A 72,089-nucleotide genomic window follows, 5' to 3' on the forward strand; every position below is an offset into this window, starting at 1 on the left:
CCATTCATCCTCACCCGTATCCGACAACTTTTAGGTCTGCACTTGTTTCCCCCTCCCATACACCCTTCCACTGTACGTGTTGATAAGACATACGTAATTTCTGACAATGAAGGGAAGAGAAGACTTCAGTTCCATTACTTATAACCATCTGATTGTTAATAAATGTAATTAATTTTATAGGTTTTCTCCAATTAGTAATTCTTTCCGTAGTCACTCAATCCTATAAGTGCCATGTCTAGGACATTAGGAATTCACCCTTTTGTCTCTGCGAGACACCAATGGAAATCAAACTTTAACTATTACGGATGCGTCTGCCCGTCATGTTTCTAATCAGTCGGACAGTACTGTACCGTACCCAGAACTTATAATTAAAGATCAGAATACTCACCAATCCTTCGTCTCTCCTCTGCAGGGGGTTCTGGAGATATTAGGTGATGAATGGAGATAATTTGTTGGGTCGCTGGTAGACGTGTCCTCAAGCCAAAAAATTGGTGGCTAGGGCCAGCTGGCCGCTCGCCGACCTAGGCCAGATGGGGCTGACCTCCTCGTGTGTTTCTAACCCACTAGAAATAATTTCATAGCAGTTAATAGTGAAGCATTATTTCTCTAGTACGGTACCCACTCCTCGTCACGTGCCCCTGCCACTCCCCCATCAGTGAATCCCCACACCTTGGACGAGCGGGTTGCTCATTTTCTTCGCCCAGTTCATCCGGCTGTTTCAGGCTGCGTCCACACTTGCTCCAAACATGTGATCGACAAGAGGAAACGATGCTCCGGGGTCCGTCCGACGTTCAACCACGGGCACTGATGCAGCTCTAACTCAGTGCTTCGTTTCTTTTCGTCAGTCACAGGTTTCGGGCAAGTGTAGCCTCACCCTCAGAGTGACATTGTGCCATGCTGTGTGTGGAAGAGGAGAATACCAAGGCTTATACATTACGATACACAGTACTTGCAACGCAAGATTACTTTCACTTAAACACATTTTCTATACACGATCCACTAAAGGTCACTTTCATTTTCACTCAAGCTCGTTTTTTTATATCAAGGTTTTTGCAAGACGATACAAAACCATTATACAGTACTTGCCAAGAAAGATCACTCTCACATTCCAGTCAAAATCTGTTTCAATACCATGTGATAAAAAAAACAATGTACAGTACTTGTCCCGAAAGACCACGTTCACGTTTCACTCCAACACTTCATTCCCGTTTCCCGAGAAAGACTAACACATCGCTCAGTGTCTGCTTTATGCCTACGTCACACACTGGACACCATAGAAAATGGGTAGGACTTCAAATGCTGGCGGGAAACGCAAAGCATCTATGTCCGTCATCCGTGCTGCCCCAAACACCTTCTTCATGACGGGTATGTCTGTCAGCCTGCTGTCAGCCCAGCTTTATGGGTTAAATTAATGTCTGAACCAAGTAACTAAGCTTCAGACCCCTACGTTCCTGACATGGCACAAAAGAACTAAATAATAAAATGATGAATTAATCCTACATACTCTCGTTTTTATACTAGACACATTAAAAAATTACACAAAGTCTCCTTTTCACCAGTGTGTGTGTGTGTGTGTGTGTGTGTGTGTGTGTGTGTGTGTGTGTGTGTGTGTGTGTGTGTGTGTGTGTGCAGATTTATGTTGTGCTGGGTTAACCTGTTCTGTCGTACATTAGTAAAATGTGACTATGTTATAGCATTTTTGATTTATTATATTTACCTAAAGTATATTAAACATTCTGGTGTAGCTAAGACCTTCCTTTTCCTTATCCAATAATTTTATTTACTCTCCTCAAGAGCCATACCCTGCCATCCTCCCTGCCTCCCTCCACCATTCCACACGGCATAGTTGTAAATTGCCCCGACTGCCCTTTCACCCTCTCTGGTGGCTCGAAAACTGAGTCGACCAACTCAGGGTTCGCAGTCACGGGGAGATGGGACTGATAACGCTGACTATAACAGATGGAAACACTGGCTGTCGTGCCTACAAGTGGCTGTACATAGTGTGACAAGTCCAGTGGTTTTATGTAGCGCAAGAAAATATTAAATACAATGGATGGCAATTTTTATAACGAACAGATTGTCGAGTGAATTAAGGCTTTCCAGTTGAATGTGGCTCGAAGTTTTACGACCAAGGGATGGAAGCGATCTGTTGTTCATATAATGCTGCTCAAGTGCGAGTCTCTAGACACCTCGGCCATCAATTATTGTACTGAAAGGCGCAACCCCGAGTCCTCACGATCCTAATAAAACAAATAAAGAATCGGATAACTTATTTATTAAAAAGATAATTATTTGTAAAATTATATATTTTGTATGCAGTGTCAAATCCCATCCATATACTATATTCCCCGCTGAGGAGGGTCACCTTGACGTGGTGGCGGGGCTTGAAGCGTGGTTGGCGGTGCCACCTACTTTGGATGCATGCCTACCTTTGTAGGGTTCGGCATTTGTCGGTCTCGTGGACCAAGCACCCCCTACATCACTGGTGGAGGCCTGCTGGTGATGTTAGTCCATGCCCGTCTAGGGCGGGAGTGTTGCCTCCTCACGTGTTTGCCGTGCGTGGCGTCCCGTAATGCTGGGAGACGGGAATCCTGGGGGTTGAGCGATGCTGCACGTTGCGCCCTGCAGCTAGCAATACACCTCTTTGGTCCCTTATTCCGGCTAGACGGGCGGCCTGGTTGGGCCCGACTAGGTCAATCGGCTGGTCGTGCGTTGGCTAGGGTCAAATGGGCACTGGGGGGCATGGTGGATCCTATCATCCTGGGGTCGCCCTCGTCCGGGCCTCCCCATTGGTTACCTGCGTATACTCTCCCACTACCTCTGGGGTCGCCAGTGGTCTTTTCTCTGGCATTTGACCTCCCCTTGTTGGGCTCCATGGTCAGTGGAGGGGTGGGGGAATGAAGGTTTTTATTTTTGCTATGGCGACTACTTCCCCCAAATCTGATGCTCGTGTGGAGGACGGCCAGTCCTTTGAGTCCCCTGCCGGTGAAAACCCGCACTTAAGGGTGCTTCTCTGTGCCGGAATCCTAGAAGCAATCGCTTACGACATTCTTTATGCTACCATGAGGCCTTATGGTGTCATAAGCAGATTAAAGCTGATACTGTGCCAGGATGGAGCTTCATTTGATGCCTACATTACCTTCTGCGAGAACACTTCTGCATTGGCTGCTCTTCGAGCTTTAGACGAAGGTACCACACTCCTTAGATGCAAGGCTAAACTCTTCAGTGTTGCAAATCTGTCCAACGATCCCTTTGACTTCATACCTAAGCCTTTCAAAGTTGACGACGGCATTCCCAACATTCCTAGGGACGTTCCTAAGCCATACTGGCATGTCACCACATTCAAGGATGGACTTACCAATTTTATCAAAGGATCTGAATGCCTCGAGAGAAAAATAGGGAATATCCCTGAGGGGAATTTGAAGAGGTATGGGAGAAATTTGTTAGTCAAAGCGGGGAATGACACACAGGCCGCCCTTTTGTCTAAATTTACTCCATCTCCTGACTCGGTTCTTCAGGCTGTCTCCCCATATAAAACCTTCAACACTGCTAAAGGAGTCATTTACAGCAGTGATCTTTGTGATTTTAAGGATGAGGAGATACTGCGTCGTTGTACTGCAAATGTTATTGAGGTAAAGAAACTGAAAGGCGCAACGTGCCTGTGGTACCAGTTTGAGCAGGAAATCATTGCGCTCGAAGATAATGAGCATATTAGCTTTGGAAATGCTCGGCATCGGTTGTTGATGGCCCACAAACACCCTAGCTCCAAATTTTCAAGTATCGTTCAAGGGTTTCAATCCCATCATTCTGATGGACAGTCCTCTCAACTTCCTCGCACTACTATTAGCAGCACTAAGCAGAATGTCCCTCAGTCACCCGCTAAGCCCCTTCCAGCTTCTGGTGACAGGTCTTCTGTTGGTCTTTCAGCTTCTTCAGATTTGCATTTATCCCAAGCCCTTCGTGGTACTGGCGTTGTCTCTGGTAAGGGCCCCTCCTTTTCCCAGTCGTCCTCTGCCCAGTCATTGTTACCTTGCATTTCAAAGGCCGTCAGTAAGCAGAGTGCAGTTGCTCCCTCTGTGCAGGACCACTCTCAAGCAATCTGGTTGTCCCCCTGTACTTCAAAGGTCGTCAGTAAGCGGAGTGCGACTGCTCCCTCTGTGGGGAAGCACACTCGAGCAATGTCATTCTCACCTCGTCCTTCAAAGGCAATCAGAAAGCAGAGTGCGGTTGCTCCCTCTGTGAAGGAGCATTCTCGTTCAACGAATGTAAAGGCTGACAATGACTTCACTTGTCCTCCCCGTTCTAAGAGATCCCGGAACTCTTCTCCCCCTATGGATACTGGTGGTATCCCACTATCCAATAAGTTCTCAAAACTTGATAAGGACTGTTCACCTGACGACCGTTCGATGGATGTTTCTCCTTTACCTTCTGTCTCAGACCCCCCTGTAGCTTCTGATACAGCTGTCCATCCCCTCTCGAGGCAACAAAAACCCGTGTCTGTTTCGTCTGAAACTTCTAAGTTTCCAGTCACCAAATCCGATGTTGACAAGTCCATGAGGAGCCGTCATCTGTCATTGCACCCTGATACCAAACGTGTGCCTTCATCTTCCCAACCGCATAATGGAAAGGTTGGGGCTTCTGACGTTAGCAGGTAATTTTCCATTCTGACATCTTGCAGTGGAATTGTAAGGGTCTTTGCTCTAGGTCTGAGCAACTAAAAGTTCTGATGCATGACTTTGATCCAGGTATCGTTTGTCTCCAGGAGACCATGTTGGGCTCTGAGGTATACAATCCTGGATTGAATTATGCCTTTCACGGGTCTCCCCCTCCGCCAGGAAATCGGGCGCATGGGGGTGCAGCAATAATTGTTCACAGGTCCTTGCAGCACTCTTCTGTTCAATTGCAGACGACCCTCCAAGCTGTTGCTGTTACGGTTGTATTGGAATATTCGCTCATGGTATGCTCCTTGTATCTTCCACCTGGTGGTGGTTTCAGTGAGCATGACATTGAAGACTTAATCCGTCAGCTTCCTGTCCCCTTTCTCCTTCTTGGGGACTTTAATGCCCATAATCCACTATGGGGTGGTACAATTTTGGATGCTGGTGGGAGGATGATAGATGACATACTCCAATCATATAATATCTCATTTTACAATGATGGCTCTATGACTTACCACAATGTCTGTAGTGGAGCCTCCTCTGCTATTGACTTGATCTTGTGTTCTCCCTCCATCCATATGGATTTTCACTGGTCAGTAAATCCTTTTCTGAATGGAAGCGATCATTACCCAATCCATTTAAAGTGTGTGAAAAATGTTCCTGCTCATTCCTCTCCTAGGTGGAGGGAGCGGGAGGCTGATTGGTTGAATTATAAAAACGGTATACTTCTGGCTAGGCCTTTCGAGTCCTTCTCTAGTCACTTGGAAGCCTATGATTATTTTGTTGCTGCGATTATGGGCAGTGTCCATGTGCCCATCCCTATGTCGAAAGGTAAACCGCATCGACCTGCGGTCCCCTGGTGGAATAAAACCTGTGCCATACTAAGGAAAATTACGAGAAAATGTTATCAGCGTTACAAGACTAGTGGCTCAGCTGCCATGCACCAAATTTACCAACGTGCCATGGCAAAGCAGCGTCGCTACTTTCCAAAGGCCAAGCGGGACTCCTGGATATCTTACATCAACGGCATTAATTCCAAGACTCCCTCTAGGGTTATATGGAGGAAAATTAGAAAGCTTTCAGGCAAATTTATCCCATCTCCCAACCCGACATTGAAAATAGGTGGCAACCTCCTCACTGATCCTGCTGAGGTTGCAGAGACCTTAGGGAGGCATTTTGCTGATGTCTCCAAGTCCTCTCGAATATCAGGGAATGGTATTCCTGACATGCCTCTACCTTCTCCATCTTCTTGCAATGCTGCCTTTAATGCTCCGTTCACAATCCGGGAACTGGAAGACATTTTGTCATCGATTACCTCTACATCTCCAGGTGAAGACAACATCCTCTATTCAATGCTCACAAATTTGCATGTTATGGCCACGAAGTTCCTCCTAAAGATCATTAACAAAATTTGGGAAACGGGCATTTTTCCTGCCAGTTGGAGAGTTTCCCTCATCATTCCCATCAGCAAGCCAAACAAAAATCCCCTTTTGGCTACCACCTATAGGCCTATCGCACTGACCAGCTGTGTTTGTAAGATGATGGAAAAGCTAGTTAATGCAAGGTTAGTGTGGTACTTAGAATCCGAAAAGCTGCTTTCTCCTTACCGGTTTGGGTTTCGGAAGAACTGTTCGACATTAGACCCCCTCCTGATCCTCTCAAATAAAATCCAGCAAAGCTTTACCAACCAATGTCAGACTATTGGAGTGTTCTTTGACCTCGAGAAGGCGTATGACACAACCAGGCACACTAGTATTCTTCTTCAGCTGTCTCGATATGGCATAGAGGGAAATATGTTTCGCTTTATCCGCTCCTTCTTGTCAGAACGTTACATTAAGGTTCGTGTCGGAAATGTTGTATCCAGCCCTTATAGGCAAGAGGAGGGTGTTCCCCAAGGCAGCATTCTTAGTGTCACCTGTTTTGCTGTGGCTATCAATGGTGTTCTCGATCAGATTTCCCGCCCTGTGTTGGGCTCCCTGTATGCTGATGATTTGGCAATTTGTGTGTCTGGCTACGACGCAGTCGAGATTAGTCATCACCTGCAAAAGTCCATATATACTATTTGTCATTGGGCTGATGATAATGGTTTTTGCTTTTCACCTTCCAAGACTGTTGCAGTCCACTTCACTAGAAGCACACGCCAGGAGGTTGTCCCACACTTAAAGTTAAACAATGATATCATCCCTTTTGAGAAGGAGGTTAAGTTTCTGGGCGTGATCTTTGACTCACGTCTCTCTTGGTCACAGCACATTGATTATCTGAAGCTTAAAGTCAAGAAATCATTGAATATCCTTAAGGTGGTCTCTGGTTTTGATTGGGGTGCTGATAGGAACTCCCTTCTCAGGCTCTATAACTCTTTGTGCCGGTCACAGATTGACCACACTTGCCAAATTTATTCCTCTGCATGTAAGACCAAACTTCATGAGCTTGATGTGCTCCACAATACGGGACTACGACTGTGCTCGGGTGCCTACTGCACTTCCCCTGTGGAGAGTTTATATGTAGATACAGACCAGCTTCCTCTGGACTTACACAGGCATGAGTTAGGGCTTCGCTACATTGTGCGAATTAAGAGCAATCGTTACACCAATCCTTGTGTTGATGTTCTGTTGCAGTGTGACTCGTCTAAGTTCTATGGTCCAAGAGCCTCTATACCATTCCAGATTTGCATGCTTCCTGTGGGTGACGCATCGCTGAGGGAGCAAAAAATTGGACCAGTAAGCTACAGCAGTCTCCCTCCTTGGCTCATTCCAGAACCTAATGTGTGTCCCAAAACCATATGTAGAAAAATCTTTTCGGATGAAGAAACTAAATCGAAGTTTTTGCGCCATGACCTCCACAGAGACTCAGTTAAGTTGTATACTGATGGCTCAAAGTCACCCTTTTGTGTAGGCTGTGCTGTCGTCCATAAAGGGGGTGTACGTCTTGGATGGCTTTCAAATAATGCGTCTATTCTCACTACTGAACTAACTGCTATTGAGAAGGCTCTTGAAGAGGCTTACTCAATGCCGGGAAAGACGTTTGCAATATATTCAGACTCCTATGAAAGCTTGACCGCCATTAAGCAGTTTAACACATTCCACCCTACGATAAGGAAGATTCAGTTTTGGCTTTGGCGCCTGGCTACAAAGTATAAATTTGTTTCGTTCTGCTGGATACCGTCACATGTTAATCTCTACTGGAACGAATTTGCTGATAAAGAAGCAAAATCGGCATGTTCTCTTCCTTCTGTTGAGTATAATAAGGTTCCCTACTCTGATTTGAAGACCGTTATCCGTAACTTTGGTCTGAGTTGCAGGCGAGATGGGCTTCCCCCTCCCTGGCAAATAACTCGAAGTATAAAGAGATCCGGCCATCGGTCTATGCCTGGTCATCCTCTTCTCAGGCTTGTCGGGGTTTTGAGACAAGGTTGACTAGGCTGCGAATTGGCCATACGCGTTTGCTCATGGGTTCCTTTTGGACCGAGGGGTCCCACCCTAGTGTGACATCTGTCATGTCACAATAACTTGCAGACATTTCTTACCGGACTGTCCGACCTATGCCCGCTCTCGGGCGAAATTTTTAACAAATAGGGGATTCATATCAGATGTTTTAGGTAATAGTGCAAATGTTTCTAACCTTATGGCGTTTTTAAAGGAGACAGGGCTATACTTCAAGCTGTGATTAGTGTTGTCATAGTTGTGTTTTAGGGCTTGCTGTCTACATCTGTTTTCACTTTACCTACGATTTTTAGTTGCATGATTATTGTATAGTAGTTTTCTCTATTTTTATACTCATTCTTTTAAACTATCGTCTTTCATATCTCACTCATCAAAGCACTGAATGACCTATCAGGTCATATTCCATTCCATTCCATATACTATATTTTTAGGACACACACACATGGGAAATGAATTAATGGAGAATATTATTGAACATCTCATTCAATGCCAAAAAGTGGAAAGAAATGAAAGGTAAGTATAAATATTTCGGGGACTGTGCTGTACTCGCAGGTGTGGCTGTTACTGTGGCCTCTGATATGCACGATCATGGAGAGGAGGAAATGGTGGCATCATAAAGCACAAGCCAGGATGTGAAGTGTTTTGTTCTGCCGAGAGGGCAAGTCAGTGATGCCGCTGTAACATGATGGTTGACATTAGCACTTCCCATCACCTGCCTAAGACTATCACACGGAAGATACTGTACATCATGCTACACATTACAAGGGAGTTCGGTGGAAGTGTTTTTCTTTAATTGTCAGGCTTCTGTGACTCCCTCTCAGTTAATGAAATCGTCTGGTGTTAGTTGGAATATAAGGGCTAATGGTGTCATTTTTTAAGCTTAGACTCCTGTGACTTCTTCTTAGCTGAATAAAATAATCTATCGTTATTTGGAATATCAGAGTTATTCCAGCCATTAGAGGGCTACTGTGTGCCACTTCATCTCACAAGTAAATAACCAGATAAACCTGCAATCCAAGTCAATTCTCAGTCTACTATGGAGTTAGGGAAGTGAAGAAAGCAGATCAGTGAGGGATTAAGAGGTCGGAATATTTGTTACAGTAATTTTGATGCGTGCGACTCGTAGGAAAATATTAATTCTTTCTTAATGAGCTCTTTCTCCCTCTTTAGTTCACTCTTTGCCTGTCTGTAATGTCGCTTTAAATAATAATCTGCCTACTTCTGTCGTTTCTATATCCAGACACCTTTATCCTGAATGGGTGACCAAAAACGAACCCCCTCTACGTCATTTTATTATCTGCCTTCAGGCTCCCTTTTCTTCAACTCACACACCCTTCACTCATTTCCTCTCCCCCTCATCCATCCGTCACATCCTCGATCTCGCCTCCACCTCATACACTGTCCTTGTTAATCTCTCGTTCTGATGTCACTGTTTCTCATTTCCTAATTTGCTGTTTCTTCCATGCACTTATTACAGTAGTTTGTAATAAGTCATTATTTCTAGAAAAAAAGAATAAGCGCTTGTTGCAAGGTATTAACTTTGTTTTTTTAGTGCTCGCTCAGTCTTTCAGTACTGCTTTCGTTCGTCCAGTCAGTCTTACACTGAAATTTATATTTTAGAACCCGATCGTATCATGTGATATCCTTCTCATTCCTAATTAATTATTTATTTATTCAATTATTTACTTATATTTCGGCCTACTATCCATTTCAGAGGCGGAGTTGCGCTGTTTTTCGCAAATATCTCCTAAGCGAATCGTTGGATCAGTATGATATTTCAACACAGTACTTTTGACATCCGGGCCTAATTTATGACCCTTAAACCATACTGCTACATATGTTGCATTAGGAGTTTACTGAAGGATATTAAGCCTAATCCAGTCATCAAATCTAAGGTGTTATACAAAATCGGACGAGTGCGACTGTGTGGGGTAGCTCCTCCACTAACACCCTGAACAACCCTCTGACCATTCCTTCCCCCCAACTACATAACATTCTTACATTATAATACAGTGCTGGGATAATGAGGGAGGGACACAAGAGTGATGAAGGAGGCGAGGAGCTCGGGGAGAATAGGAGGGATAACGAGGACGAGAAGGGGGAGAAGTAGGGGTAATTAAGGAATAGTTTGGGAGGGTGTTGGGGGGGCAACACTTTCCTTCGAATGCGTCATCATGACTAGTCGACTTTCTGTTATTTTTCACAAGTAAACTCCTCACATAACATAAATAGCAATATGGTTTAAGGGTCATAAATTAGGCCCGGATGTCAAAAGTAGTGTGTTGAAATACCATACTGATCCAACGATTCGTTTAGGAGATATTTGCGATAAACAGCGCAACTCCGCCTCTGAAATGGATAGTAGGTCGTTGCCATTTGCTCCGATTATTTCAACAGACAAGGTCCACATTCATTACATCCTTTGTTTCCAGTGGTTTTGACTTTTGTATGATTCTGACTGTGCGCACTTTTTTTTTTTTCCTCCGAGTATACAGTAATTGATCATCCAGTCATATTGGCGTAGTTGGATCGAGTGCTTCGAGAAGTCTCGGCATCGTCGCACCTTCATGATCCACTCAAACAAAATAAGGTATTACGGTAGATTAACGTTAGGTTAGACCAATGTTGGTTAGCTATAGGTTGGTTTAATATCAAAACACGGTTTTTCCTCATGATTTTTGTTTTTTTTTGTTTTGTTTTTTTGACACCGGATTATTTCATCTACTCCCGAGAGAAGGTGAGACGCTGCCGAATCATTTCTCGCTGAACTGGCTCCGACGTTGCCATTATGACTGGATGACTAAGTGTACCCGAGAGAGAGAGAGAGAGAGAGAGAGAGAGAGAGAAAACATTCCACACATCCTTTTCGCTACTTCCTGCGTTATGTTCCTCTCAGTTCCCTGTCCCCCAGCTAGCACCATTCTCAACTTTCTTTATTATTTTTTCTTCATTCGATCTTTTCCTTCCTTTCGTCCAATATTACAGTACGCTTGATTCCCCTTTCCCTTCCCCCCGTGATGTCGTATTCCATTTCCAATGTATTAGCACGCGTCTCATCCTCCACGATACGATTTCCCGCGAACATCTTGCCTACACCTCGCCCAGTAACCCTAACCTAACCTAACCTAAACAAATCTTTTCTAATCCAACCTAAGCCTGTCTTAACCTAACGACCTCGCCCTTGAAAGCTAACCTAATGTAACACTGTCAGAGTAACCTAATGTAACCTAACCTATTTTTTTTTTTTTCAATCTTTAACAGATTTGGCTAATCCAAGGTAATTAGACCTTAACAGACCATTCTAACCCACTCTAAAGAAACTTAATCTAAAGTTTCTGAAAGAGATGTAACCTTTTAGACTATCGTTTGAAAATTGTTCCTCCATCGCCAGCTCTACCAGGTTCACTTCCATAGCCCATTGCAGTCAAATCGGTAGCCCCCCCTCTGCATCCTTACACCCATTTCCTCTCAGACATTCCCACCTCTTTCCTTCCTCTCCACCTATTCCAGCCCATTACCCACCCCTTTCTCCATTCTTTTAACATTATTTCAACGTATTACCCATTCCTCTACGCAAATGACATCACCGTAACAGCCACACACACCACACTGCAGACACAGCCTGCACACTGCTGCAGGACTACCTCAACACACTGCCGACTTGATCTGAGGATAGCAGGCTAATGATCTCCCCAGTCAAATCCACGACCACACCCATCACCAGTGGTAAGCATGAATACAGGTACTTACCCAACACTACACTAATCCACACACACACACACACACACACACACACACACACACACAAACCGCTAAGATCCTTGGGGTGACATGACACCGAACTCACGTGAAAGGACCACATACAAGACATCAAGGGACAAACATCCCCAGACCCAATGCACTCAGTGCAACTACGAGGACAGACTTTGGGCAACAACAACAAAAACCCACACTTAACAAACAATAACTAGATCAGTGATGTCCACTGCCTCCCGGCATAGGCTCCCATCCTATCCAATATTCACTACAACACTTTGCAGACCATACAGAACAACGTCCTACACATCATCGCTGACTTTTTTTTTTTTTTTTTTTAATGCGAGGAAGAAGGAACCAAAGGCCATGAGCCCGCAGTAACAGTTCCCTCCAAGAGAAAAACAAAATACAATATAGAGCCAAATTCAAGATCCGATCATTTTGAGATGCCTGGACACACTGCGTTTGAAAGACTGGAGATCATAGGCAGCAGGAAATACAGACAGAGGGAGACAGTTCCAGAGCTGACCTGTTGCATAAATGAAAGACTGGGAGTAACGGTTAACTCTTGCATTAGAGAGTTGGACAGAAAAAGGATGAGAGTTTGCTGCCAGATGGGTGCTACACGCCCGTCGTAGAGGTGGAGGAATGCAAGCAGACAGTTCAGAGGAGCAGTGACCATTAAAGTAGCGATAGAAAAGAGATAACGATGCAACAGTGCGGCGAAGAGACAGAGGTTGAAGGGAGTCAGTAAGAGGAGGAGAGTTAATGAGACGAAAAGCCTTTGACTCCACCCTATTGAGAAGAGCTGTATGTGGGGAGCCTCCCCACACATGAGAGTTGTACTCCACACAGGGGCGGATAAAACCCCTGTATAGAGTCAACAATTGTGCAGGGGTAAAGAAAGAGCGGAGTCGGCTTAGCACACCCAATCTCTTGGAAGCAGATTTTACAAGAGATGTAATATGATCTTTCCAAGATAAGTCCCGAGTAAATGAAACCCCAAGCATGTTCAAGGATGATGCAGGATTAAGCTGAATATTATTAAACATTAGTGGGTATACCTGTGGAAGATTTTGTCGGGTTGATAGGTGTAAGAACTGAGTCTTAGATGCATTAAAGACAACCATATTATTTTTACCCCAGTCAGAGATACGAGCCAAGTCAGACATTAGGTGTGCCATAGCCTTATCCCTTGTTTGTTGAAGTAACTGTTGAGATGGGCGTTGCGGGAACCGAATGGAAAGGTGAAGGGTGGAGTCATCAGCGTATGAGTGGATAGGGTTAGATGTACAGCTTAGATCATTGATGAATAAAAGGAAGAGAGTTGGTGATAGGACAGAGCCCTGAGGAACACCACTGTTGATAGATCTAGGAGAAGAACGATGGCCGTCTACAACAGCGGCTATAGAACGACCAGAAAGGAAGCTAGCGATGAAGGCACAGATAGAAGGATAGAAACCGTAGGAGAGCAGTTTGGAAATTAAAGATTTATGCCAGACTCGATCGAAAGCCTTTGAGATGTCAAGTGCAATGGCAAAGCTTTCGCCAAAGTCCCGAAAAGGAGGATGACCAGGAGTCTGAAAGGTAGGTGAGAAGATCGCCAGTGGAGCGTCCCTGACGGAACCCATACTGACGATCGGAAAGAAGGTTGTGATAGGAAAGATGCCTTAAAATTTTTCTATTAAGAATTGACTCGAAAACTTTTGAAATACAGGACGTTAAAGCAATTGGACGATAGTTGGAGGGTTGGGAGTGGTCACCCTTCTTTGGGACTGGCTGAATGAGAGCAAACTTCCAGTAAGAAGGAAAGGTACAAGTTGACAGACAAAGACGAAAGAGTTTGCCTAGGCAGGGTGTAAGCACAGAATCACAGTTCTTGAGAACAACAGAGGGACCCCATCAGGCCCATATGCCTTGTTAGTACTGAGGCCAGTGATGGCACCAAAATCACTTTTAAATTCACTTACACTCTGAAATTTAAATCCTCCTCGACAGAAATGACATTGATATGATAGGCACACAATTCAATGGAGCAGCCTGTGCCAGCACAAAACACCTTTGTCATTACGTGACAGACACACATCATACCTTGGCACATAAAACAATCGCCAAACAAACATTATCAAAACCCCTAACAACAATATCCCACCTCATATTTCACCATTAATGTAGAAACGACAAAACGACTACCGGTACATACTCATTTCACCCGCAGTACAATACGACAACTCGATCAAAACATCATACTACAAGACCCCGCCTTTCTTATATCCACCCAGTGGTGTTGTGCCCGGAAGTGATAATGAGTTGTATCTAGTTTATTTTATATGACCTAAAGTTCGAGTGAGAGAGAGTGGCAGAGGCATGGCTGTTTCCATGCGGACGTTGCCAGAACGTAGATTAAGTTACCGTACCTAGTTGCTAAGTCACTTTTTTTTCCCTACTGTAATTCACTAGTATTAAGTTTCTTTTATAATATAAAACTCGAGTGAGATTTGAACATATGCCTTTGGTCACGTGATCCAGCATAATGTACGCGTGGGCAAAATGATGTAAAGCACGATGATTTTCATTGTTTTTCGATGTAAGGGTATAAAAAGAGAGAGGTTGCTGAGCAATTATTGTAACTAGAGAATGTTATTTTTTTTTGAGTAATCGATTGTAAGGGGAAAGACGTCACACTGAGTCTATCTCGAGTCTATAATAATTAAAATCTTAAATTGCGTACGCCGTCATCTCCCCCTCCCCTTTGCATCACTCACGCAGTTTTGGCGTCTCACTCGCTTACCGGCCGTGATAGATGCCAGTAGGTCGGTATGGTCGTCATCCTCCCTCCCCCCCTCCAAGGAATTATGTAAGTAATTTGATATTAATGATATGTCTGGTATGTTGAAACGCGAATAGTGATATCTCACGAGTGACAATAGTGACGAAATAAAGAAACAGACTCGGGTAGAATCAAGTGTTGTCAATCCTCAGGAAATGTAACGGTGACGCCATTATCCTTTGGACAAGCGAGTCCTTTGTTCCCGCTCACCTCCCCTACATTTTTGAGCTGGATAGTGAGGTATTTCCTATATATTTGTGTACTGTACTTTGTATTATTATTTAGTAACTGGAATACGAGAATGCTAGCTAGTTCTGTCAGAGCCTCAGATAACTGTGTGAGTTTTGTAGGCCAAGTATCAGGTGCCTTGGAACTGTGAATTATTTATTATTGTGTTGAAATGACTTTGCAATTCGGTATTTGTTAGGGCTATGTTGTGAGTAAATGTTCACATAGTTACTTTGTGAGGCACAATGATATTGATACAGTGATGATTTTCATGGTTAGAGTTACAGTTATTCATGCTTACTGTATTTGTTACAGTACTTTTTCTTCCATGTTATCCCTACAATAAGTATTATTTTGAGCAGACCTGTGTGTCAGTAGTGCCATGTGTAATTCCATTATTATTTGAGTTGCCGAGTGGTGTAACTCATGTTTCTTTATTATGAGACCTTCCTGATCACGTGAAGGGATTATTTGCATTGGGGAGAGCGGTTATTCATTATTCATATTAACTTCTAGCGGGTCCCAGTGTGGAGGTCGAAGTACCTGAGTGAGTCAAAATCCAAGTGTGGTCTAAGTACCAGTGAGTCCAAGTCCAGGCGTGGAGGTTGAAGTCCCAGTGAATCATGGTCCCAGTGTGGAAGTTAAGGTCGGGAGTGGCAGAGGACTGGACCAGTGAACTAGGTGTTCAGAGGGACGATTATGAAGAAACCCATTGGACCGGGACAGAGGAGCTAAGTTTTGTGGATTTGATATTAGGACTATATAGAGAGATATTTTTCGAACAATGTGCCAACTGATTCATGTTTAATCTGTAAAGCAAGTAGCTGGGGAAGATTACTTTTTGGTCTTGTTAATACACATTCCCTCCCACTCGAACTTTATTGTTTGTATAACCCTTGAGAACTGGTGGTATAGAGCTTACCTAGTAGTTTGTTAATGTGAAACTTAGAGCATTCAGGGAAACTGCGAAGGTTGGGCTTGGGTTGGCCTAGTTGGAGACTGGCTACGTTATTTTGGCATGCTACCACTCGACCACTTGAAATGTTATAAACGCAACCGAAGAGGTCGCTAATGGGAGAGAGTCTCCATCAATCTGAGGTCCCGACCGTTCCATCATACATTGGTCATCATTAATGACTTGATTTCTGCCTCTTTTAACCATGTAAAAGTCTGGATCGCAGAGGTGACAGTACAGTGGATGTGATCTTAAGTAGATGGTAATCGAGTTCAACTAGCCAGGCTTAGATCAGAACATAACCCAGCTCTCTTCAGCTACCAGCTTTGATATGGGTTAGATGGACTCACAGACGACACGTGCCCTGCCTGTAGAACAGGCCCGCACAATATAACACATAATGGAGCACTGCACAGAATATGTTGCACAAAGACGAGACACAACATTAGAGGTGTAGGAAACGTGTGGGAAAACCCCATAAGGGCAGTTGCTTACCTGCGGTCGAATGGTCTGCTTGGTTAGACGGACTGGGAGTTGCTCCCCTTTTCTTTCCTTGTTTTTCCATTCGTTACCTGCTTCTATCCTTTTTCGTTCCACCCCGATCATTATTTCACTACTCTCCCTTTCAACGTATTCCATCTCATTGCCACCTCCTGTGACAATTCCCTCACGCCAGTTCCCGCACATTACCTACTCCCGTTTCCCTTTCTTGCTCTGGGTTATATATTACAAACTCTCTTGAGTTTACGAGGTGCATAGGACTGCTTGTTCAGCTTCTCGACTTCATACATTTAGCTACCTTTCATCTCATAAACAACCATGAGTAAATATTTGAAAATGGTGACATCAAATTTCTGTGGAGACTCGTTATGTTTTGGAAGTTAGCTAAAATTCTGAGTAAACACAGACCTGGAGTCTCTTGTCTAACCCATTATATAACAACTCCTCACCCCGCCTCTCTCTTGCTCCTACAGTCCGCAATCTCTTCCTCCTTAGCCTGCCTCCTAAATCCATTTCTCTTTTCCACCTCCTTTTCTGCAGTCATTCTCGCTGTCCCTATCCTACTCCTTCCCTTTCTCTTTCCATTGCTTCTCTCTTCCTCGAATTTTCTGCATCCACTGTATTCGCCATCAGTTTCTCCATCTTCCATTTTCCTCTTCGATATCACACTCACGCCTCGCAAATTTTATTTCTGGCATCACCGCCTTAGGATCGCTTAGCCTCTCTCTTCCCTTTTTTATGCTTCTGTTAAGATTCTCTCTCTCTCTCTCTCTCTCTCTCTCTCTCTCTCTCTCTCTCTCTCTCCCCAGCTTCAAATGCAGCAGCTTCTGTTAATCATCAAATCCTTCTGTATGGCGGCATTCGCAACAGACATACAAGGTAATCACATACAGACGTCCACCTCAATTTTCCTTCAGAATCATAAATTTCAAGAAGTGCCTGAGCGTTGGCAAATAGGCAACCTGAAACATGGAACCAAACAGTAACAGCGAGAGGACATAGTAGATGGAAGATATAAGAGAGGAAATGCCTTTAAACAGTGTGAGAAACGCAGTCGGCAAATGTATGTGGAGTGTGAAAGCATACAGAAGAGATCCAACGAACTGGAGCGAGGGGAGGAAGAGGCAAAATGAATGAACAGATACCTGCAGTAAAATCTGGTGGTGGTCAGTTGGTGTGTGAAACTGACGAGTAAAATAACTTTGGTCTTGTACACCTTAACCACTTTATTACGATGACATATTAGCATAATTAATTTTTGCAACCCTTGGGCGATATTAAATAGTCAATGGTCTTTCGTTTTAGAGGGTTAATTGAAGGTCATATATATCTCCTCCATTGCAAAAAATATTTCTTGAAATTAACGAAGTCGTATATGGATAGCAACAATAAACGAAAAGTATGGCTTTAGAGTGAAGTGATTAAAATGAAAGTAACGGGAAGGAGTAAGGAAGAGGGGTGGGGGGGATGCGGTGAGAAAAATAATGTAGCTTCATGAAGAAAATAAACTGAAAATGTGGGAACAATGTTATTTCTCGGCCAGACAGTAAAGCCAGGGACAAGGCCATGAATGTAAATTTTCTTCGACACCTTAATTTAAGAGCGGCAGTAACCTTGTGATAACTGGCTTACAATTTACTGCCGCCTTGACGCACACCTCGACACGCGAAAGTGATAGTTAATTCACGTCTAATCCTATGCCGTGTTTTTCGTTTTATTTTTTGCCATTTCCGGCTAACTTTCTTCATCTTACGGGATAATTCTCTAACCGGAATAATTTAAAGCAGTCTTCATTGTCCCCTTTTAAGTGGCTGTCTCGATTTAAATCGCAGGGAAACAGCAAGGGATACTAAACTTAATGTCACCGGACTGATCGGGTTAACGTACATTCCATGGGGGCCGCATAACCCATGCATGTTAAGGGTTAATGCGTCACTCCTGTTTTAAAGAATTACTCCCATAGTAACTCTCACGGTCTTATTTTTTAGTATTCTCTTCCAGCTAAATTGTGGTAGGTGGGGGCGCTTACCATCCACTCGCTTGATGTAGTGCTGTTCTCGGGTGTCTGCCTTTTCCTCTCCTCCATCCTTCTATCCTTCCGTCCTCTTCTGTCTTTCTTTCTTTCATTCTTTTCTCGTCCTTCTGCCTACGGGTGACTTTACACTCGCTCTTCTGTCTTTCCTTCATTCTTTCCTCTTCCTTCTGCCTGTGGGTGACTTTACATGAGTGACAAGCCAAATGGTTTCCTGTACACCAGGAAACCATTTACTACGCTGGGTGGTAACCATATAACCATATTTTGGCGCCTGGTGGTTTAGTGGGTAATTACTGTGTTCCAATCGGATTGAGCCGGTGAAGGTTTATATCCAAGGGATGGTTGGGGTTCATTGCTAGCGTAATGCCATTCAGGGATGAGTTAGGCTGGTCACTCATCTTAAATATCAGGATCAACGTGCCTAGCCCCGGGCTCCTACGCTCCTCGTGGGTAACGTAGGATTGGATGATGGATGGATGGACTCTTCCAGCTAATGCCAGTCGATTTTATTTTGCCGAGAGTGAGTTATAGAAGTACAAACTTTACCAGCGGCAAAGACGACAGGTGTATAAGTGGTACACCTGGGGATATATTTTTTTTTTTCTCCTTCAAGGAAGTTCGAAAATCTGCTCTTGGAGAGCTCTGGGCGATTATCTTATGAAATATAAAGTTGCTCAGCTTGAAGTTTTTAATTGATTTAACATGTCATCTGCTGCGTCAGCTGATGCATCAACTGACTATTAGGCGATTTACAATTTTGGCTATAAGGAAGCATTTTTTTGTGAGTTTCTTATGAATATCAGAGTTACTCAGCTTAAAATTCTGAGTTGATCTGACATGTGGTCTAATTATCTAGCAGTTTTCAATTTTGGAGATAAGAGGCATTTTAATATAATAGTTTCACACTTTCTATGAGTTTCAAAGTGAAACACTAAAAAAACTGGCTGCAGTAGTTTTGCCGCAGGTGTATGAAGATAGTCTTTTCTTGTTAATAACGTTACCATGAAAATTCTCATGGTCGTGGCAACAGTGTTTTTCAGTTTCAGCTAAAACAGATGAAAAAGAACGATCCAATCTCACATATGGAAATTAATTAATTCTGTCCTGTAGAAAAATGCACTTTTGGCTTCGTGTGTACTGCCCCCTGATCAATGTTATGAATAATGAAAAATTTTCAGTGGAATAAATTACTGATGTAACGCTGAAAAAAAATATAGCTTCATAAAAAAAAAAAAAATAATAAAAAAAAAAAAAGCTAGATTCATCGAATCTCTTGTACACTTATTCACGTAATTAATTTTCACCTACTACATAGGCGAAGACTATTGTTTCCGCTGGTATTATTATTATTATTATTATTATGTTCTATCGCCTTTACTATTTATATTGGTCATTGATTACATTATGAAACGCGTTGGAACAGAAACCAGTGCAGGTATACTTTGGGGAGAGAACAGGAAACTTTTGGATTTAGATTATGCAGATGATATAGTTTTGATTTGTGATGGGCCAGAAGAGATGCAGAGAGTGTTGGACTGTTTGGTGAGTGAAGGTCGCAAGGTGGGTTTGGTTATTAATTGTGGAAAAACTGAAATAATCAATATGAACATGGAAAATGCGCAGGAATGTGTAATTGGAGGCATGGTTGTAAAGCAAGTTGATAGGTTTAAATATTTAGGTACTTATTTAGCCAAGGATGGTTCTTTGAACTTTGAATTCGAGGAAAGGTTAAAGAAGGCTAATCAGGCAATGGGAATGCTTAAAAATATTTGGAATAATAATTTTTCTGTGCATACAAAAATCAAACTTTATAAGGTAATGGTTAGGAGTATCTTAATTTATGGACACGAGTCTTGGTACAGCACAGTGACTATGGAAAATAAATTCTTGGTGTTTGAAAACAAAGCACTTAGAAGAATATTAGGAGTTAAGTGGTGGGAAAGGATACCAAATAGTAGAATTAGAGAAATAACGGGAGTGCAGCCGATCGATGAATATGTTAGATTCTCACGATGGAAGTGGCTAGGACATGTGTATAGGAGACAGGGAATAGTACGAGGTACACCAGGGTGGGTGGCACTTGGTAGGAGAGGTAGAGGAAGGCCAAAAGAGACGTGGATGAGGACAATGAGACGGGAAGCTGGAGATGAGTGTTGGGGAGATCTTGAGGAGTTAGCACAAGATAGGATGTGGTGGTGTGAGTTCATCGAGGCCCTATGCATCCCCGAGGGTGCCACAGGAAATGATTGATTGATTGATTGATTATTATTATTATTATTCCGTCCTCAGAGTCTCGCGACGATTTCAGGAGAACTGGAGACTGGGCAAGGAATCTGAAGGGCCTAAGTTATGTGTCCTGGCATGGGCCAATGCTGATAGAAAAAAAAAAAAATCCTTCACGCGCAGTGGAAGGACATGTCAGAAAGTCATATCAGTATTACAAGTGACCGAGACGAGTGGGTAGTGTCTACTGGAGATTTCAATGCGACCTTTGATACGAATCCCGACAACAACCTCTCTCGCCCACAAAAGACAGTGGTGAAGAACTTAGACCAATTTCCATTATTTACTGCTGAATGTACTCTGCCATGACCTATGAACACTACTGAGGTAGTGACCATTAGTCAAGTACCTCATCCAGAACAGTAGATGGAGACTAGTGACTGTCTGCAGGAGAGTTACAGAGTTCTAGTTACCTATTGCCTCTGGAAAGAGTCACACACACACACACACACACACACACACACACACACACACACACACACACACACACACCTCTGTGTGTGTGTGTGGTAAGTGGGGGTGCTCACCATCCACTCACTCGATGTAGTGCTGCTCTCGGGTGTCTACCCTTTCCTGTTCTCCATCCTTCTTTCCTTCCATCCTCTTCTGTCTTTCCTTCATTCTTTCCTCGTCCTTCTGCCTACGGGTGACTTTACGCTCCCTCTTCTCTCTTTCCTTCATTCTTCCCTCTTCCTTCGGCCTGTGGATGACTCTGCACTGAGTGACAAACCAAATTGTTTCCTGTACACCACGAAACCATTTACTACGCTGGGTAGTAACCATATAACCAAATTTTCGGGCCTGGTGGTTTAGTAGGTAATTACAACGCTCCAATCGGATTGAGCCGGTGAAGGTTTATATCCAAGGGGTGGTTGGGGTTTATTGCTAACGTAATACCACTCAGGGATGAGTGAGGCTGGTCACTTTCATCTTAAATGTCAGGAGCAACTTGCCTAGCCCCGGGCTTCTAAGCTCTTCGCGGGGCAACGTAGGATTGGATGATGAAATTAAATAAATTGAGAGAGAGAGAGAGAGAGAAAGAGAGAGAGATTTTGATCGATTCTGGGAAAGTAAAACTATTTGCTTAACCCTCGGTGGCGCTGTGCACTCTGGATAGAACGAAGTATCTGTGGCGTCTAACAGGGGAGGAAATCTCTTCAGATTTCCCTGTACTTCGCCGTGGGAAGGTCTCTAGTTCAACAACGGCAAGGCGCTGTATACCACAAGGAGGCGTCTGATCCCTACAAGGAGCACTTTCTGTACTCTGTCTGTATGACGGCTCCACAGAAGTAGTTGCATGCTTGTGGTCAACGGTTCTGCTCGACCAGACATACCGGGGTTGAGTATCAACAACTACATCACTATACTGACGCCAGATATATGCACTTGTACTGGGTAAAATGCAAGAACACGGTAAGAATGGCAGCAGTTAAGTAAAAAATGGGTGAGTGCGATTCATATCGCAGCAAAAGTATGACGGCGATAATGTTGTATGTTGGTAATGGCGGCTCCTCAGTTCATATCTGAAGCTTGACAAAGAATCTGAGGTAGATTTGTAAGACTATCATCAATGGGGCCGGGCTTGTGATGTCTCTATTGATTTTCAAAAAGACTAAGGAAACGTACTTCAGACTCATCGTATAGAAGACAGAAGCTAAGACGTTTCGTAACTACTGGCTAATTTCTCTGGTTGCCAAGCTTTGTTAATTGTTAATTTCTGGGAGCTCATAAGCTCAACAGAATCGTTTTGCCTGTAACCAGAATAAAATAAAAAGACTATCGTACTGAATCCATAAGTTTCTATGGTGTATTTTACAACCCCTGGTAAATGTTCATGTTGTGTTTGTATCTGTATCACTGATAACAGTCCCTTCAATCTGATTACATATTCATTTTATTCTTAGTTACCTTCACACGATTTTTCCCCCCGACTGGAAGAATTTTTTCGAAAAGGAAAGGGGAGATACTGCCTACATTTGACCTTCACTTCCAGGGTGCTCTCAGTCTGAATAAAATCGTCCGCTTACAAGAAAAGACGGGGGGCGCGGTAGCACAGTGGTAGCGCGCTGGACTCGTAATCGGGGGATTGCGAGTTCAAGCCTCGCCCGAGCTGCCGTGCTGGGAGTGGTAGCTCGCTCCTGTAACCCTAGCGGGGCTATATAGTCCAATACAGGGCTTAGCTCGGGGGAACTCCATTTCTCCCATTTTTTACAAGAAAAAACATAAAATTCGTGACTGGAATAATGGGGTTTGGGAAGACAGTTGAATAGCACATAGCCAGCTTCCAATTACCAGAGCTAATATTACTTGCTTGAGTGCCGTGCCTCTGAAACACTGGGTCTGTTCCTCAGCTTTGTTTACTATTCCAACACTCACATCTCCCTCCTGCTTTTTATTATTCTCCTCCTAAGTCTGTCTTCCTCCTTTACTGTCTTCCTCCATTCCTTGTTTCTATTTTCATTTTTTGATTTACCTCTTCTCCTACACCTCTCCCTCCATCACCTTCTCTTTTTCTCATTGTTAAAGTTACTACTCTAAATCCTTTATTACAATTCCGTTTCTTTCCATCCCTTCCTCTTCATCTATCCCTCCTCCATTCCTTCGCATTCATCTCTTCCTCCTCCATTCCTCCTGCTCCAGGTGATCCTCTTTCATTTCTTTCCCTCCACCTCTTCCACCACCATTTCTTCTCCCCATTTGTTCCCCCAGTCCTTTCACTCCATTTATTTCTCCTCTGCTCCATCCCCTCCATCCATCCTCCTCCATTCCATCCCCTCTATCCATCCTCCTCTATTCCATCCCCTCCATCCATCCTCCTCCATTCCTTCCACCCATCTGTTCCTCCTCCATCTTTTACCTCATTTCTTTCCATTCCTTCCCCTCCAACTATTCCTTCTTCAATCCTTCCTCCTCCACTGCCTCAGTAAACTATGAAATTCAGGCAACACTCAATGAACGACTAATTCCTCCTCTCTTGCCCACCATCGAGACCTGCGTTTCACCAGGGCAACTGTTGTTTCTGGATAATTCTTGAAAGTCTGTAATTGATCACTCCCAGCTTTTGGGCTACGAGGAAGTTAAAAATATCGACACTGATAATTTCGTAGTAGCAGCATAAATCGCGTTCAAAACAGAAGAATATCGCGCGAAAATAACTATGACATGATATCAAGCAGTACTGAACAGTGTTGTGCATTGACTTAGTCGTAAATATGAAAGTACAATACTGAAGTCGACCATTTTTTACATTGCTTGAGAAATCTGTTATTATTTTTCGTATTTACGGCAAAACTGAAACTTTACAGTGTAATGTTCAACATGCACTCGATATTTTGTCATAGCTATTTTCATACGATATTCATCTATTCGCGATAATGGTGCAAAAGTTATCAATGTCGATATTTTGAACTTCCTTGTAGCCCCCTTCCGCAAACAGGCAGCAATATGGAGGTAAACATATTAAATACTGTTATCGTATACGCCACATGATGATGACTCTTTAAAGTTCGAACTATTTCTTCTTTTCATTTTCTACAGATAACCCTGTAACTATTGTAATACTTTTTTCACTTACAGCCACTGGACGATTGCAGTTAGGACTGACCTCTAACAATGATATGGGCAATGAAAATTATATATAATCTCCTCAAAGAGCAATGTCACCGGCAAAAAACAATTGTCCACCACCTGTTGGTCTGTGCAGTATTTATGAGCGAGGTAGGCACACGGATAGAATGGCATTATTCATGGTTGTTTTCAAGAGAAGCGGAGGAGGAATGAGAAGTTGGGGAGGTGGTAATTTGCTGGATGGATGGCGTCAGTGAAATATGGTGTTACTAAGATAATTTGCACGTAAAATGTGTCTTTACAGTATACCGTGCAACACTTTTTTTCTTCATAGCATGTAATTATCTCTTGGCTATTTTATAACAACTAAGCCTCTCTCCCGCTGTGTCATAGTTTGGGTTGACAGCTGATGCAACGTTATTGTGTGGGATAACCAAGAGTTTCATGGAGCTAAATCACCTTCCATTATACTTAATTCGTCAAGCTCTTGCAACAAACTCGCATCACCTATAATTATCTCTCAACAAGTTTTTCTGATGAGTTAATAAGGGCACTGGAACTCATTCAGCCTGCATGGGTGTGGTGGTTAATCACTGTTGTCAGTCATGGCACGGGTGACTTGTGTTAAGAGCTGCGACGCGGACATATGCTGCTGCGGGGGAATGAGGGGGAATAGGAAGGGGATGAGAATACATATTCATTTAGCTCGTTACTTCTTATCCTTCCGAGAACAAGTACTCATTTGGCCATGTCATTCTGGTTACAGACAAGTATGTATACTCAGCTGAAGGAAACTCCAGTCTTGTAAGGGGTGTCAGCTTACATCTCTTTAAAACAATCAGTTCTCAATTTACTCACAGAAGAAAAGAGATGATACATTATTTAGTAATACTTATACACTCATGATCATTTACTAACACAAAAATCAATATTCCACGGTATAATAACGTTAGAAAAGATCTACTTGTTTTGACAGCGCAGTTTAAAAGTTGTAAGATATTTTACAGGTAGTTGATGTACGCGTTTAAGTATAACAACAGCGACAAAGCTTCCTAAGTAACTATGATAACCATCAATATTTCACACTTCATTAACCTTCTAAAATCAGGTGACGTTTTGTATTAACTTGTTGTTTCAACCTGCAGAGGATTTCATTCATCTTAGATGCAACTTTTTTGTACGAGGGAGCCAGTGAAAGCCTTGTATAAAATCACCCCAGTTCCTGAAAAAAACAGTCTGGAAATAGCAAAGGATATATGTCACTGGATTGAATGGGTTAACTTCATCAAGATTTTCACTCATATATCTTCATCCCAGTGAGGTTTTATATTTCCAGCATAAAGGTGCTCCCACTTTCACCCTTTCCTGTACTGGAACACTATGAGTCTTTTAAACAGTTTGCTCTAAACTTGTTGAAATTTGCCCCTGCACAATGCAAAATTTTCCTTCATGTTCGCCACACTCGAAATACATAAAAGTTGTAAATAAATGTAAACAAATTTCTCTTGGTGCACATGGTGGAAGTTATCAAAACATACAGCTCGTTACGTTAAAAACATTAAGCAAAATAACAATTAGGTCAGTGCTCACAGTATTGCAGCACCCTCAAAAATGCACGACGTACACACAGAAATGTTTATTTCATATACTGTATGTCATTCATTAGGTGGGGTTATGGGGAAGGAGAGAGAGAGAGAGAGAGAGAGAGAGAGAGAGAGCGGGGGTGGGGTGTGGGCTGCTGTGGATGTCAGAGGTCAACAAGCTGAAAAGATCATTCGAATTTGCTTGTGTTCTATATACTTTATATATCTGGAGGCTCTAAACTCAGTGTTCACATGACTTCACATGAAAGATCTAGACGTAAAGTGCGACAGTTTTGACTGCTAGTGCGACACAGGTCTAGCTGAGGTACGATAAAAACGAATGATTCTCTCTTGGTTAAAATGCGTGACTCATAGACAAAGCCGTTCCTAGACCTACCCCGGGGAGGATGTGGCAACAATACTGAAGGATATTAATGGTGGTTGGCATTATGCATCGTTTCGAACGGCATCTTACAAGGTATGTCACTGCTTTCATGTGCGAGGCGATATTTTCAGAACATTAAACCTTTAACTTTATACAACCGTATATCATAAGCTTTACAGTCACTGCGGTACACCTCATACATAAAACCTTGAATCCCATAATAAAAGTTTTATTGTTATTAACCCCTTAACCGCGGGGCGTCACTTTCGTGACGCTGGGCCACAATGGATCATACCGCGGGACGTCACTTTTTTTATTCTGTGTTATTTTGAATTATCCCGGGCTCTCAAGTGGTGGCTTGTATCATCTAACAGTACTGCCAATGTCCAACACTAGTCAGCACTCCAAATCTCATCTGTACTCCCATCCATTGTTGACATTTTAGCGATTTTACCCCCTTCGTGACTCCCCTCCCTACCTGCCCTCCATTCCCCTGTCCTCTCACCTCCCACGCTGCGCTATTTCCCCCGGATTTTTCCACAGATTTCATCCATTGAAATAAGCCCTATGCCCTATGCTTATACAAAATAATATATACCAAAAAAAAATCAGGTAAGTGATAGTGTTATACACCAGGAATTGGCTAATTATCACCTGACAACACCTCACGTGCATTCATTCGCTACATTACCACGGTAATTTCCCCTTTGAATTATGTCTTGTAATCCATGTCTGTAATAAAAATATATATCAGAAAGGAAGGGAGAAGCCTAAGTGACATTTATATTCACCTGGAACTACCTATTTCTTTATGTATTGCCGAGATTTTCTACCTATAAAAAATTAGCATGTAAGTTAGCAGCAGTCAGCCTCAGTGTCATTGTCAATCCTTCCCTTCTCAGGTAAGCCGCGGCATTTAGTTCCTTGTCCTCCGCTGTAGTGAAACCATGTTGCACTCGTGCCCCGCCATTCCTGCCGCTTCTGCGCCCATTGCAAAGGGCCCCGTGACCTCTACCCCTAAGAAAAGTAGTGAGGGAAGCAGGAAAGGCCTTAGTGACTCTGCAGTGGCACGTGAACTTGCAGAATTGTCCATGGTGATGATGGACAGTGATTTTGACGATTCGGTTGAATCGTGTGATGAGCCGGGTGAGGTTATTGTGCCAGAAACTGCTACAACGAGTGCTTCAGTGTCGGAAGTAGTCTCTAGCTCCAAGGGAAAGGAACCTTTAGTGCAGCAAGGCAAGGAATTTGGGAAGGTAGTGAAAAGGCGGCGTGTTAGCCCCAGAACAATGCCCCTGCGTGACCCAGCCCGCCATGAGTCCCGAGTGCATTCACCTTCCCGTTCCCCAAGCCCCACTTCACTCATTTCTTCATCATCGTTGGCTGAGTTATCTCCGGAGTCTTCGTCGTCGGAGTCATCACCAGCATCAACAGTGAAGGCAGGCCGTAGAGGAAGAGGTAAATCAAGAACAGTGAAAAGTAGTGTAGTTAGTAGGGTAAGGGCTGCTAGTGTTGTATGGCAACCCAGGGTCAGTGCGAGTGACCTTGAACGAGATAAATCTGCCTCACAGCCAACCTCCACCACCACCACCCGCCCTACACTGCCACAACAGGGAATCCTGGACGCCTTCGCGTGGACGGAAGGGTCATATTTTGTGCCTGAAAATTTAGTATTTGATGAGAGCTCCTCAGGAGTTCAGCCTGCCTTCACTATTGATGAAAATGCTGAGTGTGTGGACTACCTTTTGGCCTTCCTAGATGACGAAGTCATGCAGCACATATGTGATGAGACCAACAGGTATGAATCACAACGTGCTGCAAGTGGTACAGGTGCAGCCAAGATGCAACAGTGGTCCATGCTGGGAGTGCAGGAGCTGTGTGTTCTTTGCCCTCATGCTTCTCATGCCACACTCCAAGAAGCATGAGTTGGAAGAATACTGGTCCATGGACCCCTTACTACCCTCACCCACCTTCAATAAGTACATGGCCAGAGATCGCTTCTGGAACATCATGGGAAACCTGCACTTTGCTGACAACGATGTACCTTCCCAAACCGACCCACTCTGGAAGATCCGGGAGATTCTGAGCAGAATGAAGAATAAGTTTATGTCATTCTTCCACCCCTTTCAGAAGGTTGTCATTGATGAATCCTTGGTTTTGTTCAGAGGACGTCTTCGGTTTGTTCAGTACATTCCAAGCAAACGCCATCGCTTTGGAATTAAGTTCTTTGTACTGTGCGACTGTAAAACCGGGTACATCCTTGACTTCGTCATTTATTCAGCCAGCACTGTCGATCTGGATAAAACACCCCCTTGGCTTCTCAGGCTGTGTAGTGAAACTGCTCCTAGAAAACTATTTTGGTGGGAATCATGTGCTGTATACAGACAACTACTATACAGCACCGAAACTTGCCATATACCTTTCTGAGCACGGCATTGGCTCCTGCGGCACTGTCAAAAGTAATCGTGCCCACTTCCCCAAATTCACAGAGGCAGGAACCTCGCAGCGAGCAGACGTGCACCTATGCAAGTCTGAGAAGATGCTGGCAATACGGTGGCATGACAAGAGGGTCGTGCACACGCTCACCACCGTACGTAAGGGGGAGATGAGAGACAGTGGGAAGGTCGACCGTAGGACAGGCGAACCTGTGATGAAACCTGATGCTGTGTTGGACTACAATATCAACATGCGGCTGGTGGACAAGTCCGACATGATGATTGGTGAGATCGACTGCCTCAGGAAGAATACTAGGTGGTACAGGAAAGTTTTTCTGCATCTCATAGATATGACGATGCTGAACGCCTTCATCCTGTACAAGATGAAGGTCAAGCCACCCAAGTCCTTCTCCCTGAGGTTGTTCGCCAGGACTTGTGTCCAGCAGCTGCTGGAAAGATATGGTAGGGTGACAGCAGCAACTCCAAGGCGCCATCCAGTAACACTTCCCGACCGACTTGAGCAGAGGGCGTATATGGATCAGCACAGACTTGAGCTTATGCCTGCCACAGGGAAAAGGAAGGCTGCGATTCGCAGGTGTCAGGTGTGTGCACATACCACCTGCCGCACACCTGAGCACAAACGCACCTCTTGGCAGTGCGCTGAGTGCCAGGTTCCCCTCTGTGTTACCTGCTTCTTCGAGTACCACAGCCAGAAGCAGTTCTAACAGTGCAAGTGTGAAAGGAGAATAATGTGTAAATAATGTGTAAATAATGTGTAAATAGCAAGTGAAAGCAATGGATGTTCAGTACATATGATTGAACAGTGTATTATAGTTTTATCTTACTGAAAGTGACAGTGAATAACATAGTGTAAGTAAAATAGAAGGGTAAATATTGAAAATAGAATAGAAAATGTAAATAGTAATGTAAGTAATTAGTAATATAAGAATATGAGTACAAATAATTTATGTTATAACAGTGAAAGTGAATCCATGGCTCTCTACGTATTTTATTGACTGAAATATTGAATGACTTCAGTGACAATAAACTAATACGACTGAAGGAAACTTATGGAGAAAGACTCCAGATATATATAAGTGTGATATAGTAATAGAAATATAAAGTGTGAGGGGTTTTATGAATAATAAATGACAGAGTACCAAGAGCGAACTAGCGCAAGTGCGACGATCAGACGCGCTCGTAATTTCCATTGCTTTCACAGTGTTTTTTTTTTTAAGTATGGATCCCAAACTACTTGAAGATCATAGAGTAGTGTTTATTGTGTTTATATCTGGTTGTGGTAATCATATTACGGGTTGTCGGGAACTGTAAAGTGAAGACTTCGTTACCCAACTTCAGAGGTCTCCACAAGTCCTACGGTAACGACGAAGGCTCAACAAACACTCCAGGAGAAAGCTGAAGGTATGTGCCATAAGCATATGAAATTTTAATATTCTAGGACTAATAACTGATTTTTGGCAAATATTTTTTGAGAGTCTGTCGGAGCCCGAAAAACCCCGCGGGACACACAAAACATTGGTAAACATGCTCGCGGTGTAGGGGTTAATAACAATATACCCCACACCTATCACCTTCAACCCAATGCTGAACCATTAGTTTTACTGTCACCACAGTACATCCCACACAGCATAAACTAAGTAGCAAGACGGTGGGGGTGGCAAATGGAAATACAAGCACGGAGCTGTTTTTACTTTAATTAGACCCTGATTTCCGTCATCCTTAAGCTATTTATCGTAGAGCTGTGGCTGTAAGAGGGAACGCTACAACTCCACATCCTTTCAATAGCACTACTTTGTGGCTAGAATCATAATCTTGCGTTGATCTATTGCTACAGCTTAGCATTCCGGATGGAGAGACGGTAATTTTAATCCAAGTTAGACTGAAAAGGGTATAAATAAATTTCCGTGTCTGGCTCAAATTCGCCTAAAAAAAAAAAAAAAAAAGTGTTGCCATCAGACGTCGTCCCCTGCCACACACTACTACAGGGCATCCGGCAACAGCCTTTGAACTACAATCAGTCCAGTCACAAAGCTCTACTAAGATGTATGTTAATCATCTTACTCTATAGCCAATGCAAAATTTCAACGTCATCACTGTCCTGGAAGAGCCTTGAAGAGGTAAATGAATGAGTAGGATGTGTGTACTGAATAATGTTTTAACCAGCTGTAAACTGTAAGTGGTACAACAATGAGCAAGAGTTCATCGACATTTCTGTGCCATCCTTGTGTTCTACCTTTTGTAATTCTCATTAATTTACCCAAACGACGGAGAGTATCCTTACTTCTTGTGTGTGTGTGTGTGTGTGTGTGTGTGTGTGTGTGTGTGTGTGTGTGTGTGTGTGTGTGTGTGTGTTTCATATTAGTGTCGTATAAAAATAGTTCATTTAACATCGTCCATTGTCACAACCGGCAGAGGAGTATCCCTAAACTATTGCTCGTAGTTGTACGAGTAAATGAGTCTTGGTTAAACCTAAGACGTGGCAACGATGGTCTATTAGTGTCATAAAGACTGATAAGCATTATTATTAAAAATATTTGAACGTCATAATATTTTTACGTAAATACAACGTTTGAATAGTAGGGACATCCATTCCCACAGCATATCAATGACTGATTCAAGGTGATGGCTCTTTATTTACAGAATACGAAACTGTACCATATACACAGAATAACAGCTTTGCCTAACGAAGTACACTGATACAGTATTTGTTTTATATACTGCTTATAGTTTTATTAAACCTGAATGCTTCTGCAGATTTAACACTTTGTAATCACTATGGGGAGAAATATATAAAAAATTTTAATGAAATATTCGAGTGACGCTTTAATATAGTATAAGCGATTGACTGTCGAATTAAACTTTAAAAGGACACACGTTTAGCACTGAACTATCATTAGTGAAAGAAATAATCAAAGTCTGGTGTAGTAAAGACGAAACTACTGTATTCATATTTCACCTAAAAGTCAATATCTGTTACTTAGAGATGTTATGTGGCAGTCTTGCTCTACCATGGCGGGCATGCCTGTTAGTCAAAATAACACCACAGGAGAAGCCACAGTGTAAGGAGTGGTTAATGAAACTAAGTCCATGTCTCTGGTCGACAGAAAATATAAAGCTACATATCAAAAAATAAAAATAATAATAATAATCTTCAGAAAAAACAATCCTGTGCACAGTACCACCAGTTTAACGATGCAGGGTTTTGTGAAATAAATGTACAGGTCACTCTCGCGTTACACGACAGAAACAGTTGAATGTGCTTGAGTGTGCTTTACACGTCCTTGGTTGAAATCCATGTAAGGTCAGCACGAAATGTAACTCATTAGTTATAACAGTCACACTTCACTGTGTTCTTAATGTCAATAATTCTTTACATTGTCTTCCTCTGTTGTGTCATAATAACTGTCAAAGAAGCTCACCGTCGGTGAGCGTGAATGCATTATATGACACATTATCTAATCAAAAACTATTAGACAACTACGCAATATATAAATTCTGTTCTCTTGATTGCATAAAAATTTTGATAATTTCCCTCACGGATGGTATATAAACGATAAATGCACATCATTTCTTTGTAGTTTAATTTGAACGTGAAATCGCTTAGATAACGGTGCACACGTTGAACAAGTGAGGCCTTAATTATGACGGCGTCGGTTCAGAACAGTTTAATGAGCTGAGATAACAGTGACAGACAGGCCACGTCAAGTTCCAGTAGCAGCACGTCCATAAGCCATCAGGACACGTCTTTGGTTATACGTAGTCAGCACGGAGGGGCCCCAGAAGAATTGAAAAAAGGAGGAGGAGGAGGACGACGACGAAGATGCCATGGAAAAAGAAGAAACGGTGGAGGGAAAGAAAGGATGGTGGTGTAGGATCAGGAGGATGAGGGAAGAAATAAAAAAGAAGAGGTGAAGGTAGGAAAAGGAAGGGGAAGAAGAGAAGGGGGAAGAGAAGGAGGAAGAGGAAGAAGAGAACGGGGAATAGGAGGAAAAGAAGAAGAGAAGGGGGAGGAGGTGAAAAAGGACAAAGGGAAGGGGGAAAAGGAAGAGCAAAAGGAAGAAGAGGAGGGGGAAGGGAGAAGGAAAATGAAGAAGAGGAGGAGGATAAGAAAAAAGAGGAGAATAAGGAAGTGGAAGAGCATGCGGAAGAGGAGAAGGAGAAGGAGAAGGAGAAAGGAACAGATTGAGGAAGCCTATCAGACGACACTAATACATTCAGTACGGTGACACACTCTCACTATATGCCTTTCTTACTTCTGACTACCTGGGCAGCGCTAATACGGATTCCCGTAAGAGATAAATGGTGGCGAAATTAACACTCTTAGGCTTTTTTGACATTCCCGGCTGAAAAGAAAGCTTCTGGCATTAGCTAGAATAGAATAAGAGACTGTTCTGACGACGAGTGGGTTAAGGGTGGCGGTATTAACACTCTCAGGCGACTATGTTCTAAATAAAATCATCTGGTATTAGCTGAAAAATAAAGGTCGAGTTGTTCCAAACTTGCAAAGGATAATAGGAAAATTAATATGGGAAGGAAACTGAAAGAAATATACAAAGGATACTCAGACAGGACAGAGGAAAAAGGTACTGAGGCAAAGACTGACTGGTGTTGACACACACACACACACACATAGACACACACACACATAGACACACAATAAAGGGAGGGTAGAGAAGAGTAATAATGAAGACTGAGACTGAAAGAATGGTAAATAAATAAAGCGGAAAAATGAGAACAATAGGAAGGCAAAACAAGAAGGAAGCGTAGCAGGCAACAGAGGAAGAAAGGCGAACTAATTAGGATGAATAATTAGGACCCTGATGGAGAATATGATGATGCAGCCACCACCGCTACGGCACGTCAACTTGTCCCTGGTCAAAACTAAATCACCAATATCTCGCTGGTTTGTAACTGCCAGAGCCTAGTAGAAGAAAGGCTCCTTGATGGTGAAGTGTGCTGTTGCGGAGGATTAAGAACTCTGGGACTGACGCAAATTATGCCATAGTACCAGAAAGAAAGTTAGTCAAGGCTTGTGGTTTCATTTTTGTGGCTTCTTTTTTAGTCAACTTGGGTGTTAACGTTAACAACAAAACATTCACGCCAATGCGTTCGTACGTGCCTCTTTGTTCGAGTATGCAATTACGTAATATGAAAGGAGGGTTAAGACAAAAGGTTCCCGAGTCACTCGCTGATTTAATATGATTGTTTTTCCTTTTCCAGAATCATTTGGTTGTAAGGACTTTCAAACTAAACCTGATAAGGAGCATTTTATAAATAATTTTTATGAAAATAATAAGTAATCGTTATCATCCATATCTATCTGTCTATCTATCAATAGAACCATATCTATCTATCTATCTATCTATCTATCTATATATATATATATATATATATATATATATATATATACACTCGTATATCCAGCCATTCGCGGGATTTCATGAAAGTCGAGAATGAAGTTCACACTTTATTTTCACTACCATGACATATTCTACATTTCATGCCTGTTACCGGAGGATGATAAATTACCATCTTTATTATGTACTTAAAGGGTCAAGAAAAGTTATTATCTAACCCCACCAGTGCAGGTAGCCTATCTAATCTTTAAAAATACCTGTAGTCTATAAGTAGCAAAAATAAACTGGGAGCCTGACTTTCATTGGGAAAAAATGGCGGGAATTATACCCAGACTTGAGAACGAAATTTTAATATGACTGATGTGGCTAAAAACTTAAAGTTTTATGATGAAGTCGAAAGAAGTTGTTTGATCTCAAAATTTTCGTTGTAGGAAAGAAAACTGAATATTCCTATTTTCTCTATTTTCCCCTCCTCTCTCGTCTCCTCCCTTCCCCATCTATCTCTCATTCTATAATTTCTTTGTACAATCTCCAAGGCCCGGTGCAATTTATTATCATCGCCAGGGATTTGGAATTTGGAAGGAATCTGAGTGCAAAGTGGAGGGGATGTAAGAAAATGTTCTGGAAGGAGGTAAAGTGAGTTAGACAGAGTGATAAAGAAGTTAATATGGGAGTGAAAGATAAAAATGGAAGGTTGATAGGGGAGAGGACGTAAAGTGAGCAGATGGAGAGAACACTTGAAGGAATTGTTAAACATAAAGAATGAAAGTAATGCGAGTATTAGTGACTGGGGAATGACTGGGAGGAGAGAGGTGAGAAGGGAGGAAGAGATCAGTAGGATGGAATCAGTTGAAGCAATGAAGAAAGTCAAAATGGGGAAAACCCCAGGAACTGATGAAGTGTGTAGTGAAGTATTAATGCATGGGGGAGAGATAGTAACAGAATGGATATGGAAGATGTGCAGATTGTCCTGGGAGTGAGGTAGAGCCCCTAAGGACCTAAGTCAGGTATATTTATTCCCCTGTAAAAGGAAAGGGGGAAAAGGAAGTGTGTGGTGATCACAGGGGCATTAGTTTTCTTAGTGTAATAGGAGGAGTATATGGTAGGGTACATATTGTTAGAGTTAGGGAAATAACGGAGGAATTAGTTGGAGAAGAGCAGGTTGTTTTAGGAAGGGAAGAGGTTGTGTATATCAGATATTCATCCTTAGGTCTGTAGACGAAACGTTTCTAGAAAAGGGAAAGAAGTAGTTTGCAGCCTTCATGGATTTGGAGAAAGCATACGACAAAGTGGAAAGGCAAAGAATGTGGAGAATATTAAGAGTATTTGGAGTAAATGGGAAGCTGTTGAATGCCGTGACGAGTATGTATGAGGGTGCTAAGGCTGCGGTGCATGTGGATGGTAAACTGAGTGAATTTATCTATCTGAATCTTGGATTGAAACAAGAGTGTGTAATGTCTCCATGGCTGCTCAGCCTGAATATGGATGGGGTTGTAATTGAGATACAAAGTAAGGCAGTGGATGTTGGAGCAGCCCTAATGAGGTGGGGTCAGCGTTTGGAAACTTCATGTTCTGCTGTTTGCAAATCATGCTGTATTGTTAAGTGAAGACGACGGGGAACTGCATGGCTTCTTGAATGAGTTTGGGAGAGTGTGTAAGAAACGGAATCTAAAGGTGAATGTAGGGAAGAGTAAAGTTATGGTCTTTGAGAGAAATGAAGTTACTGAATGCACAGTGAGGTTGGATGAAGTGGAAATGGAAATATGAGTGCATTTAAGTACCAGTGACTATGATGATTAAAGATGGAATTTGGAGGATGAAGTGCTTGAAAGGGTACAACAGGAAAGAAAGGTTGTTGTTTTTTTTTTTAAACAGTGCTAAGAAATAGGGAAGTGAGCATGGTAGTAAAAAAGTCGCTGCATGACAGTATTGTGATGCCAACCCTAACGTATGGAAGTGAAGCTTGGACCTTGTTGGAAGGACACAAGTCAAGAGTGAGAGCAGCGGAGATGAGTTATATGAGAGGAGCATGTTGCGTCACATGAAGAGACAGACTGACATATAAGAAAGTGAAGGAACGTTGTGGTGTGGACGTGGATGTGATAGAAAACGTTAGGAGAAGGACATCTGAGGTGGTTTGGCCACGTGGAGAGGATGGAAAGCCAGAGACCAACGAGGAAAGTGTATGAGAGTGAGGTGGAGGAGGGAGAGAGACAGGAAGGCAGAGGATGAGGTGGATGGGTGGAGTGGAGAGGTATATAAGATACGGGGTTGGGAGTTGGGGGTAGGGCAGCGAAATGCCGTGGGACAGGGTGACATGGAGGCAATTTGTTTGTGGCCACCTCTTACGGGATTGAGGCATCTGGCAATAAATAGATAGATGGCTATGGTTTTTATAAGATAGGGAAGAAAGTTATTAACTACCTCGATGTAATTATGGACCAGGACGACTGATCTCCCATTATAAAATTTCTTTGTGGAAATTGCAAAGGCCTAGCACGATTTAGCCAGTTCATGATAAGTATAATTCTAGTGAAATTTCATGTTAACTAATGCCATTTAAATATATTGATTTTTTAGTGAGTCCATGGAGCCTGAACGTGTTAATTTTATCGGTAATTTTAAATCAGGTATAATAGGAAATAGCTTGATTACATTACTGAGTTGTCCCTACCATGACTGGGTTAATGGTAACAGTATTCAAATTTTAAGTCCTGTACTCACTCTCTGCCGATTAACATAATTTAATGTTAGCCAAAATATATTACGGGAGAAGATCATTCCTCAAAAGACCTAAATCATCTCATGCTTCTGCAAACTGACAGAAAAATATCATAATGAGAAATCAGCTGAATAAAATCGTCTGGACTATGCTCAAGTAAAACAGAAGAGTAGTCTCAACCATGAGAGAGTTAATATCTATCTATCTATCTAAGTACCTTTTGCCTGACGCCTTAATCCCGTCAGGGGTGGTATTGAACAAATCGCCTCTATGTCCCCGTGTCCCCCGCCATTTCACCGTCCTGCTCCCAGCTCTCTCCCCCCTCTCTCATGTAACTCTCCACTCCATCTCTCCATCTCATACTTGGCCTCCCCCTCCCTCCCCCCTTCCACCTGACTCACATTCACTCTTCTCGTCAGTCTCTCGCTCTCCATTCTCTCCAGGACATCTTGCATACCTAACCACTGCTTAAAGGTGATGCAAAGTTTTGTGTTCGCGCTCCCCGTGTGTGCACATATAAACTCAACTTAGTTTCTGAAATGGAAGGACCATAACTATACTGGTAACTCTTCCTTAGAGATAATGTTTTTCATGGCTTCCTTCCTGCATACATCCGTGCACCGAATGAATGCGTTCAAAGTTTAATTTAGATACCTCGGTATGCTGGGTGGGGTGAAGCATCAACATCACTGCCTTTTGTGGCTCGCTAGTGTTATTTATCGGATCCTCCCACGGGCTGATCTAGAAATGCCAACATCTCTGAGTTACTTCCTGTGGAAATTACATGAAATTAGAACTACGCAGCTTCCCTACAGCCCGAAAGACGGTTACAGGGTCCTTCCTAGTACCCTCCTAGTTTGTCTTAGAGATGCCTCTGTTAAGGGACCTTTGGTGACATTTTCGGGCCTTTAAGGCCGTGTTTTGACCCTTTTTCGGCCAAAAACATGGTGAAACACTGGTAGACTTTCCCACAGACTTTCATCAATATGTGCTATTCGCGTAGGTGTTTTCTCATTATTTGTTATAGCTTTAGGTTAGCCCTTTCCCCAAGGCTATGAGAGCAAAGAGTTTGGTTTTTCCTGTTTCCATGAATCTCTCTCTCTCTCTCTCTCTCTCTTCCCTTCCTTCATCATTCTTTTTCCATTCCTCATTCTCTCTCCCCATCTATTATCTCTCTTCTCCCTCCCCTCCCCTCCGTTTCGTCTCATCGCGGTTCTCGTATCACCCTAATAATTCTTTGTCTCCCCCCCCCCTCTCTCTCTCTCTCTCTCTCTCCATTTCTGTCTGTCTGTTTATCCATATCTATTTGCCGGTCTATCCAATTCTATCAGTCTGTATATCCACTTCTGTCTGTCTGTCTGTCTGTCTCTCTCTCTCTGTCTGTCTGTCTGTCTGTCTCTCTCTCTCTCTCTCTCTCTCTCTCTCTCTCTCCCCCTTTCCTCTATCCTCCTGTTTCCTTTCTCCATATTCGTTCCCAGCTTATCTCTTATCTCCCCTTTCGTCCTCTTCCCACCTCCCTTTCATATCAGCATAATTACACCTTTATATCCCCTCCGCGTTTCCTCACGTGCATTTCTTATCTCCTCTATTTCCGTCCTCCTGTCTCTAGTCCTCATATTTCTCCTCTTATCCCCACAAACTTTTCATCCCAACTCTCTTTTCTCCTTTCCTATCACCTTTCAAAACTCTCCTCTTTCTTCTCCCCCAGTCGTCCTTTCTCTCTCTCTCTCTCTCTCTCTCTCTCTCTCTCTCTCTCTCTCTCTCTCTCTCTCTCTCTCCTGTTTCCTTCCCCGGTCTTCCATCTTCTTTCTCTATAGTCCTCCTCTTTATTCCTCTCCCTTCCTCAGTCCCCCTCGTCTCATCTCCTTCCGTCTCTCGCATGAGCTTAAAACACTATCCCCGCCCCCCTCTCCCCCCATCTCTCTCTTTGGTCATTTAAGCGGGTGAAAAAATAGCCGGGGAGAAGAAAGGAGAACTCGGGTCTGAATTAAATGAGCAATCAGATTATGTCTCTTGCCCATGTGAGTCACCCACAGAATCCGCAAATTCATTATAAATACCTCAGTTTTATGTTCGTATTTATCTTCCTCACACCTTCAAGATTTGCCCAGTTTCTTTACTGCCCAGGTTTTATTTCTCGTTTTGATTTATTCGCTTTACTACAGCTTGTATTAGGCATCATTCTCAGGGGAAAATGCATTATTTTTAACAATCAAGCTCCAGTGGCTCACCATCTGTTTAATAAAATCTTATGGTGTTTGCTGCAGTAGAAGACAAGACTTGTCCCGATGATGAGAGGGTTAATGATGAATATGCTGACACACATTCATGTGATTTACATTCAACTTAATACAATCATCCGGTATTTGATGGAAGAGAATAACTATGATTGTCCAGAACAATTTATAATCGCATACCAAGGCGTCGATGCCATGATACTTAGTAAAACCCGGATTATCTTTCCGGTTTTACTAAATATCATGGCGATTATATAAGGATGAAGAGTGTGATAATTACCCCTTCAGTACGGTGACGTCTATGTGTAGTTAATTTATAGTGCTGCCAGACGATTATTTTTACTGTTAGGAAAGACCCGTTGTAAGGATAATGTTCGGAAACTATTGTAAGCTGAAGAAAATCGTCTGAGGTAAGCAAGTACATAATAAAAAAAAAAAATCATCGAATTCAAGTGAATAAGGATTGTACCGATGAATTCGAAAATATTGCAGAAAGGAAACGATTAAAAAAGGGATTTCCGTCAAAAGCCCCTGACAACACAATTTGTATATGTTTATATCTATCTATCTATCTATCTGTCTGTCTGTCTCTTTCTGTCTATCTATCTATCTATCTATCTGTTTATCTGTCTATCTATCTATCTATCTATCTATATAAAACTTGACAAGCAAAATCAATGTGATAATGAAAAAAAATCTTATGGTGGCATACATGAGACTGGCTACTAATTTACACTCCATCATATTTGGTATGTACAAAGAATCATCTAACAACGTAATTAACGGCAGAGGTACTCGAAACTATTTATCTGTCTGCACCAGACACCATAATCCCGTAAGGGTGTCGTTTGTCTGAGTTGTTGTACGGGGAGGGGCACTAACTCTCCGCCTAACCACTTGCGGACACGTAAGGAAAATGTATGGGCTGGTTATATGGGTATCACCCAGAGTCGTAAATGGCTTCCTGGTTTACAGGGTACCATGTGGCTTGTCATTCAACTTAAAGCCACCTGAAAAGGATTGACGCGTAATAAGAAGTGACGGGAAAGAAGAGTAAAATAGGAAGAGAGAGCGTGGAAACAGAAAAGGAGTGAATAACGTGAAAGAAGTAGTAGGCAGCACTACTTCAAGTGAGTGGATGACGGTCGCCACGACCTACGAAAAACTCAGGCTATTAATTCACCTTTACGCCACTTCGACACCAAAGACTGACACACCCAGTCCCAGAAAAACAAAACCATCATAAATTCAGAGGAACTTACAACTGATGACATGAAAAATGAAAACCAGTAGGACTACAGTGAAGGTGGAAGCCAGGAGTGGAGGGATGGGGGGATGGGTAAGGGGGGCTCAAGCAGAGTCCTGATCATTTCATTACAGGGCACTTAGAGAAACATATCACCTTGAAATGGTACACACACACACACACACAAACCTACTATAGGGGCGTAAAGGGTGCAGTCCGACAGCAATTTCCTCAACTCGCAAATTAATGACAACCACTTGCCAATAGCTTGTGATGTGTATGTGATTGGGGGGGAGGGAGCAATACACATAATGGCAGTTATGAGAGAGAGAGAGAGAGAGAGAGAGAGAGAGAGACGTATAATAATTATTGAGCTTTGCAAATACACTCTGAGAAGTCTTGAAGATGACTATGTAGAGGAGACATACGTTTACCTCACAGATTTAGTCCATTCCTGTAACAGCAGGAATTGAAGAACCAGGCAAAATGAATGATACATATACCGGAAGTGTTCTTGAGTCTCGCACAGTATTTCCATGTTCAAAGCACTGACATGTTTCGTCTCCATCGCTTTCCCTACGATGACGTGTTAGTTTAATCTTGCCATCCTCAAACAATTTTGTTCACTTTCGTATGATGTCTACTAGTGATGCGGTTAATGAAGGCTATAGCTAACACCTACTGTCTTTTTTTAAAACTATACTCACAACTCTATCATCATCGCGAGATATAAAGTCAAAAAATGGCTAACGAACTGAAAGGCTCAATGCAAGTCTGGCACCCATAAAAACGATCACTTATCAACGTACTTCAGATTTCTGTAACAATTTAAATACAATAAAATTTTAAGAAATGTGTTGCTTCATAATTTGTCCCCATCAATCCACAGACTATATATAGATTATGCGCAACGGAAATTTAATACTATTATATAGTAGTGGAAGCGATGAAGAAGATTAAGCTGGGAAAGGCCCCAGGAATTGATGGAGTGTGTGGTGAAATGCTTAGGTATGGGGGTGAGATTGTTGTGGAGTGGATATGGAAGTTGTGTAGATTGGCTTGGGAAGAGGGAAGGGTTCCAGAGGACTGGAAATCAGGTATAATTGTTCCTCTGTACAAAGGAAAAGGGGAGAGAGAAGTATGTGGTAACCATAGGGGTATTTGCCTTCTTAGTGTGACTGGTAAAATATATGGTAGAATACTCATTGACAGGGTGAGGCATATGACAGAGGAGCTAGTTGGAGAAGAACAAGGGGGATTTAGGAAGGGAAAAGGGTGTGTAGATCAGATATTTGTTCTAAGATGTTTAGTGGAGAAGTATCTAGAGAAGGGAAGGAAAGTGTACGCTGCCTTCATGGACTTGGAGAAAGCTTATGACAGAATAGATAGGAAAGGTATGTGGAAGGTATTAAGAATATATGGAGTGGAGGGGAAATTGTTGAGTGCTGTGAAGAGTATGTACGAGGGAGCTAGGGCTACGGTGCGAGTGGATGGAGAGCTGAGTGAGTTCTTTGATCTCAGTGTGGGACTGAAACAGGGGTGTGTAATGTCTCCATGGCTGTTTAATATATATATGGATGGGGTCGTAAAGGAGGTACAAGGTAGGGCAGTGGATGTCGGGGTGGCCCTAATGAATGAGGGTGAGATTTGGAAGCTTCCGGTGTTGCTGTTTGCTGATGATACAGTATTGTTGAGTGAAGATGAATGGGAGTTGCAAGGTTTGGTGAATGAATTTGGGACAGTGTGTAGGAGGAGGAAGCTGAAAGTTAATGTAAACAAAAGTAAAGTTATGGTGTTTGAGAGGAATGAAGTCACAGAGTGTGCAGTGAGGTTGGATGGTGAGGATATGGAGAATGTGAGTGCATTCAAGTACTTGGGTAGTGTGATGAGTAAGGATGGAACTTTGGGGGATGAAGTACGTGAAAGGGTACAGCAGGGAAGGAAGGTTGTTGGCACACTGAAAGCAGTGATGAGAAATAGGGAGGTGAGTATGGAAGTTAAGAAGTCACTGCATGATGGTATTGTGATCCCTACCCTGACGTATGGAAGCGAGGCGTGGACCTTGCAAGAGGGGAACAAGTCAAGAGTGAGAGCAGTGGAAATGAGTTACTTGAGAGGAGCATGTGGAGTGACATGGAGGGACAGGTTGACGAATGAAGAAGTGAAGGAACGTTGTGGGGTAGTTGTGGATGTGGTTGAAAAGATTAGGAGAAATACACTGAGGTGGTTTGGACATGTGGAGAGGATGGAGAATGAAAGACTGACTAAGAGGGTGTATGTAGGTGAGGTGGAGGGAGGGAGAGGGAGGGGTAGACCGAGGATGAGGTGGAGGGATGGAGTTGAGAGGTATATGAGGGAGGGGGGGGTGAGTTGGGGGGAGGGGAGTCAAATGGTGGGTGACAGAGTGACTTGGAGGCGTTTTGTCTGCGGCCACCCTTTGCGGGATTAGGGCGTCGGGCTATAGATAGATAGATAGATATAGTGGATCCGAGTTTGTTTTTCCTCAGTCAGTACTATGACGGACGCACTTTTATCTTATTCTTGCAACATCGTTATTATTGCCTCCAATTCTGGAGAAATATTCCAGGCAGATGTGGTTAGATATGACCTTTGTTAATCCTTTGGTGCAAGAGAATTTCCTTAAGCTGAATAAAGTCAACGGCTGAGTGACAAGCTTCATGGTTTCCTGTAAGCCAGGAAACCATTTACATTGCTGGGTGGTAACCATATAACCAACCGATACGAGTTCCCTACCTGTCAGCAAGTGGGTTGATGGAGATTTAGTGCCCCTCCCCGTAAAAGAACTAACTCAAAGACAAAAGGCCACCCCTTTTGGGATAATGGTGTCTGGCTATAGATAGATAGATTGTGGGACGATTCAGCACGGAATGTCATCGATTTCAATACAATACTAATTGGTGAATGGATATTACTGTATATCAATGAAATAAAAATATGTTGCATAAAAGCTGACTAATTATCTGCATACGTCAATGTGTACCGAACTGGAAATTATAGCGAGTAACAGAGGGTATATTGATATGGATCTGTGCAAATGTTAATTAGGTAATTGCCAAGGTTATTGGGTTACAGTGCTTCATATCTCCACAAAAATTTATACATGGTACACCGTTCATTTCTCGTTTGTAACCGTGGGCTTTTTTGTCGTATACTTGAAGAACTTTTTTTTTCATTTTATTCGGATAAAGTTCAGTTTCTCAGACTTAGTTACTGCTAACAATGACCTCAAACTGAGAATCAGTATAACAATGAGGCAAACATACAGAAGTTAATCAATTAATAACTGCAGTGACAATTTTTAAGCCATAAGAGACAGTCGGGCAGATACTAATAATCAAATCAAAATTTGAAAGCCTTTGAATATAATAATATGTAATACTGTAAGCCTACATCTAATATACGAATGCGTAGTACAATAAGCTACATGCAGTGGACCTGCATGCTTTAGATTATACCGCACACGGCATACTTCTCTCTAATTACATTCCTAAAGTTGGCTACATTTTTCATTTAGGTTTTTTCTTGGTGTTACTCTTTGCCGCGGCCTCAAGACATTAATAAGGGCTGATTGGTCTTCATCATCGTCATATCTTTATCTGTATCTATATCTATCTATCTATCTCTGTCTATCTATTTATTTATCTATCTATCTATCTAACCATCTAGATTCCGTATATATATGTTGCTGGTCAACCTATAATCGCCCTCTCCCGACCCTCACACAAAGATCCAACCGGGTACCATATTATGTGAAGAGTTACTTAGATGATAAAATTGAAAGGAAATAATTTCGTTCATCCACATTCATTTCAGTGCACAACACCACTGAAATAATTGATTCTGCAACTGTAAGACTATTTGAGTCAATAAAGCGTTACTCCATGCCATCAGCACATCGTAAAAAGTCAGATTTTTAACTGCCGTTTACAAAACATTTGTTGACACTACCAGCCACGTTCTAAAGTATATCATTCTCTCTGACTGATGAAAGGTTGAATATCTAAATATTACAGCCCACCGAACACTGTCTTCATCTCTCCATAACACTACCTTCCTTCCCACAGTCTTCTGGCCACCAATTCTACCATCACTCCGTCTTCTGTGTCTCCTATTTTTAACACTACCCCTCACACCCTCCTCCCTCGAAAACCTACCGCTGTAAAAAAAAAAAAAAAAAAAAAAAAATCAGAAGGCTCGCTATAATATGGACCACGAATGTACTCCATTAATAGATTTAATGACAAATAAAAACTCAGCAACGTCACTCACAAATCGAGGTTCCCACCACCTGGATAAAAGCCCTTGGAGTCTGGCTGGCATTCAGTTTGATCTCCAGTTTCAACTTCTACTCTTAACTTGTGCCTACACTCGTCGCAGCTGACTGGCCATGAGCTCCCGTGCCCACACCACAGCATTATCCCACAGATAAAATGCGGTTCACTCTTCAGCTTCTCTCTCTCGGATACTATAATAATGCAAATTTCTCACGAAGATTATTTCATTTTTAGGGAAAGTATGTATCACTGACTCAATTTGCAAATTAACTGCTTCATTACCGATTAGTGTTTTTTCCTTTCGTATTTGTAAAACCTGGTCTCTGGCCTATAACCCTGATTGTAAAGCATTTTTTATTTCATTATTGTTGTTAAATCAAATGCGATACTGGATAGGTATATAGAGAAATCGATAGATAGATACAATATAAAATAGACTAACAGACTGATTGAATGAACTAATCATAACGGAAAAGTGGGCACTCGAGAAGAAGGGATTTAAAAATAAACAAACAAGTTCTCTAAAGAGATAAGAAAGTGTGTGTGTGTGTGTGTGTGTGTGTGTGTGTGTGTGTGTGTGTGTGTGTGTGTGTGTACCAGACCCACAGGTCCATTTTCTTTTTCTCCTTTTTTTTTTTTTTTTACTACACTTCGTTTCCACAAATGTCGAGAATGAGAACACCTTCCTATAACCATGGGGTAAAATTCACACCAGCCAGCAGGGGTGGATACTGCATTGATAACTGTTTTAGTCTTATCTTCTCATATCTTCAGTTGTACGAAAAACATCAAAAACAGTATCTCACTGTGATAAGAATTACAGATATGGGGAACAAAAATAGATGTTGAGTAAGCAAGCAGTCATAGACTTACATGACTGAAAATTTACTGTCCCCTGTGTGAATGCCAAGAAAGCATTGTAAATTTTAAAATAACATTCACTTTAATACGTTCTTTCAAGTGTTTAATGTGTATTTTGTCACGTGCTGTACTATGATATGTAGGCAGATAACTCACAAGGCATCTCGTACCATACACATAAGGCATCTCGTACCGTACACATAAGGCATCTCGTACTGTAGGTAGTCAGCTTTAGGATGAACAGAATCTGAGCCTCTGTATAAGCTGTGGAAATGGTGTTTACTGAGTATTCTTGGGTACAACGTTATAGGAAAACCACACTGAGGCACAGTGGCACGATGGGGACGATCAATGATATCGACCGAGAATAAGAAATTATGTTGGAGATGGACGCCTTCATGTGTTGGCACGGATATCACCGGGAGGGGATTTGCCCAGTTATACTAACAGCTTCCTCCATAGTCCCCAGAATGTGGATGATGGGCTGCAGGAGAGGGGCAACGTCAACCTGCAATGCACTGGGTTCACATTTCAGATGAACCTGGGGCTATAATAACAGTGACAAACACAACAACTACTGCTACTACTACTTCTGCCACTACTACTGCTACTACTACTACTGCTACTAGTCTTCACTATTAATATTACTAGAGCAAAATAAAGGAGATATGTAATTTTTACATTGTTGCACGAGATCACCATGTGTTCCCTGCCGTCTGATTTTTTTTCTGTTAATCTGTCTCTTCTAATGTCTCCTGAACGAGTGAACAAGTTTAAGAAGACTTGTCCATGAATAAAAATTGGGAACATCCGAGTAACAGTCTGCAATTTATTTTTCCCTACTTTGTCGTAGTGGTGGGCGTAATCGATTATTTGTAATCGATTACATCGATTACAAGGTAAAATTATTCACTAATCGATTACAGTTCCCAGTAATCGATTACCAAACGATTACTCCCTGCATTAATTAAATATTCAATATGTATTATAGACACGTGCATTTCAATGGATTTTACCCAATAAATATTAATCTGTTTTATAATAAACATCTTAATTCATAAAGATATATGTAAAAAAGAGGTAGCTGATAATTAATAGCTGTATGTACGAGCAGAATAAAAAGCCGGGACCTCAGGCATTGGAGAAGACAAATCGAATACAGCAAACTCGTACGTGCAGTTTCTGTGCACTGTGTAGACTGTTGCGAGTGTGCACTGCACAGCTGTCAGCTGTGTGGCAGTGTGAGAACTGAGTCGTGTGACTGTGCGGCGGGAGGCTCAGCAGATCTGATTACTGGTTAATTAAATTTTCATTTATTAGTAATGTTTGTACTTTTTCCAGATCTTTTCCTTTAACATAATGCTTGGAGAGAGAGAGAGAGAGAGAGAGAGAGAGAGAGAGAGAGAGAGAGAGAGACTACAATGAAGCCATAACATTTTACCTTATACTGACTTTACCAATATACCCATTTAATATCAATTTTAAGGTAAAAGTAATCGATTACTAATCAATTACTGACCACAGAAGTAATCGAAATAATCGATTACAGAAAAAATCGAGTATCGCCCATCACTACATTTGTCGTCTCTTTCCTTCACCCTTCTCTTGTTCTTTTATCATCATCATCATCATCATCATCATCCGGACCTCCTTTCCCACCCAAGGGCAGGGTGAAGAGTAGCAATGTCCAGACTTACCAAAATTGCCTAATCCAATGGGCCACACTTCCATTCACTAATCATTCAAGCCCCCGGAATCCTGACTCTATCGGATACGCCAAAAACATTCACCACGTTCTGTAGCTTCACATAATCGCATCCGACAGAGTCAATCCAGACGCTGCCACTTTAAAAAGGGGTGCCAAAAATCCCTGAGCATGCACTTCTCCTCACAACATTCATCCAGCCAGCTCGATCTGCTGTCAGTTCCCTAGCCTCACCGACTTCCAAACCTCTCTTCCTCACACATTCATCCACCATATCTCTCCACCTTCTCCATGGCCTACCTCGCCTCCTCCCTTCTTCGAATTCGCTCAGATATACCTTCTTCACCACTCTATTGTTATCCATTCTCTCCACATGACCATACCATCTCAGTACACTCTCTTCAGTTCTGGTGTCCACTGACTTCCTCACTCCGCATCTTTCACGAATCACATTAATTCGTATCCTATCCGCCCTCTGTACTTCACATACATTCCTCAGCAGTCCCATCTCCACTGCTTTTTCTCTTGACTTCATTTTCATGCCACGCCATAGTCTCACATCCATATGTTAAAGTTGGCACTCACACTCCTTCATGTAAGCCTCGTGCAGCTGCAACACTCAAGCCTCTGTTTTTTATCAAGGCCTTCATTACACCAGCAACTTTTCTTCCTTGTGTCACTCTACTTTCAACTTCTTTTGCACATTTTCCTCTCTTTTCTATCACTGTACCCAGGTATTTGAACTCTCTCACCAATTCCAGTCTCTCTCCATTCACTGTTACATTGCACTGGGAGTCACCTTCTTTCTCAATAACCATCACTTTACTCTTTTCTACATTTACTCTCAAGGAACGACGCTTACAGACATCAGCAAAACTCTGTACTAGCCTACCAAGTTCTTGTCAGGTACTTGCAAGCAGTACTGCATCATCAGCATACAACAAATTTGAGATATTCCATCCATCACCATTCATTGCCAGTGCCATCCCTCTCTCCATTACTCGTGTTTTCACTTCTCTCATCACCCCATCCATATATACATTGAACAACCATGGGAACATCACACAACCTTGTCGCACGCCCACTCTAATCGTGAACCATTCACTTAGGTGCCAGTTAACCCTGACACATGCTTCACTACCATCATAAAAACTCTTGACGGCATCTAGCAGCTTACCCTCTACACCATACATGCGCAAAACTTTCCACAATCCTTCTCTGTCCACTTTGTCATATGCTTTTTCCAGATCCATGAATGCCATAAACACCTTATAGTCCTTCTGACAAGCCTTCTCTACTATCTGTCTCTGCAAATATTTGGTCCACACATCCTCTGCCACTCCTAAAGCCACCCTGTTCATCACCCACTAGGACTTCTGATATCTCTCTTACTTTCTCTATAATAATTCTTCCATATACCTTCCCTACCACACTCAGTAAGCTTATGCCACGATAATTCTTGTACTCACTTCGTTCACCTTCATTTATGTACAGGGGTACAATCACAGCCTTTTTCCACTCTCCAGGCACAGTTTCACTCATCAATGCCTTCTTACATATCTCCAACAAGCACTTCATTCCATTCTCTCCACTACATTTTAGCATCTCTGCATACACCTCATCAACCACCAGCTGCTTTCCCATTTTTCAGCAGCTTCACAGCACTCTTCACCTGTGCGAGTGTCACGTCTCCTGGCACTACATTCCTTCTCTGCACACCCCCAAAACCAATCATGTTTACAGCTGCTCTGCTCTCTCTATCCCCATTCATCAGGCTTTCAAAATATTCTTTCCATCTGGTCCTTACTTTATCTCCATGTGTTAATAATCTACCACCTGCATCCTTCACACCATCCCATTTCTTTCCGCTTTCACTTCTACATTTCCGCACCTCTTTCCAGAATAACTTTCTATTTTCAGAGTAGTCCGCATTCATTTTTCTTCGTAGATCCTCATTTACCTCCTTCTTTTTCCTCTTCACTAGTCTCTTTACGTGCTTCTTGCTCTCAACATATTCAGTTGTTCTTTTATATATATATATATATATATATATATATATATATATATATATATATATATATATATATATATATATATATATATATATATATATATTCACAGGTAATATATATGATATTTTTGGCGCTAGGAATTTCGTGGTATTGGCGTGATTAATGCGCAGCACTGTGCATCTACAGGTATCAAAGTGAGCGCTGATTTAACCTTTCCACAAAACTTTCGATTAACATTTGGTGACTCTTTTCAAAGTTTTATCAGTTTCCGGTAATGACTTTACAGTTCATCCATCTTACCTTCGCTGATGGTTGTAGTCATTTTTCATAATACACCTTGCATCCAAGTAACCTAATTTTTTTGTTTATGCTTGCTGCTACCAGAAAATTGTAAACAACTTATGAAAGACCTCTTCATTGAAAGGGTTTACTAAACCTATATCTGACTCCATTAGTTCAAAAAGTCAATCACAGTTTGAATAATGTTGTCGAGAGATATCAAGAATAATAATATGAAGAAGGAATCCGCAGGATCCATGTGCTGGTCAAGAAAGACGGAAAGTTGGCTACTGACTGAAATGACTCGAAGCTGAGCCCTGCAGCCTGGAATAGACAACGATTTGGTTTGAGGATATGAGATTAGCTGACTTTATTTCTTAAGGGATCCATTAAAGCATCCATGCTAATACCATCACACCAGAGCTAACATGAGAAGGTGTGTGGTGCCATCTCATGCTTTTATGCCTGGTGAACCTTGGGGAAGCGAACTGTAGTATAAGACCACAGCTGGATACGTGAAAATTTATTATCACCTTTTAACCACTATTATCGACTATTTATTCCATTTTACCCCATCAGGAGTGCTGTGGCCAGGGGCTAGGTTAATCAGTCCAAATATGCAAGACGAGGAGACTAATAAACAACAAACTTCAACTTGATTATTAGTGATCCACTTAAAGCTGAAACGTCTTGACAATCATGCGTCGAAGCGTTCGATGAATGATTATCGCTCACCAAAGAAACTTTTTTCCTGGCCTGGCATTCAGTGCAGAGTCATCTGAAGGAAGCACTTCATAGAGTGGATGGATGGCAGGCGACTCCATCTTTCATAATCCACTAAAGAATGTCGCCAACTCCATCGCCTTTACACATAAATTAATGTTCCATCTACCAAAACGTTGAAGGCTGTTTTTATTCTGTGTATCAAATCTTTCGTCATATGATAGCTCCGATGCCCCCGATGCCCTTATTTCTATGAATGTAATACAAATAAATAAATAAATTAATTAATTAAAGTAACCCAGCGGTGGTATTCCTTACGGTGCCTGACTTCTGCGCCAGCCTATGTGAAAAGATGAACTGACGAAGAAACAGTCGAGCGTACCGCGGGACCTTCGTCAATAATACATACAGTACTTCACGCAGATTTACCGGGTCAGGCAGGATAAGGTTAAGCCTTTCAATAGGATCCTTTTTTCTTTTTCAGGTTATTCCCAGATGAATGCACACCCACGGACAGAGAGAGGAGAGAGGAACATGAAGTCAACAGGCATAATATACAAAGAGAAGATGAACCTAACGGGAGTGGAAAGTCATATAATGTGGAAAGTTCGGTGGTAAACAAAATGCAAAGGACAAGATATATGCTATATATGTAAAAATGAGAAAGAAAATAGAGAAAACAAAAGAAAAATAAAGGAAAGAGGAAAAAAATAAAGAAGAAAAGGAATCATGTTTGGATGGTAGATTTATTCCAAGATTTCTTATTTGTGTTGTAAATACAAACTAATACGTGTACTTGCACATAAAAAGCAGATAATTAAAAATGCACTTGCTTGCAAATGTTGCATCTTTGCTTTTAATTTACTTCACAAGATGGAAAGTAATCAGAGACAGTGCGACTTCACTTTGTTCGTTGTTGCTATTAATATTCGAGGAGATAACTTTGAATTACACCATTGACATGCTCGTACCGACCACCATTCAATGCTCTTCTTCAGAGTGTGCATTTTTCTCGGCCTGCTTCAACAACCACCGCCATTGTACCCATTTCTACTTGCCACACCAAGCAGTCAACGTGAGACATCAAGATACTGCACACACGAGGAGCTCGAACTCGTACAGCATTTACCAGCATTCGATGAAGTTGAGCAACATTATAATATGAGTGAAGGTTTGCTGTATACCGTATCTTTTCGTACATGGGACGACGTCGGATGCAAGTAAGACACTTTTCCTGTCCTGACCTCGGCCAACTTCTTCCACTCTCGTCAAGCCCTGCAAAACTTCCTAATCAGTTGAGGACAGCCGGGCCGCCGTCTCAGCTCAGACCTTGCCGGAACCTGACCCGAGGAAAATATCCTATAATGATGGATTGTGTTTCATCTCCCTCTTTGAAGCAATTCAACTCTAAATTTTCATATTATGAAGCTGTTAGTCTTTTCACATTTCATATTTGGTTTTAAGGACGACCTCAGTATGTTAATTTTACAGGAGGCTCTCGAAGAGGTCGGATTAGGTACAGTGGTCATAACTCCTTCATTACTATGGATACTCTCTTATGCAGCAAAAAATCGTTTGGTAGTATCAGGAATTGACTACAAAGTACGTACTTGGGTTGATGAGGTTAAGGAAAGCTAAATAGTGCTCAGAACAACTCTTTAGTATAGTGCGTGTTTCATATATTATACAGTCTTTCTAATTTAGGTTTGGTATAATTTTCTTAAGGAACTAAGTGCAGTTTATAATGCTGTTGTATAAAATCAATACACATCAACCAACTTTATATGCATTTTAGTTCCCTTTTTAAAACTGACATTCATCCAGACTGACTATGTATTCATGGTAGACTTTGTAATCAGTCGGGCCAATAAGAGGGGTTCAATGAGAAACCAAAAACAGGAGATAGTTATGGTGAGTCTGTGTGTACAGTAAAGGCTGCAACCTCTTATAATGATACTCTTCTACAGGCTGTTTGATTTGATTTGACGGAACTGCTTTTTTTTTTTTCTGGCCTGTCGACCATTGAGGCCAAAGCCCCTGGTCATTAAGGCCGTATATATATATATATATATATATATATATATATATATATATATATATATATATATATATATATATATATATACTGTACAAACATACACACACACACACACACTTCCATGCATATATACAGACACACTTTCATGCACACTTACATAAATATATAATAATTTTTATTTTATTTGTTTTTTTAATTTTATTTTTATGATTTTATAATTTTTTTTAATTTTTTGACCTTACATTATTCATATATATAAATACCTAATCTAAAGACCCTAAAACTAATCACTTAACTGACAAATCACTAACCTATACCAAATCCTACAGAGGCAAATAGCTAGACCTACATTAATGGTAAAAATACCTCGACTAACAGAACACCATCGACTACAGATATGTAATGCCTTTCTGCATTACATACCTGCACTCATCACCTGGTGACTGTCAGTCGAGGCACAACCTAATATAGGGGACATCAGTATATGAAAGGGAACCAGACGAGTCAGGAACATTTCCATATACGTCAGCTGTCGGCCCTAATTGGAACAACTTAAACAAGGTGGTAGAAGGTATTTACATAACATGTACAGAAAGTGAAGAACCTCGCCCAACAGACCACCATCGACTGCAACTGCCCAATACCTTTCTATATTGCACACTTACACCCATCAGCTGGTGACTCAGTTGAGAAACGGGGTTTAATGTAGGGGACATCAATATTAGAAATAGATCAGTGGGAAGAAGGAACTATTTCAAATACGTCAACTGTCAACCCTAATTAATAGTACAATATATACATATTTACAATTGATAAAAACCATAACCATACAGTAAAAAAGTCACATCACTCTGATCAGTCCGGTCTCTCTCAAGAAAGTCATCAATTTATCAGTCATAACAATGTCCTCATCACCCAGGATGGTGGAAAGGGTGAGGGGGACGTCTGCTGGCGCAGTAATTTATAAGTGAAGCACGTTCACGAATAAATCGCCTACAGCTCAGGATGATATGACTGATAGATAACACCGCATCATAGATGTTACAGTGCGGTGGGAATCGCTTTTCCATGTAAGGTTTCATGTGCGTGAGCATGGTGGCATTAAGCCGTAGTCGCACCAACACTTTTTCTTCCAGGCGACTGAGACGGTTGGCAGTGGCCCAGTCGCCCAGGTACGGCTTAGAAGTTCGAATATTTAGTCTGGTCCACTAACCTTGCCACAGAAGATTTATTGATTTCTTTCCGAGAGAGAGACTCGACCGTAGATCACGAGGAACGTCCCAAGTCTCCTTGAGCTCTACAGCCGACTTTGCAAGTAAGTCAGCCTGCTCATTGCCGTAGATGCGACAATGACCAGGCACCCAGATCAGCGTGAATGACTTGTTGCATGAATGCAACTTATTAACAATGCGGCCCTGGATCTCGTTCGAGTCCGTAGTACAAGATGCGATTGCCTGAAGGGCTGACTTCGAGTCTAAAAATATGACAAATGAGTCATGCTGAGAATTTAGAGCATAGTCTATGGCTTTGTCAATAGCAAAAAGTTCGGAAGTAAACACAGATGTATGAGTCGGCAACCGATACCTGAGGGCACATTCAGTCGACCATACACTAGCACCCACACATTTACTCGACTTGGAGCCGTCGGTGTACAATTGGTGGGACCCCAAGTGACGAATGATGATGTTACGAAACAAGTGGTGAACCTCAGCCTCCGGCGCCTGGGCCTTTGGTGCTGGGAGCCATGATACATCAACAGTAAAGCCGGGTGGCTCCCAAGGCACTATATTTTTTAACACCAACTTGTCACAGTCACTGAGGTCCACACCAAGCTCCTGAGTTAGTAAGTGGAGGCGAAAGGCAAGTGTCCAATGCACCCCCCGCAGAAGGTGGTGGTATTGACGCAGGTGGGTACAGGCTACGTTGCCAATATTACTTTTCCTATATGTTCTGAGACCATAGGACCAAGCCAGGTGGTCACGGCGAATACGGAGGGGAGGCACATTCCCCTCCACTTCCGTACGAGCTACACGGGTACACCGGACGGCTCCAAGACACATTCGCAAACATTTATTCTGCAACACATCCAGTCCTTTCAGCGTGGCATCGGATGCCGAGTCATACACCTGTGCGCCATAGTGCAGCTCCGATTGAATAAGGGACTTATACACCATTAATAAAGATTTTTTGTCGGCACCTCATGTAGTACCTGCTAGGTACTTGAGGACATTTAACGGTTTATCACAACGAGCAATCAAATTATTAACATGAAATTTGAAGTTCAAACGACGATCAAAATGTATTCCCAAAAACTTTAAAGAATTATGAAAAGGTACCGCCTGATTATCCAAAGTTAAGCACAAATTAGGTACGTTACGATTAGTGAAGACTACATGAACTTGGGATACTTAGCTTTTCTGTATACAGGAAACCAACCCAGTGCGATTTGTATATACATTATTATTCATATCACCACAGTTCCACTAAAATGTCAGTTATTTCTTCTATGTTCCTTAGAGCACTCAGAATTAGTAGTCCCCAACAGGATACGGAAAACGCTAAGATATGGAAAATATTTTTAGATCTAAAATATCCGAGTTGGTTTATAAGGCAAGCGTATTTTAAAGCCAGAAAAGCCTTTTTTGTACCTAGACCAACATCACAAAGTCGGCAAAATAAGCCATACATCACAGTTCCGTATGTGTCAAATCTTAGCTTGGTGAAGTCTGTGAGTCATGATTTGGATGTAAACATTGCATTTAGATATACTTCCACCTTAAGATCAATGCTGGTAAAGAATAAACCAATTAGTAACAAAACTGCAGGGGTATACAAAATTCCCTGTAGAGACTGTGATTTGGTTTATATTGGTGAAACGGGAAGGGAATTGGACACTCGCATTAAGGAACACAAGTATGCTTGTAAGATAGGCAACATAAATAACGCAGTGTACGTTCACTCTTCAGAAAACGACCATATAACCGACTGGAATTCTAGCCAAATATTTTACAAATGTAGTAACTATAAGAAACGTAGGATAGTGGAAGCTGTATCTATAGAGAGATATAATAATTTTAACCATAGTGAAGGAATGTATAAATTAGATCCAGTGATGAGAGGATCAGTGGCAATGTCCTTGCCGTCCCTTGTAATCCCAGACTCAGGTTGTGGACAGAGTAGAGTGAGAGTCTGGTGAGGTCACATCAGGTGTGGTTGGGGAAACGTGTCCTCACCCTGCATATAAGCAGCTTCTCAGCATTTGTATGTACCACTCTTAGTCTGTAGATCCACTGAAGAGGGCGACAGCTGTCGCCGAAACTGTTTGGAATACATCTTTTTTTTCGTCTGCCAGTGTGGGTTTTTGTACGAGTATCCTATCATCATCAACGTTCCATGCATTATCTGTTACAGATTCCCTTCCCTTGTGGTTCAGCATTCTGTTTCGTTATCTGAATATCTGCTTACTACTTTAAACTACTTTTTTCTTCCTTCTCAGTTGTATTTAATTCCTCCTTTGCCTTACCAAACATTACTCAGTTTGCCAGTAAATAATTTCCTCCCTTGTAACAAATTAAATATGTTTTAATGTGTAATATCCTCCCCCCCCCCTCTCTTTATGCCTTCGCACAATATGAGTCATGATCGTTGGTATTAGTCGCCTAATCTGTAATGATGTAAATAGCACATAGAACCATGCAAAATGAGTCCTTAAGGAAACGGTTCCACGAAGCCTCCTAAGCTAACAAGAATATTGTTCCGGGTGAAGGGGTCAGTCCAGGAGTCAGGGTGTGGCCACCAGCCCACCCACTGTTCTCTCAACACTGATCAACTGAACCAAAGGCTGTATGCACGTCGGTTACGTAGGTTCACTATTACCTCTTCCTTACACGTGTAATTTTGTTTTAAGCACTATAACATTTTGTATGTCTCTAAATATACGTACGTATACTGTATTACACACACACACACACACACACACACACACACACACACACACACACACACACACACACACACCTCATTCTTTTGAATTACAAGTTTAAAGTAAGAGCAGCCGGGTCAGCGCTGCACTGTTATTGTATCTACTGTTGTCATTCAAAATGGCTTCGGTTTAGCATGTAAGCTGATTGTAGTTCTTTGCACAGGGGATAAAATACTCTGCTGTGTTTTGAAATGGACTTGTATTTGGTGTTATAGATGTTACAGATGTGCATGGTGGGATGATATAACTTGGCGTGGCAGTAAATGTTTGATAACATTTTCATATCAAAATCGAAATGTTTAGCAATCCACTTGATAGGGGCAACCATATGAAAGAATGTCTGGGAAAGTATTTCTTCACAATGTTCATATATTCTTAGCCTATGATTGTCACTAAAACTCACTATCAAATTTCTGTGCTGCCAAATCACTCTACAGACTTTAGCATCTTGTCTTGCCACACCTTAACACCATATCTGTCCCATATAAGTCAGTCCAACATCTAATCAGACATTCAGCAGCTGTACTGTCTGGGTACTTTCCCTTATTTCGTTTTCTAAAGTTGTTTCCTTCTCTAGTTAACCATGTCAGTCAGAGTTTTCTTTCCATTAAAGAAAAAAAAAAAAAGATCGGTTAGAATTCGGGGGAAAAAAAATGCACTGTACGCCCTGTGATTGAAAAGGTTAATCAGGATTGTTTCTGACATTTTCCGACTATTTTTAAATATATTCTCCCAGTGTCTTTTTATTGCTGTATTACTTTTCGGTGCAGTATTAAAGCCCTAATGGTGACATGCCAGTAGGTCAGGTCCCCTGTTGCCTAGTACGTGGGAGAATTGTCATGCAATATCCTGTGTAACGGTATGAGTTGGATGCCTTAAAAAAAAATGTGTGTGAATGCGTGCGCGCGTGTATTACCGTGTCAGTGCACTGATTCACATGTATCGGTTCGTTGCAACAAAATATTTACATGGCAGGTGCCGTTTCTGTCTAATGCGTCATCTTAGACTTGCATTAACAGTGGTCGTCCCTGTCTGTATTCCAAATACGTTATCATGGTTATTTACACTGATATGGTTTACAGTTACTGTATCAAGAGTATAAAGGGCGAAGGATGAACCCCTAACCTAATAATAATGGTATAGTGTATATCATTCTGTCCCTTGAAAAATCCCGTATATTTACTGTCTGTTCTGACTGCCGCCACGGGGTTCCTGGAAACCAAAATCCAGGAAGTAAGAACAAACGCACTTTAGGAATTCCCTCGAGGCCAGAAGTGCCATTCCCGAGACCGACGAGAACGACAATAAACATTCAGACATGACTTCAAGCCCGTCAAAAAACTTTGCTCTGCTCCAACGTCGGTGGCAGTGTTGTGGTGTGAGGGGAGTGGTGTAGTGTGAAGGGAATGGTGCTGTGGTGTGAAAGGAATGGTGTTGTGGTGTGAGGGGAATGGTCTTCTGGTGTGAAGGATATGGTGTTGAGGTGTGAGAGGTGAATTATGATGTGGTGTGAGAGGTTTGTCGCTGTAGTGCGAGGGATGAGGTGGTGCGGTGTGAGAAGGATTAAAGAAATTAAAAAGGAACACGCGGAGGAAGAACCCCCCGTCAAATAATTGGCAAATAGTACAAACTGTTGACCTGTGTGTGTGTGTGTGTGTGTGTGTGTGTGTGTGTGTGTGTGTGTGTGTGTTAACCGATCGTATTCAAAAGAGAATAATTTCATCCCTGTCTGACTCTCAACCTTTCCACCTAGATTTGTCCTAAATTAAATTAGAACTGGGATTACCGTGACCTGTCCTACCCCACTTCCCAACCTCCCTTGTTATTGTTTCATCCCACCTTCCTCGTCACTGCATCACCTTCGCCTCGTCCTTCTATTACTGTAGTCAGCACAACCTACCCTTCACACTCTGTAGGACCTCCAGGATCTCAGCAACACCGGTCGGACCCTCATTCAGCTGTTCCTGCCCGTGGCTGCATTGCGGCTCTGGATTAAACTTACCTCAAGGATCAGCAAATTTAATTGGAAGAGTTACATTTACTCCTGCAATATTACCCAGCGCCCCCCTGTCCCGTCACTGACTGAAATATAACCCATTGCCTCCCTCACCCCGGCCTCGCGACGGTAGAAATGAATACAATCACAGACAGTCCAGTGATTCTCTGTTGCAGATTACATATCCACACATACTGTATATCAGCTAGTAAGTACCATCTGTAATTACTGACATAGGTACGTGCAAACTGTTCGTGACTTACTGAAACATAGTACATAACTGGGCAACACTGGTTATTTAAAAACAAGAAATACGCCAATTATCCATTACTGATTTGTGAATGCTTCTTTTCGATTGTCTGTTGTTAGCACTTTAATTCTACTAAGCTATATTGGCTGAATTTACCATGCAGCAGCAAAGTAAACAATTTTCAATGCTCAGTAAATCATACCCTTTTAGTGCCTTCGTCCCAGGCCCTCAGCCGAAATTCCATCCAGGACTGAGATTCTCGAACTAAACTTCCCCGCGTAAGTCAGAATTGTTTTTGCAGGAGGGACAGGAAAGCTTTATATTTCTCTCCATGTCTCTTGTTGTTTACGTCTATCTATCTATCTATCTATTGCCAGACGCCTCAATCCCGTTTGGGGTGGCCACAAACAAATCTCCTCCAAGTCGCCCTGTCCCCCGCCATTTCACTGCCCTGCTCCCAACTCACACCCCCCTCTCTCATATACCTCTCCACCCCATCCCTCCATCTCATCCTCGGCCTCCCCCTCCCTCTTCCCCCCTCCACCTCACTCACATACACTCTCTTCGTCAGTCTTTCACCCTCCATCCTCTCCACATGGCCAAACCACCTCAGTGTGTTCCTCATAACGCTTCCTATCACATCCACATCCACACCACAACCCTCCTTTATATCCTCATTCGTCAGCCTGTCTCTCCATGTGACTCCACAGGTTCCTCTTAAATAACTCATTTCCACTGCTCTCACTCTAGACTTGTGTCCTTCCAACAACGTCCAAGCTTCACTTCCATACGTTAGAGTTGGTATCACAATACTGTCATGTAGTAACTTTTTCACTTCCATGCTCACTTCCCTGTTTCTTATCACTGCTTTCAAAGAACCAGCAACCTTTCTTCCCTGCTGTACCCTTTCAAGCACTTCACCCTCCAAACCTCCATCCTTACTCATCACACTACCCAAGTACTTAAACGTACTCACATTTTCCAATTCCTCACCATCCAACCTCGCTGTACATTCACTGACTACACCTCTCTCAAAGACCATCACTTTATTCTTCCCTACATTCACCTTTAGATTCCGTTTCTTACACACTTACCCAAACTCATCCACCAAGCCTTGCAGCTCCCCTTCATCTTCACTCAACAACACAGTATCATCTGCAAACAACAGTACAGGGAGTTTCCAAACACTATCCTCTCTCACCAGGGCCACTCCAACATCCACTACCCTACCTTGTACCTCTTTTATTACCCCATCCATGTACAGATTGAACAACCATGGAGACATGACACATCCCTGTTTCAACCCAACTTTTAAAGAGAAAAATTCACTTAGTTCACCATCCACACCCACTGCAGCCTTCGCACCATCGTACATACTCTTCACAGCATTCAACAACTTCCCATCTACTCCATATATTCTTAACACTTTCCACAATCCTTGTCTATCCACCCTGTCATATGCTTTCTCCAAATCCATGAAAGCCGCATACAACTTCTTTCCTTTCTCTAGAAACTTTTCCACTAAAGATCTAAGAATGAATATCTGATCTACACAACCTCTTCCCTTCCTAAAGCCTCCCTGTTCTTCTCTAACTAATTTCTCTGTTATTTCCTTAACTCTGTCAATAAGTAACCTACCATACACTTTTCCTATTATACTAAGAAGACAAATGCCCCTATGATTACCACACACTTCATTTTCCCCTTTTCCTTTGTAGAAGGGAATAATTATACCTGACTTCCAATCCTCCGGGACTCTACCTTCCTCCCAGGCCAATCTGCACATCTTCCACATCCGTTCTACTACTATCTCTCCTCCATGCTTCAGCATTTCACCACACACTCCATCAATTCCTGGGGCTTTCCCCGATTTAACTTTCTTCATTGCTTCAACAACTTCTATCCTACTGATTTCTCCCCGTCTTCTCACCTCCCTCCTTCTCCCAGCCATTCCCCAGCCACTTATACTCGCATTACTTCCATCCTCTATGTTCAACAATTCCTTAAAGTGTTCTCTCCATCTGCTCACTTTTTCTCCCTTCTCCACTAGTAATCTACCATTTTTATCTTTCACTCCCCTGCTAACTTCACTTCCACCCTGTCTTACTCTTTTCACCTCTCTCCAGAACATTTTCTTACAGTCCCTCCACTTTACACTCAAATTCCTTCCAAATTCCTCATCCACTCTCTTCTTACTGTCTCTTACTAATCTTTTCACCTCTCTCTTTCTACATATAACTCTCTCTTCCGCCTCTCAACTTCTTCCACGCCCCTATTTCTCATCCATTCATTGTATGCTTTCTTCTTTTGTGCCACAACCTGTCTCACCTCTTCAGTCCACCACGCTGTTCCTTGCACCCCCCTCCGTCTTCTCTTCCTTCCACACACCACATCACATGCTGCACATATTTCTTCTGTAAATATCCTACACACACCTTCCACATCTCCCATCTGCTCCAATCATATTTGCCCAATCGTTCCTCCACTTCTCTCTTATACTCTGCCTTTTTCTCATCCTCTTGTAACCTTTCCACTCTCCTTGCAACTACTCCTTCCTCTCGTCTTTCCCTTCTTCTATTCCTCCATCTTACTTGAATCCTAATTCTAGCCACCACCAAGTAAAAACAGGTATTTTTTACTGGCAAATAATGTCGTAGTAATTTTGTTTTTTGTAGAAAGTACAGCGAGAGAGAGAGAGAGAGAGAGAGAGAGAGAGAGAGAGAGAGAGAAACCCAAGGCTTTCCTCCTTCTTATAAGTGAAATTCTGAGTTACGAGACAGACCTGAATTAGCTGGTTGTATGTTTGTTCGTTAATCTCAGCCATGATTTTCTCTCTCTCTCTCTCTCTCTCTCTCTCTCTCTCTCTCTCTCTCTCTCTCTCTCTCTCTCTCACACACACACACACACACACACACATTGAGGTTGTAGATGACTACTGGCTGGTCGCATCACTGTGTTCGCAGAAGACTACTGGCTGATCGAGTCATCGATGTCTTGAAATACTCCTGGCTGGTCGTGTCATTTTGGTCGTGGAAAACGCCTGGCTGATCGTATCTTTAAGTGATCCTCTTTAAACGCAATCCGCTCCAGCGACCTTGTATTTTATCTTAAATCTCTTCGAATCCCCTAAAGCCCCAGGAATCCAATTACCCGCTGTCTGCTGCAGCTACTGAAGCCAACTGTAAAATCTTTCCAGCAAGAGATCAACCATGTATTTTATCGGATTTTACTCCATATCCTGGATAGCAATATACTGTATACAGTATTATTTTTGTATTTGGGAAATCGTCTTGGGGAGAGTCTATGGATCTAATACTTTGTCGACAGTGATCTTTTCATTCAGGTCATACTATCAGTTGTCAAGTATACCCCAGTATGATCTCTGACGTTTGCTTTTGACGTCTCTGTGTTTCTTTCTACCCCCGAATACTACATACAAGTTAGGAAACACAACATGAACCCTAGGATAAGATTTGTTTCCATTTAAATGGAAGTTCTTCAACATAGATTTCAAAGAAACTGGGAAAGTTTTATACAAATAACCTGAACGTAAAACTCTGGAGAGAGGAATTTATGAGTTGATGAATTTAATATTCAAGTCACGCTATGTTGTTAAAGACAGAAAATTAGTTTTCCCTTTTTAGGTGATAGCCTCTTCCAGGTCCTCGTAATTAACAGCCTAAGAATAAAAAGTTCATATGTCGGATGGAATCACATTCACTGCTGATGTTCCCAGATGTTTTATAACGGTAGAGGATGAAATCACACAATCTCTCTCAAGGGTCATCTTCCTTGCAACATGACCTCTGATATCCAAAGTTTATGATGATTAAACTCCATACTGTAATCTTTTGTATAGGAAAGTAACTATAAAAATTATATCCCTAGCAGCAGCCACATAGGCAACTGGCTGTGTCATATCCAACACTCGTTTACCTGCAGGAAAATAACGGCACACAGTTTGCTTATTCCTTTAAAGACAATTTTTAGAGAAAGTGAGTAAGAACAAGAGAGATGGAGGCATCAGTGAACGAAGAGATGACCCAGATATCTTGGTGTGGTGAGCACGCCAGCCAGCGAAAGAGCAGGATATTAAAGGAATATGCCATATAGCAGGGTGAATGAGAACCATCTCGAGGTTATGGCGCAGGAAGAAATGTGCCCAGGTGACAATACTCGTATATAACACAACACCAGAACTATTATATATAAACTATATATGAAAAATATTTTTAGACGAATATTCTGGGAGAGAGAGAGACTGTTTATTTCATTGTTTTAGATGTGAGGTGACGGGAGTTTGACACACTAACCAGTGCTCCACATGCACGGTGAAATATATTACAAGGAGAATTGTGCCGACAAGACAGTAACACTACAATGCTTCTCAGCAACCCATGCCTGCCTCTAATAATCCTTTCATTTGTTTAACAAAAATATGACAAATACATTAACACATATGCCTTCATAATCATACACCATTGTAGATGAATATTATTAACCTACCACTATACTACATGAATGACGACCCAGTGAACAGGTGGGAGGGTGAGTGGGTGCGCCCACAGATGATCGTCGGACAACTCGCTCCTATAATGTGAGGTATGCTGTTGTACACCTGTTGATTTTCAATATACAATTTTCAAAAACGTATTGGTTGATTCTTTTGTGTTCGTGGATTTGCTGGTTTGCTCTACAGTGAAAACGTGTCAACACAGAGTAGCGGTGGTGGGGAGTGGCGGGGTGTTGGTTAAATACGGTAACATATCGTAAATTATTGAAATGGTTCATATACTTGACGTGTGGAAATTTTTAACGTGGCATTAATAACATTTTAATACTGATAGAATTACTTTTGTTTCTTTTTCACATGCCTTTATATATATAATTTTGTATTTCCATGTGCATATGCTAGCTATTAACAAACTATTGCAGATTACTTCTTTTTACGTTATAGGCCTATACGGTAATGGTAACTCACGAGAATGTTACATCATGTAGATATGGACACAACGTTACATAGCCAGCCTCGAACCTCGCAGACCTAGCCGGCAACTTGTATAAGGGCTGGGATGGGGTGCGGTGGTGTGTGCGGGGGAGGGATTGTTGGCTCGTCCGCCCTTCGCTGGCCATGGCTTCAGCCACTAGAGGGAGTACCGATTGTCGCTTTCGAGTATACTTTATCATTATGTCGGTGGACACTCTCTGTAGGGATGGCGCAGATGCATCTATAAACCTTATGAAATATAATGCTTCGAAGCTCCCGAATATGGAGGTATAAGACTTAATCCTGATGCATGTCTACACCTAAAACATCTTCTCAAGCAGCTAAAACATATCGGTAACACGTCAAAGCACAGTTGACAAAAATCCAGATTTCCTTTTTTTTTTCTTTTTCTGTCTTGTATCCTCCCTAGCTAAAAAAAAAAAAAAAAAAAGTGCCGACCATCATGTTTTTTTTTTTTTTTTTTTTTTTCCCAGGAGGGGTTTCATTCTGCACTGTGTCGGTCGGAAGCAAGTTAGATATTGCGTGAAAAATGTCAGAGGTAGTAGGTCGACAACAGGTAAACTTTTTCAGTTTTTATCTGATTTTGACAAAACATGGTGAAGTGGTAGATTGTGAGCAAAGGGTGCAGTGTTTCAATTTTAAAAACAATAGGTCAACATTTAACGTCACAGGACAGTGTCAAACTTGCATTCCTTCAACTCAAAAAATTTTTATTCGTTTTGGATTAAACTTAGTAGAATGGTTTAGGCTCAGCCATATAATAAACTTTTCATTTGTGCGAACAATAGGACAAAGATCATGGTCACAGAGCAAAGTCAATGTAATTACTTTTGATCCAGTTCGAAACAAACTTAATGGTGATGTGCAAGATCATGCATGAATGGAGTGTTTACAATTTGAGAACAATCAAAGGTCAAAGCCACTGAGCCAGGTCAAACGTTCGTTCACAGTCTAATCACAGGGCGTGGGTGTGGCGCTCTCACAGTGCTTCTTCCTGTTACTTTGTCCAGAAAATTTTATTCAGCTCAAGAGGATCCTTCTAACTGGAGCGGGTTCGTCAGTGCCTACTTTATTACCTTCGCTACTGCTACATTCTTAAGAGAAGAGTTTACAAAACTATTGGAGTTTCCTTGCTTATAAGCTTTTTAAAACCAATAAAACAAGTAATAAGAAAACGATAAATGGTACGTAGATTTAGGGAATGTAGTGCAACCAAAACCATCGGAACAAGGTTGATGCTGTAAAAGGGCATGTAATTCCATTCCAATATTTATATATTTATTTTTTTACTCCAGTACGTGCCATTATGTTGTAGCATACGTGCACCCAGAAAGTGTCATTATGATGGTATAATCACTAACTCATCATGCAGTACACTAACGTATGTCATAAAGAAAGCGAAGACATAGGATTTTTTTTTTTTTTAATGTGTCCGACTCTGGGCATAGGCTTCACAGCCTGCTTCCAAGGCCCAGTAGTCCTTCTACATTCCATACACCTCTACATGTCACCACTTCGGCGCTAACACCCACCGTCCATATTGAATACATGCTAGGGCTGTCTCATATAGAACTGGTGAATTGGTATTAGCGGGGATATTTTTACTACATGTCAGCGAGTCTTCTGGTGGATCAGTAAAGTCTGCTTTTATCAAATTCAGATCCTTAAACTCTTCCCTGCCCCAGCGGGGATTTGAACCTGGGTCCGGTTGGGCTGCAGGCCACCTCTACCGACTGAGCTACCTCCTCCCACGACCTTCTTGCGATGGTTGTTGGCACAGTGCCATCTCTACTTCTTCATACTCTCTCTCTCTCTCTCTCTCTCTCTCTCTCTCTCTCTCTCTCTCTCTCTCTCTCTCTCTCGCTCTTCATACTTGTCAGTATTTTGATTCGGTGCTTCATTTATCTCTGTGAAAGGGAGGATTTTCGTGAAGCAAAATATTTACGTTTACTCGTAGCCACAGTTCAATATTCTGGTTGCAATCAGAATGGAAGAGAATGTGAAATCTTGACTTTAATTCCTCCAGTGTAAAGACGTATTATGCTTTCTATTCTTGCTACCACCAGAACGTATTTATTCACCTTGGCAAGGATCTTTGTTACTGAAATGGCTAGTATGAAGGCATATCTAAGCTTTGCAGTTCGTCCCTCCTAAGCTGCATAAAACCACGTAGAGATAAGGATATATGGGAAAATGCGTCACTGTACTGCGTGTATGTTATGATCCATTAAAGAAATTAAACATACGTATGGTTCACTTGTAGCTACTGTATTTAATGTAGCTGGTTAGTGACAGGACCACATACTCCTCTTTAACTATTAACCATTTTTCTTGTGGCTCGCTACATTTTGAGATAATGAAGTAAAGGTTAGTCACTGCTTCACTGACGACTGGAAGGGAGTGCTGTACTATTTTCCAGTGATCATTTGGTCATAGAATACTGATGCTTTAGGTATGTTGATGAGATTTTCATGCAAGGTCCACAATATTTCGGAAGGTCTTTATAAACAGAAATGTACTGAAATCATAATCATAGTAACTGAAAACATTTCCGTCCTTTAGCTGCTGTTGGAAGCCTGCACATATTTTGCCACTTTTACTTTTCGTGATAAATGAGGAGTCAAGACAAAAGGGTCTGTTTGAAAGGTGCAGTACCTCCAGTGACAGCAGTTAACAGCAGCTGGTGTAATATACTACAGTAAAATCTAGTGCTCATTTCCATACCACAGTCTCAGTTTATACTATATTAAAACTCATCATGAAAATGATAACATTAAGAGTACATTTTTATTACTTGTGTCACTAATTATTTTTTATTATCAGCGTTAAAGTAATGATCGTGTTTCGACCAGCGACGTGTGTATAACCTTTATCATTTCACTGAATGACCTAAGCAAACCATTATCAATTTGCTTTATTCAGCAGACAGATTTCTGGTTGATATTTACGGCACTGGCTGCGAAGAAAAAAAAAATCTCTCTGCCAAAAAATTCCATGTTACTCCTGCCTCCTTACCTCCCCCGTCCCCCGTCCCTAATGAGTCATAAAGCCAGAACCTCATACTGTCCACCTGTGTTAATAACCTCTGGCCCAGGCAAACTAATACAGAAAAACTGTGAGCCAATCTACGCCATGACATATAGACATTCGACCGGATGAATAGGTTTTTCAGATTTTTCCAGCAGAGTTTTATTATTTATTGTGAGATTATGAAACATTGTATTGGCGCTGTTACTGTTTTTATTGACAATTTTCTTATATGTTATTCAGTACCTTAAAACCGTAACCATGAGAAGGAAAACAATAGATATTTTTGCAATGAGAATAATGGTGACGATACTAGAGGCGTGGTATCATGGAAAACAATGTGAATAGAAAAACAACAGACTGTGATAACCTCCATCCGTGAAAGTACCCTCACTTGCGTGGGGCTCCAGCCCTTCTCTCCAGTGCAGGTCAAAAAGATGAGTGGCCGCCAATTGATGACGCTTTTCCTTTTTTTTTTTTTTTCGAAACCATATACCCGACCTATTGCTGTGTGGAGAGGGTTGTGAGCTTATGCTAGCCCAGACATGATGGTTGACAGGTTGTATGTAGAAAAGACAAGTTGTGATGACATCGAACCGTGAAAGCACACTCAGCATAGTTCCCGGACTCGCTTAAGCTCATTACCTTTCCCACATAGCAATAGGTCGGGATGTGTGAATCCGAAATGAAGGTAAAACGTCATCACATGGCGGCCATTTACCTTTTAGACCTGCAGTGGTGAGATGGGTTCGAGCCCCATGTATGTGAGGGTGCTTTCACGGCTCAGTGTTATCACATTTTAATCAATTTTCCAAATTCACATAGGAGAGCAAACCAAAAGCATTTCTTTGACTTCACTCCTTTCATGACCTCTGATCTTTCTTGAAAGTCAATCTCCATTCCTAGCTTCCCTCTTTCCCCGCCGCCGTCATTACCCCCCGCCTGTCACCAGTCTGCAAGACAGTACTGGTCATCCTTCTCACACAACCCCGCATTCGGACCACAACGTTAGCGTCTGTGAAGCAGGCTCAGGTGGCACTCAGTGCAACGCACTCATTGCATATTTGAACATATGCATAGCCTATTCTCACCTCCTTCGTCTTTCGCATTTACTCTCTCTTCCCATCGCTGGGGCCAGAATAGCTCAGTGTTGGTGTTCACGCTTCACAGCCGTAGGGTTTGCCGTTCGAGCCCGCACCAGTGTTACGTATTTCTGGTGAGAGATGTAGCGGCCTCTCCAAGGATCTCTCCTTGCCCTGCAGAGCTACAATGGTCCATTGGCCCCAGCTCAGGGGATTTCTCTCTCTCTCTCTCTCTCTCTCTCTCTCTCTCACACGCACACAGAGTAAGATGCAATGACAGTGTGGCAAACACACGGTATGTAAAGGAGGAAATCACTTGACTTATTGTGCACGTGACGTAGAAGAATACAGAACGATGCTTGGCCTAATCCTTACACCGTAACATATTAGTATTTCGTCCGTTAGAATGAGTCTAATCATCAGGAGAAAGCACCTGTAAAAGACCAGGGTATCTACGGCAGGACACCAGGCTATGGCGCCAAAAGACAAGTACGATCAACCTAAAACACTAGTAAAACCTGTAAGTACGAAAACAAACCATTATTTTGCTCAGAAACGAGGTAAACTCATTCAACAGAAAGAAAAATCTTTAACAAGGCCAGGCGTGTTAAGGAATGATTAATCTGATTCATCTGATAGACAAAAGCACCAGGCACTTACTAGTTGAAAAATGGACTGTATTTCTGCAACAGGATCAAATGATTATTATGACGCGTAGCAAAATATCTGCATACTTGAAACAATATCCAAAGCCCAGCACTTAGCAGTATGGGTAGAAAATAAACGAAATATTTCCTTATGCTTCCACTGGACAAAAGTAATGTAATTTTAAGTTCCAACATAAATTTAAGGCGATGAGTAAACCATCCTTTGAAAAAATGTCTCTAACTCGTTCTCAAACTCCAATGGAAGTCCTAAGTTGCTAAAGTTGGTCGGAGAGCTTTCAGTATCCTTAAACTTTTTTCCAAAAAATTTCCAGCCTCTGTGGAAAAAAGTTTATGCAATGAGATTCATTGGATGGCTATGAGCAGTCCCCAGCATCAGACACAACATTTTGTCATGTGTTTTCGCTATTGGTATGGGAATTTAGTGACGCTACAGTATTAACTAGACAGTTTTGAATTTTACGCAATGTTAGCATGCTGATTTGGCGGCAACCGACTTCCATATGAAGGCAACAATATTTCCATATTTGTTTGATATGCTCTCGTCAAACATTCACCAATTCATTACTCATTCCACTGTACAATAATTGCTTGTCTGACTATTACTGAAGTGCATGGTCTTGTTATGACTGCTTACCTCATACTCTGTGTCAAAGGTCTAAACTCTCTTATTTTTTATTTATTTATTTATTTATTTATTTTGTGTGTGTGTGTCACATTGTGGTAAATCCTAATGCCGTCTCTATCTGTATGTCTAAGTTTTTATGACAGTTCGGTGGTTGAAGCGGTTGGGAACAATTTTCAATTAGTTGTGGGATGTAATGGATGAAGGAGGAGAACGAAGGTGGATGATAGATTGGTGAGCCATCCTTCGAATGGACAAGAACGGAATGTAAAAAAACCTGTACTTTATTTCATGTAACACGAGAAGAATCTGACGGAAATATAATAATTTGAGAAAGCACGAAATGTTCATAACCTGGTTGATGATCATGAGTTGCAGCATAAGAAAGACGAAAAATAAAAAATAAAAACAAAAACATATTGTTTCTAATTTCAAGGGATCGAGGAAGACAAAATGTCAGTTATGTAGTACATAACACACAAAGTTATATCTCTTCAACTTGTCCTTGCCGTGCCTCTCCCAGTCTCCGGAAGGTACAACCTCCTAAGTTTCAATCTGAGTGGTATAGACAGCTGTTCACTGAGGCACACACAATCATATTATCAAGTAACAGTGTAGTAACAGTGAATGCCCTCCCGTCAGGGTTAATGTTGGCTCACAGGCTCCCACGGTCCTGTACCCAACCATCACACCTGACAAGGGGTGCTCACACTAATGAGCTGTTAAGTAATGTAGGTGCTATCTATACACATTTATTACTCACAAACATTTAAGAAAAATAATGCTGGCGTTAGCAGCAGTTCTTTTGCTTTAAGATTTTCATTACCTCTAAAATATAAGTATCCCTACACACACACACACACACACACACACACACACACACACACACACACACACACACACACACACACATTCTGATAAAAATATAACATCTGCTTGGTGGCTGTTATTAGAACCCTTAATTTACGGGTCACATGATAGAACGAGTTCTAGGCAAATTTCATCGGTCGTTTAATGTTCATTATAATTCTACCTTACTACAGGAACAGATAACAAGCCCGGAATTTTTCATGCAGTAAAGTGCTGTATTCCTCAGGTCTTAAAACAGGGATCTGGGTAAATTGTGGATCCGATCCACAGGAAAACTTCGTGAATTTAAACGACCAGTTATCAGACGACACGAAGACTGTGATGTGTTTGACCTTATGGATGAAATTACTGCGACCTGTAGTTCAGCAGAAAACACGGTCATGGAAATACAGATCGAATCTAGAGATTATTACTGAAAATTACAGTTGTAAAAAAGACGCCAAGCAAAACGGAGAGTTGGTGAGCTTTCCAGTCGGAGAGCGAAGCTCTCTATGCTCCATTTTGAGGTACACGATTATCCTTTTGAGCTAATCCTAATTCGATTCAACTGACTGTTTAGTGAATAAAATTCACAAAAATCATCTTAAAACAGACACACACACACATACACACACACACACACACACACACACACACACACACACACATTCTCTCTCTCTCTCTCTCTCTCTCTCTCTCTCTCTCTCACTCTCTCTCTTTCTCTCTGAAGCAACAAACATGGCAAAGTAGAGGAAAATGAGAGAGTGGCTGCATAATCAAAGCAGCTCGCTACACAGCTTAGAGATCGATGTTATTAGGTGTCATGGGGTTTTTAAAATATCACGGGGTTTTTAAAATAAATGCTAAATATTATTCAATTGATAATAATATTCAATAATATTGCAGAGCAGGACAATGATTGTCTTGCTAAATCAAGCAACGATTACTTTATGCTAGCTTGCTTCGCACGATTCTCTAAGAACGAGAATTTATAAACTTTCTCGACAGTACACAGCAGAGACTAATCACTCAATTGCTGTTTATTTGTAATGTAGCCTCTGGAGAAAAGTTACTTCACCCCTGACAATAAATAATTAATACTAATAACAGTATCAGGTTCTTGCTGGTGCTTAACTCCTAGGTGGCACAACGGATTTTAAGCTTAATACAACAAGACTGGCCTAAGTACCAGTTATGAAAGGCAAACGTTTATGCAAGCTAGGAGCTATATGCGAAATAAGCTTAATTATGGAGAAATGAAACAAGAGTTTACATTACATTAAGCTCAAGAAAAAGAACTTAAATTTATTGATTACAAAAATAAATTTAACGTTACATTTCAAATCAAATTAATGAGATCGCACTCACTCACTCACACACGAGCTAAATTCTTAAGCCTAGGAAAAAAACACCTTAACTAAGCTCTTAAAACTAGGAAAATACAAAAAGAAATACTGGTCGATGAATGCTGTGTATCACCAAGGTGGGAGCACTGGATAACTGTGATTCTAGTGGAGCTTGGGTTGACCTCTCACTTCTGGAGCACAGGACCTCTCTCCGTCAGAGCAAACACTCGACTGAATAAGTCGTGGGAAAGAAAAGCAGAGCACTAGGCCGCATTTTTCTAACGGTCGAGGCAAGCAGGGGCGAACAATAAAGAAACAATAGTATCGCTCAGTAGAGCACTTAGTGACGTGCATTAAATCGGTCACTTTTGAAACAGTGACGAATGTTTTGAAAAGTATACCACCGAAGTGGAGAGAGAAACGGTTAACTGAGCGATACACAGTGAGTTTTCCACTAATAGTTCGTGTTTTCTCACAAAAGGGAAATGTCGCGAATTTGATTCGTGACATTACGCCCCTACAAAATTAAATTTTTTCCTTATGGGAAAAAATTTGTGGATATATATATATATGTACACATCCTAACTCATTCACACAAGATTCACACTGTGGTGTGTGTGCTATCCTGCTACAGGAGAAAGTCGCAGTCGCCAGTGAGCGAAAAAAAACTCGTATTTACGTTAATAGAAGCAAGCTTGAGGGAAAAACTCCGTGACGACGGTGAAAATCCTGTACTCAGGTCAAACTGAGCGAAAGTTCGCTACATTTACACTGACAACTAATTGTTGTGTAGCGTGGTGTATGTAATACACGGTGTGGGTGTGACAGTTGTAGTGTAACTGTACCTACGTGTAAAATGACATAGTAAATAATAACATGGCGACGACGAAGGCAGAGGAGAAGAGGCGGCAGCGTGTGGCAGACGATCAGCTGGCCCGCACAGCAAAACTGCTACGCCCATTTCTGTACCTGCAAAATCAATTGAGGTGGAGCATCAAAAGTGTCAATGAGACAAAATTTTATTATGTTACAGTTACTCTCTCTGCCTAGCAGTCAGTGCTATGACGTACATTCGAGGTCGCCATTAATTATAGCACACGATTATGG

Source organism: Coenobita brevimanus, chromosome 41 (assembly GCF_032717465.1).
Source record: "Coenobita brevimanus isolate Jiangsu-jjx chromosome 41, ASM3271746v2, whole genome shotgun sequence".
Lineage (NCBI taxonomy): Eukaryota > Metazoa > Arthropoda > Malacostraca > Decapoda > Coenobitidae > Coenobita > Coenobita brevimanus.